Genomic DNA, 67,406 nt, shown 5'->3' with positions numbered 1-67,406 from the left:
AGTCAGAAGGTGACGACTTTGACAGCCCAGGTATTGACAATCTCATCAGAGCAGTTCGTCAGTCGCTGGAGTTTACGGAAACTGAGGAGCCACTGACGAATGATGAGGTAGTCTTTACTAAACGACAGAGATCTCCGATGTGTTTCCCTATCTCGGAATCTCTTAATAAAATGTTACTGGAGTCACGGAAAAATCCGGACAAACGGTTTTCTATTCCTCGTAGATTTAAATCGAGTTACCCGTTTCCAGAGGCCATGACAGCTACATGGGAGAACCCACCTTTGGTGGATTCATCCGTATCTAAACTTACGAGGAAGTTAACCATACCAGTCCCAACTGCTACTACGCTTAAAGACCCTGCAGATCGTAAAATAGAGGCTATGCTAAGGTCCATGTACACAGCAACTGGAGTGCTGTTAAGACCTGGGTTGGTTGGCATTTGGGTTACTAAAGCTTTAATGGTATGGATAAAAGAGCTCAAGTCGGCTCTGCAAGATGATCATCTTATACTTCTCGCGGATCAAATCTGGGAAGCTGCTGAATATCTATGTACAGCTTCTACTGACGTCTGTCAGCTTACTTCTCGCCTGTCCTCATCACTAGTCACAGTACGACGAGCACTTTGGCTGCGTTCGTGGCAGGCGGAGACGGAGGTTAAAAAAGGTATAGAGGCATTGCCTTATGATGGCGAGAAACTTTTTGGTCCTGAATTGGACAAATGGATTTCTGAGGCTACTGGAGGGAAGTCTGTTTTTCTTCCATCGCCTACAACTATACCTAAACGGAAATATTCTGGTCCGGCGTTCAAATCCTTTAGAACTCAGCCCTTTCGTGGGCAGGGAGGAGCAGTCACGCCGGGCAGAAGAGGTCGGGGACGTAGTGCCCGACAATCCAATGCACGTCGTCAAGACACCAAGACCACTAACAAACCAGTGGCATGACGGGCTCCCAGCCCATCTCGGATCTCCAATTGTGGGAGCACGCCTTCAGAGCTTTCAGGGGGCGTGGCTGCAGACGTCCACAGATGGGTGGATCCGCAATTTAGTATTAGAGGGTTACAAAATAGAGTTCGATTATCTTCCGACAGGAAGATTTTTCACGACAGGACTGCCTGTGTCGGACGACAAGAAAGCAGTTCTGCAGGTTGCCATTCAGTCTCTGCTGAATGCTGCAGTGATAATTCCGGTCCCTGTGCAGGAACAGGGGCAGGGTTATTATTCCAGTCTGTTTCTGGTACCAAAACCAGATGGCTCAGTCAGGCCAATATTGAACCTAAAAGGTCTCAATCATTACGTCACTTACCACAGATTCAAGATGGAATCTCTCAGGTCAGTAATTGCAGGGTTAGAGCCACAGGAATTCATGATTGCACTAGATCTCAAGGATGCGTATTTGCACATTCCGATTTGGCCACCTCACCAGAGTTTCTTAAGGTTTGCGATAAGACGAGACCATTACCAATTTCGGGCTCTACCGTTTGGCCTCTCATCAGCGCCTCGGGTATTCACCAAGGTAATGTCCGTGATGACAGCTCATCTCAGGTCCCTAGGGGTAATAATTGTTCCGTATTTAGACGATCTACTCATAAAGGCTCCGTCTCAACAATTGCTTCTCCAACATGCCTTACTAACGTACAATGTACTAGTTCAGCACGGTTGGATAGTCAGTTTAAAGAAATCACATCTAATTCCGTGTCAACGACTTCAATTCCTAGGGATGATTCTCGATACAGTAAAACAAAGGGTTTACCTGCCACAACAGAAAGTACAGGGCATTCGTCATCTGGTGCAATTAGTGCTCAAGCCACGCACAGTCTCAGTACATTTGTGCATTCGCCTTCTAGGCACAATGGTGGCGGCTTTCGAAGCACTTCAGTTCGGAAGATTTCACTCACGTCCGTTTCAACTGGAGGTGTTAGCACAGTGGTCGGGATCACATCTGCAGCTGCACCACAGGGTGAGGTTGTCACCACAAGTCAGGGTGTCTCTTCTCTGGTGGTTAAAAATACACAATCTATCTGCAGGGAGACGATTCGGCGTCGCGAATTGGATAATTCTGACAACAGACGCAAGTCTCAGAGGTTGGGGAGCTGTAGTTCAGAGTTATCGGCTCCAGGGCCTCTGGGCGGATCACGAAAGATCGCTATCCATAAATGTTCTGGAACTCAGGGCGATTTACAATGCTCTAAGACAAGCGGTGTACATGTTTCGTTTTCAGACTGTTCAGGTGCAGTCAGACAACGCGACGGCAGTCGCATATATAAACAAACAAGGAGGAACGAGAAGCCGCATGGCTATGCGGGAAGTAGCTCGGATCCTCAGATGGGCCGAATATCACCAGGTGATATTATCGGCAGTGTTCATTCCTGGAGTGGACAACTGGGAGGCAGATTTTCTCAGTCGTCGGGATTTTCATCCAGGAGAGTGGGCATTGAATCCAGAAGTATTTCAGATGTTGATCCAGAAGTGGGGTTACCCTCAGGTGGATCTAATGGCATCCCGCCACAATCATCAGGTGTCAAGATATGTGTCCAGAACAAGAGATCCAGGGGCAGTGGCGGTGGATGCTCTCACAGCCACGTGGCCATACAGCCTTGTGTATCTGTTTCCACCGTTTCCGCTGCTCCCGTTGGTGCTAAAACGGATCAAGAGAGGGTTCGTCACAGTCATTCTAATAGCGCCTCATTGGCCTCGGAGGGCTTGGTTCTCGGATCTCCTCGGGTTACTCGCAGACGATCCGTGGCCACTCCCACTACGTCCGGACCTGTTACAACAGGGTCCGTTCCTTTACCCCGATTTAGCGCGGCTGCGTTTGACGGGGTGGCTGTTGAAAAGGCCATCTTAAGGAAAGAGGGCATTCCTGAGTCTGTTATACCAACCATGGTACGAGCTAGGAAGCCGGTTACGGCAGCTCATTATTATAGAATTTGGCGTACTTATATAGGTTGGTGTGAAGCTCGGAAATTTCCGACATCGTCTTTTAAATTATCCCGTCTTTTGTTATTTTTACAAATGGGGTTAGATGGAGGACTACGTCTTTCCACATTAAAGGTGCAGGTATCTGCGTTGTCAATTTATTTTCAAAGGAAATTGGCCTCGTTGCAGTCAATACATACGTTTCTACAGGGTGTAAAGAGGATACAGCCTCCTTTCATTCCACCTACAGCACCATGGGACTTGAATCTGGTTTTAGATTTCTTACAGTCCGATTACTTTGAACCCTTACAACAAGTGGATATTAAATTTCTCACTTGGAAAACGATTTTTCTTTTAGCCTTAGCTTCGGCTAAGCGTGTTTCAGATTTGGGTGCCTTGTCATGCAAGTCACCGTATTTAATTTTTCATGATGACAGAGCGGAACTTCGGACGAATCCCGCTTTTCTACCAAAGGTAGTGTCGTCTTTTCACATCAATCAACCAATAGTAGTTCCTGTGTTAACAGGAGACTCTGGAACGTTGGATGTGGTTCGCGCATTGCGTATCTATGTTTCCCGAACGTCTACTGTGCGTAAGACAGATACGTTGTTTGTTCTCTATGACGCAGCTAAGAGGGGTTGGCCAGCCTCTAAGCAGACCTTATCCAGATGGATCAAACTGACTATACGTCAGGCTTACCTTTATGCTAAGTTACAGCCACCTACTTCAGTAACAGCTCATTCCACACGTTCTGTGGGGACGTCATGGGCAGCGAGTCGTGGGGCTTCTACGACACAGCTTTGCCGTGCGGCTACTTGGTCGTCAGTGCACACGTTTGTGCGCTTTTACAAGTTTGATACGTTCGCGGCAGCAGCATCTAGCTTTGGCCGTTTAGTGTTACAGGTGCCAAACAGCTCTCCCGCCACGGAGGAGACTTTGGTACATCCCAAGAGTACTCCAGTGACCCCTAGTGGATGAAAAAGAAAGTAGGATTTTGGTACCTACCAGGTAAATCCTTTTCTTTGAATCCATAGGGGGCACTGGACGCCCACCCAGAGCAGTTTACCTGTTTTAGGAGTCCAGTGGTTCTTATGGTAACACACTTTCACGACTGGTTTAAATTTAACAAGGGTTAATCAGTTATGGTGTCAACTGTTTAGTTGTCTGTTACGTTGTGTCAACTTTATTGTTGTCTGTGAGACTATATGTAATTCTCCTTTTGTCAATCTCTCTATCGATCCTGTTCGGCTCAGTAAAAAACACTGAAGTGCTGCAGGATATGGAGGGGAGGAGTAGTCTCAAAAATTAATTTATTCAGTGCCTTCTTCCGGTGGAAGCCGTCCATATCCCAAGAGTACTCCAGTGCCCCCTATGGATTCAAAGAAAAGGATTTACCTGGTAGGTACCAAAATCCTACTTTCACAAACTTGGTCTGTGCTAGCTCTCTCAATGTTGCCCTTGAAAGGTGACAACTAACTAGCTGTAGACCAGTGGTTCTCAACCCTTAAAAGGTTTCGTTTTAGGGATTTCTGACTGCGGGAGCATGTGGGTGATAGTCAATTATCTACCTTTTAATATAAGCTATGTACTAATACCATGTGGCCGTAATGGCCGCTAAACCACGTGCTGCGTACTTTATGCGCAGTTTGCGTATAAAGAACCGTACGTGGTACGCACGTTGCGTACACGCTGCGCTGAGTGTATGGAATACACGCAGCGAGCGTACACACAGTTGTTAACTTTTAAACCTTTTTCAATGAACACTGTTTGAGCGGTTAAGACGCTCTGAAACCCTTTATACTAACTAGTGAAACACACACTCCTTGCTAAGGTTCCAACACCTTTATAGACGATATTTCTTATGTGAAAAGGGGAAAACAGATACAGTTCATACACTACAAACCTAACATTAAAACCTAAACAGAATAGCTAAACAGAAATATAAACAATAGCGAACGATTGCAAATAGAATAAATACAAAGAGAATAAAATGGCAAACACTTAAAGGATAACGATGAGAATGAATTGCATACACACAGAGTAACAAAATGGCCACAGAGAAAACTTACACACGTGGCAATGACTCGCAGGCGCTATCTGGAAACCAGCTCTCGGTCATCACGGGGAAAACCTTTGTGGAGAGAAGTGAGTGCTGGTCTGGCTATGGGGGTCTTTATATACACAGCTTACTGTACAATACAATGGTCCTATAATCTCATTGTTCATTGGACACAGGAATGTCCCTTTGTATTATAACAAAAGGTCATAGGTGGATTCGAACAGGTGGGCTGTGACTATTTCAAACTGCTCAGGTGGGAGGAATCCTCAGGATTCCCGCCCCATGGATAATGAACTGCAAATATAGTAAATGTCCATAAACTTCTTCTAAACATAACTATACGCAGGAGCGATTAATCTCTTCCTAACCAACACCGGAATGTTTCTAATAAAATACTCTTCATTTAGGTACTAGACACCACCGTTCAACCTTTGTCAGACCCTTCGTATCATGCAAAGCGGGATTCCCATGTCCATGAACTATTTACGCTAAACATACTTTCTCTAACGTCCTAAGTGGATGCTGGGGACTCCGTAAGGACCATGGGGAATAGACGGGCTCCGCAGGAGATAGGGCACTCTAGAAAAGAATTAGGTCTACTGGTGTGCACTGGCTCCTCCCTCTATGCCCCTCCTCCAGACCTCAATTAAAAATCTGTGCCCGAACGAGAAGGGTGCACCTTAGTGAGCTCTACAGAGCTTGCTGAGAGAAAAGTATTTTGATTAGGTTTTTTATTTTCAAAGAGCTTCTGCTGGCAACAGACTCTCTGCTACGTGGGACTGAGGGAAGAGGAGCAAACCTTACCAACTGCGGGATAGGTTGTGCTCCTTAGGCTACTGGACACCATTAGCTCCAGAGGGATCGAACACAGGTACTAACCATTGGCGGTCCGATCCCAGAGCCGCGCCTCCGTCCCCCTCGCAGAGCCAGAAGCAAGAAGCACGGCGTGGAGTGAAATCGGCAGCAGAAGACTTCTGTCTTCATATAATGTAGCGCACAGCATTGCAGCTGTGCGCCATTGCTCCCACAGCACACCACACACTCCGGTCACTGTATGGTGCAGGGCGCAGGGGGGGGCGCCCTGGGCAGCAATAAGGTACCTTTTGGCAAAAGTAAGCAGACATACAGGTAGGCACTGTATGTCTGCTTGAGCCCCCGTCATTATTCACACAAAGTCGCGGGACAGAAAGCTGCCATAAAGGGGGCGGGGCTTCTTCCTCAGCACTCACCAGCGCCATTTTCTCTTCACAGCTCCGCTGGAAGGAAGCTCCCCAGACTCTCCCCTGCAGAATCACGATTGAGGGGTGAAAAAAAGAGGGGGGGGGGGGGGGCACATAAATTTAGGCGCAAATCATATAATACAGCAGCTACTGGGTAAACACTGAGTTACTGTGTTTTTTCCTGGGTCATATAGCGCTGGGGTGTGTGCTGGCAAACTCTCTCTCTGTCTCTCCAAAGGGCCTTGTGGGGGAGCTGTCTTCAAAAAGAGCTTCCCCTGTGTGTATGGTGTCTGTACGCGTGTGTCGACATGTCTGATGTAGAAGGCTCCCATAAGGAGGAGATGGAGATAATGTGTGTAAGAAGGTGTCGCCGTCGACAACGCTGACACTTGTGTGGATATGTGTAAATTAGTGCTGAGATAAAGTTATTGCACAAAGAAGGTTAGGAAACGGACAGGATATCTACCCAGGTCTGTCCCTATGTCGCAGAGTCCGTCAGAGTCTCTCAATGTTCACTATCCAAGATAATAGACACTGATATCGACAGAGTTTGACTTCGGTGTCGACTATGATAATGCAAAATTACAGCCAGATTGGCAGTACAGTATTCAATATATGTTTATTGCAATAAAATGTGCATATCACTGATGACTCATCTGTCCCTGACATGAGGGTACACAGGTGTAAAGGAAAGGAAGCTGAGGTAATTTTCCCTCCTCTCATGAGGAAAAAGAGCGGGAATCTCCAGACAAGACTGCAGCTTCCCACAAAGATTTCTCAGACAGTATCCTTTACCCACTAGGGCCAGGATAAGATGGAAATCTTCCCCTAGGGTGTCACAAAAGGCAGCCCTGATGCTACAGCTATTCTCAGGGATCCTGCAGATAGCGTGCACATTAAGGTACACTACTCAGACCGGCGATTGGGTCGGCATGGGTTTATAGCGCTGTGGCAGCGTGGACAGGTACCTTATCAGCAGAGATAGAGACCCTAGTATGTATAGATATATATATATATAGATATAGATATATAGATATATATAATATATATTGCATGCCTATAGAGACATGAGTATACTGGGTCCTAGTGACAAAGCTATGTCGATTTCTGCTTGACGTGTCCTGTACAATGGACAGACGATGCAGCCTTACGAGGCATATGGAAGGCTGAGGATTGGGTGGAGATGGTTTATCGGATCGGGTCTCCACGGCTATATCTGGTAATTCTGATATTTGGCCTTATATCCCTACACGGCCTAGGAAAGCACGACATTATCAAATGTAGCTTTTCGAATAAAGAAACAAAGTCCGAGATGCGTCCTTTCTTGCCAGAGGCGGGGGCAGAGAAAAGTCCTCCCCGGCCTCTACATAATCCACCGTATGTCGCTGGGGCTCCACAGGCGGAGCTAGGCCCGGTGGGGGCACGCTTTCGGAAGTGCAGTCGCAAGTGGGTTCACTACCTGTTAGATATTGTGTCTCAGGGATACAAGAAAAAATGCCCCCTCACCGACGGCCCTGACGGCTTCCCCTCACAAGAGGGAAACAGTGTGAACTGCATTTCACAAATTGTATATTCAACAGGTGGTGGTCAAGGTTCCCCTCATTCAACAAGGAGGGGATTATTTTTATTTGACCATGTAGTGGTCTCAAAACCAAAAGGTTTGGTCAGACCCATATTGAATTAAAATCCCTGAACATATACCTGAAAAGGGGCAAGTTCTAGATGGCATCGCTTAGAGCTGTCATTGTAAGCCTGAAAGGGGGTTCGGGACATAAGGATGAATACCTTTAGGTCCCCATTTACCCACCTCATCAGGCGTACCTCAGTATTGCGGTACGGGATTGTCATTACCAGTTTAGACCAGGATAATGGCGGAAGTGAGGGTGATCCTGTGGAAGCAAGGTGTCACTATTGTCACGTATTTAGAAGATCTCTACATAGAAGTGAGATCAAAAGAGCAGTTGCTGAACAGCGTGTCACTTTCTCGGAAAGTGTAACGGTAACACGACTGAATTCTATATATTCCAAAGTCGCAGTTGGTTCCTACAGCTCATCTGCCCATCCTAGGCATGATCCTAGACACAGACCAGAAAGGGATGTATCTCCCAATAGAGAGAGCTCAGGAGCTCGTGACACTGGTCAGAAATCTATATACACAAAGAAGGTGTTAGTGCATCACTGCACTCGAGTCCTGGGAAAGATGGTGGCATCATAAGAGGCCATTCCCGTCGGCAGGTTCCATGCGAGGACCTTTCAGTGGGACTTACTGAACAAGTGGTCCGGATCACAGCTTCAGAAGCATCGGTTAATCACCCTATCCCCCAGGGCGTCTCTCATGTGGTGGCTGCAGAGTTCTCACCTTCGCGAGGGCCGCTGATTCGGCATTCGGGACTGGGTCCTGGTGGCCACGGATGCAAGCCTCCGAGGGTGGGGAGGGCAGTAACACAGAGAAGAAAATTTCCAAGGTCTGTGGTCAAGTCAGGAGACTTGCCTTCACATTAACATCCTGGACCTAAGGGCCATATACAACGCCCTAAGTCAAGCGGAGACCCTGCTTCGCGACCAACCGGTTCTGATTCACTCAGACAACATCACAGCAGTGGCTCATGTAAACCGCCAAGGCGGTACAAGGAGCAGGGTGGCGAGGATGGAAGCCACCAGATTTCTTCGCTGGGCGGAGAATCACGTAAGCGCACTGTCAGCAGTGTTCATTCCGGGCAACTGGGAAGCAGACTTCCTCAGCAGGCACGGCCTACACCCGGGAGAGTGGGGACTTCATCATGAAGTTTTCACGCTGATGGCGAGTCGGTGGGAACTGCCACAAGTAGACATGATGGCATCTCGCCTCAACAATAAGCTACGGCGGTATGGCGCCAGGTCAAGAGACCCTCAGGCGATAACTGTGGATACGCAAATGACACCGTGGGTGTTAGTCGGTGTATGTATTTTCCCCTCGTCATCTCATACCCAAGGTACTGAGAATCATAAGGTAGAGAGGGGTGTGAACAATACTCATTGTTCCGGATTAGCCAAAAAGAACTTGGTATCCAGAACTGCAAGAATTGCTCACAGAGGACCCATGGCCTCGGCCTCTAAGACAGGCTTGGTTGCAACAGGGGCCCTGTATGTTCCAAGAAGATGGAGCAAATATGTGTGTGAGTGGGTGTCTCCGTCGACGACGCCGACACCTGTTTGGATATGTGCTAAGGTGAATTTATTGCACCTGAGTTGGAGAACGGACAGGAAATCTACTCATGTCTGTCCTTATGTCGCAGAGATCGTTAGAGTCTCTCAAGGTTCACTATCCAAAATAAGGGACCCTGAGATAGACACGGCGTTTGACTCCAGTGTAGACTACTATAATGTACAGTGTTCAATGTGACGGTTGAACATTATCACCGTATATGGCAAAAAAATGTTGCTCGGTGTGAGGCCAGGAATGTTCCTACTGAGGAATTCCAGCTGGGCCGTTTTCTTTCACTTTCTACAATCAGGAGTGATTTGGGCCTAAGAATAGGATCCATTAAGGCCCAGATATCAGGCTTAGCCATTTCTTTAAAAAAATAACCGATTTATTTTCCTGCAGTTCAGACCTTTGTAGGGGAGTGCTGCATATACAGCCCCCATATGTGCCTCCTGTGGCACCTTGGGATCTCAACGTGGTGTTGAGTTTCTTAAAATCACATTGGTTTGAACCACTAAAAACCGTGGATCTGAAATATCTCACGTGGAAGGTGGTCATGTTATTGGCCTTGGCTTCTGCCAGGCGAGTATCAGAATTGGCGGCTTTGTCTTATAAAAGCCCTTATCTGATTTTCCATATGGATAGGGCAGAATTGAGGACTCGTCCCCAGTTTCTCCCTAAGGTGGTGTCAGCGTTTCATTTGAACCAGCTTATTGTGGTGCCTGCGGCCACTAGGGACTTGGAGGACTCCAAGTTGTTAGACGTGGTCAGGGCCCTGAAAATATGTTTCCAGGACGGCTGGAGTCAGAAAATCTGACTCGCTGTTTATCCTATATGCACCCAACAAGCTGGGTGCTCCTGCTTCTAAGCAGACTATTGCTCGTTGGATTTGTAGTACAATTCAACTTGCACATTCTGTGGCAGGCCTGCCACAGCCAAAATCTGTCAATGCCCATTCCACAAGGAAGATGGGCTCATCTTGGGCGGCTGCCCGAGGGGTCTCGGCTTTACAACTTTGCCGAGCTGCTACTTGGTCAGGGGCAAACACGTTTGCAAAATTCTGACCTTTGTAGGGGAGTGCTGCATATACAGCCCCAGTTTGTGCCTCCAGTGGCACCTTGGGATCTGAACGTGGTGTTGATTTTCTTGAAATCACATTGGTTTGACCCACTAACATCAGTAGAGTTAAAATATCTCGCGTAAAAGGTGGTCATGTTTTTAGCCTTAGCTTTAGCTAGGCGTGTGTCGGAATGGGCGGCTTTGTCACATATAAAGCCCCTATCTGGTTTTTCATATGGACAGGGCAGAATTGCGGATTCGTCAGCAATTTCTGCCGAAGGTAGTGTCCTCTTTTCATATGAAACAACCTATTGTGGTGCCTGTAGCTACCAGTGGCTGGGAGAATTCCGAGTTACTGGATGTAGTGCGGGCTTTGAAGAGTTATGTGGCTAGAACGGCTAAGGTCAGGAAAACGGAGTCGCTGTTTATCCTGTATGCTTCCAACAAGCTGGGTGCTCCTGCTTCAAAGCAAACTATTGCTCGCTGTATCTGTAACACGATTCAGCAGGCTCATTCTGCGGCTGGATTGCTGCATCCAAAATCAGTGAAAGCCCATTCCACAAGGAAGGTGGGCTCTTCTTGGGCGGCTGCCCGAGGGGTCTCGGCATTGCAACTTTGCCGAGCAGTTACTTGGTCGGGTTCAAACAAATTTGCAAAGTTCTACAGGTTTGATACCCTAGCTGAGGAGGACCTTGAGTTAGCTCATTCGGTGCTGCAGAGTCATCCGCACTCTCCCGCCCGTTGGGGTGCTTTGGTATAATCCCCATGGTCCTTACGGAGTCCCCAGCATCCACTTAAAACGTTAGAGAAAATAAGATTTTACTCACCGGTAAATCTATTTCTTGTAGTCCGTAGTGGATGCTGGGCGCCCGTCCCAAGTGCGACTTCTCTGCAATACTTGTATATAGTTATTGCTTAACAAAGGGTTATGTTATGATTACATCAGGTTGTCTGATGTTTTGTAATTGTTCATACTGTTAACTGGGTTTGGTTATCGCAAGTTATACGGTGTGATTGGTGTGGCTGGTATGAGTCTTACCCTGGATTCCAAAATCCTTTCCTTGTAATGTTAGCTCGTCCGGGCACAGTTTCCTTAACTGAGGTCTGGAGGAGGGGCATAGAGGGAGGAGCCAGTGCACACCAGATAGTACTAAATCTTTCTTTAGAGTGCCCAGTCTCCTGCGGAGCCCGTCTATTCCCCATGGTCCTTACGGAGTCCCCAGCATCCACTACGGACTACGAGAAATAGATTTACCGGTGAGTAAAATCTTATTTTCACATGTTATTAAGGGGAATAATATCTACAAAACACGCTATATGGATTAACTATACTATAAACGAGTCGCCTGCTACAAGCTCATAAACTCTACCGTAAATACGCATATACCGCGCGTAATCGCCTGGGCAATTTGCGGACATGTGCACGTACAGCAGACTGAATGCACGAGCAGCGGACATGTGCATTGGGGTTAGTGCAAGGCATTGTGAACTACAATATTTGTCAACTTTGACATGGGATAATTAGCTACCCAGCAATATAGAGTAACTCACCTGTACATGCCTGAAGACCTCCACAAAACATGACTTGTTGGTGGCACTTGGGGACAGGAGTTGAGAACCTCTACTGTAGACCCTTTCTCAGCCCTAATGATCACCCTCAGAATCTGGCGTATATGAAATGGGAAGTTCCTCATCTAAAATTGGGCAAGCAGCTGCATGTCTAACCAATGGGTTTCCAGTCTATACAGACATCTTCAGGGAAAATACGAGAGCAATGCAACATGGTTTTACTTTCTGAATTATTTCTGCTTTAAAAATATTGGCTAACTTGCTGGAATTGCGCTTGTGCCTCCATCTCGCAGGCTATGACGTAAGGCCCTGGAGCATTTTACATTATCTATACGCCGGTTACGACAATTCATAATAGCTGAGCTACTCTGCTGTTTTGGTGTCACTGCGCAGCCACACTTTGTGGGTAGATGGTGGAGAGTTTGGGGGGGGGATCTACTGGAGAGCTGGGCAATCCACCAGAATGGGTTGTGACACATGATCATGCCCCCAAAACATCACATCAGGGGTGTGTCTTCATGGATACAAGTCCACAACCATTTTAGTGTGCGTTATGAAGTACACAGTGCCGGGCTGGATGTTGTCACCCATAATAATGCCACTGATGGTGAGGCTTCTTGTTTAACCACATGTTTTTGCATTACAATATACTGTACAGGTAAATAGACTTGGGTTTCATAAGAACAGATAAGTCACTCCGGCCACCAATGCTGTTTGAGCGCCACTGCATCTACAACCCTACCCGACGAGGCTATATCGCACTCCTCTTGTCCTTTTTCCCTGTGCGTGCAGCCGCTTGAATTGTCTTGGGAGCAGTACCTTGGCCTTACACTGGATGAGGACGGACGGTTGCTTATTTGCTGCCGAATTACAAGACCTTCAATCAGTACGGCAGTACAGGACAATTCGTACAGTAGATACTTCCGCTGGTACATGGTTCCCACAAGACTGGGTTCTATCTACCCTCACATCTGACCTTTGCTGGCATACCGATGGACTGAGAGGTACTTTTTCATTCATATGGTGGGACTGTCCCTCTATATCTGGGATGACATGTTGGTATTAATTGCTCAGGTCACTGCTATACACATACCTAAATCCCGCTGCTTATCTTTGCGAGCCAACCTACTATGACTGTAACCAAAGTTTCTGATGAACTTACCCGCCACGTGCTTAATCAGCTAAACTTCAAATAGCCAGCAATTGGAAGAAGGCCCTGCAGCCTGTTAGGAATGCTGTCATTAACAGAATCTGGCACACAGCCACTATGCAATTTCTAACAAGCAGCCTCCTCCTGCTTTTCATACAGTGTGGGAACCTTGGTGTGCATATTATAGTAGTCCACCTGGTTTCAGCTAATGCCTTTTAAATCTTGCTGAAGTGCTACTTTGTGTAGCTTCTCCAGGATACACGCTGGAGAACAACCACTTACCTCCGTTTAGTCCCATCTCCACCCCAGCACTCTCCGAATAAAAAATAAATGAAAACCTTCAGCTTATTGAATGGAAAAAACATTAACACAAATACCTGGTCCTCCGTTTTACTGTTCTGCCTCATCGTCTGTTACCTAATAGGGGTAAAAGCCTGTATTGGCCGTTCTGATCATGTTTCACAGCAGAGTATTGCAGACCTGGTAATATGACCTTTCCACAAGTGTTGTCTTCACATACATTTGGCGCTTTCCCAATTGCCATTTTCTCACATATGTTTGCAGACATTAAAGAACAAGTATAACCTGTTTTTTGTTTTGTTTTTAAAAGAGAGACTCCACCTTCAGTTACAGATAGAGCCACGTTTATCTTGGCCTTTTAATAAGATTAACTGAGACTGGGCAGTCGGACTTAATCCCTTTATATATTGTTCTCTCTGTATTGTATTGCAGCTGAGAACAATAGATGAAGGGCTTATGTTAATAAACCATGGTGTGCCAAGGCGCAGCAAAGAAGTCAAGATAAATGTGGCTCCATCTGTATATGATCCTTCAGATAGATTTGTCTTTCCAGTGCCGTTGATATGAGAGCAGGTTCATTAACGCATTGGAATCTATGGGGCAAAAAGTAAATGACAAAAAATCTAATAAAAGGATTATACGCTACATATTTTCCAGCTCAGATGCTTTCCTTTCTTGGTGAGTGCAATGTAACGGCAAAGTCAAGTAGGGATCAGTGCTCCCCGTGGAACAGAACATTGGTCTGTAGTCTGTGTCTTTGATCTAACTGGATATTTTGGGTTACAACAGAAAAGAAAAACAAAACCATGAAGAACTTCTGTTCATCCTCATTATTTTTGGGTAACAATTTATGATCGATTGATTGAAGGGGTCCCCACTCCCCCAGGGTACCCCGGCCAGGGGTGACTAGTTGGATATTTAATGCCACGGCCGCAGGGCACTGTATAAAAGTGACCCCCGGCTGTTGCATTATCTGTCCAGCTAGTGGAGCCCGATGCTGGTGTAAAAAATACGGGGGACCCCTACTCGTTTTGTCCCCCGTATTTTTTGCACCAGCACCAGGCGCAGAGCCCGGTGCTGGTTTTAAAAATACGGGGGATCCCCTGTCAAATTTTTCCCCGCATTTTTAGAACCAGGACCAGCTCGAAGAGCCCGAGGCTGGTTATGCTTTGGAGGGGGGACCCCACGCCATTTTTTTCCTTGATTTTACCGTTCCAGCAATAAAAAAAAAATTTTTTTTTTTTAAATATATAAATAATACTTGTGCCTCCAAAAAAGACAAACCCAGTACCTAATCCCTTCTAATATAAATAGATATGCTATTACCAAAAAAAAAAAACACCCAAAAAAACATGTTTTACATTTTTTTTTATTGGTTTCACCCTCCAAAGTGTGGCGGATTGAAAATGACGAATTTACTGTCTAAAAGCACTGTTGTCGAATTTCCAAACTTCAATTGAATACACTTTGGTCGAATTGCAGCACTTGTATCATTGCAGAAAAGTCGAATTTGGCAAAAGTCGAATTTCAAAAAGTCGAATTTTGAAAGTCCGTTTTTTTGACGGAAAGCACTGAATTGCATTGACGAATTTTTTTTTGGGGCGAAAAATTCCAGAAATTCGACAATTTCGGGAATTCGACCGCAATTGCATATACCCCTAAGTGTTTTGCAAGCTAGCAGCCACTAGATGGCGCCCGATGGAGCAATGCAGGGAAAGTGGAGACCACTGGAGCAGCTTCCCTGGACCCTCTGCAGCCCAGTGCACGCTGGGGGTGGAGAGGCTGCTACCGCAGCAGTCTCCTGTCTTCCGTGTGTTGGGGGTGTATGGGACCGCCATATGCTCTTCTCCAACAAGCCTGGACCTGGGTACGTAGTAGTAAATGCCCTCATCCATCTAGGCACCACTGGTTTCAGTTGCTGGATGAAAAAATAAGATTTTACTTACCGGTAAATCTATTTCTCGTAGTCCGTAGTGGATGCTGGGAACTCCGTAAGGACCATGGGGAATAGACGGGCTCCGCAGGAGACTGGGCACTCTAAAAGAAAGATTAGGTACTATCTGGTGTGCACTGGCTCCTCCCTCTATGCCCCTCCTCCAGACCTCAGTTAGGATACTGTGCCCGGAAGAGCTGACACAATAAGGAAGGATTTAGAATCCCGGGTAAGACTCATACCAGCCACACCAATCACACCGTATAACTCGTGATACTATACCCAGTTTAACAGTATGAAATAAAACTGAGCCTCTCAACAGATGGCTCAACAATAACCCTTTAGTTAGGCAATAACTATATACAAGTATTGCAGACAATCCGCACTTGGGATGGGTGCCCAGCATCCACTACGGACTACGAGAAATAGATTTACCGGTGAGTAAAATCTTATTTTCTCTGACGTCCTAGTGGATGCTGGGAACTCCGTAAGGACCATGGGGATTATACCAAAGCTCCCAAACGGGCGGGAGAGTGCGGATGACTCTGCAGCACCGAATGAGAGAACTTAAGGTCCTCCTCAGCCAGGGTATCAAATTTGTAGAATTTAGCAAACGTGTCTGCCCCTGACCAAGTTGCAGCTCGGCAAAGTTGTAAAGCCGAGACCCCTCGGGCAGCTGCCCAAGATGAGCCCACTTTCCTCGTGGATTGGGCTGTTACTGATTTAGGATGCTGCAATCCAGCCGCAGAATGCTCCAGCTGAATTGTGCTACAAATTCAGCGAGCAATAGTCTGCTTAGAAGCAGGAGCACCTATTTTGTTGGGTGCCTACAGGATAAAAAACGAGTCAGTTTTCCTGACTCCAGCCGTCCTGGAAATATAAATTTTTAAGGCCCTGACTACGTCCAGTAACTTGGAATCTTCCAAGTCCCTAGTAGCCGCAGGCACTACAATAGGTTGGTTCAAGTGAAAAGCTGATACCACCTTAGGGAGAAACTGGGGACTAGTCCTCAATTCTGCCCTATCCATATGGAAAATCAGATAAAGGCTTTTACATGACAAAGCCGCCAATTCTGACACACGCCTGGCCGAAGCCAAGGCCAATAACATGACCACTTTCCACGTGAGATATTTCAAATCCACAGTTTTAAGTGGCTCAAACCAATGTGATTTTAAGAAAACTCAACACCACGTTGAGATCCCAAGGTGCCACAGAAGGCACAAAAAAGGGGCTGAATATGTAGCACTCCCTTTACAAATGTCTGAACTCCAGGCAGTGAAGCCAGTTCTTTCTGGAAGAAAATCGACAGAGCCGAAATCTGGACCTTAATGGAACCCAATTTTAGGCCCATAGTCACTCCCGACTGTAGGAAGTGCAGAAAACGACCCAGCTGAAATTCCTCTGTTGGGGCCTTCCTGGCCTCACACCACGCAACATATTTTCGCCAAATACGGTGATAATGGTTTGCGGTTACTTCTTTCCTGGCTTTTATCAGCGTAGGAATGACTTCCTCCGGAATGCCCTTTTGCTTTAGGATCCGGAATTCAACCGCCATGCCGTCCAACGCAGCCGCAGTAAGTCTTGGAACAGACAGGGCCCCTGCTGTAGCAGATCCTGTCTGAGCGGTAGAGGCCATGGGTCCTCTGATATTATTTCTGTAAGTTCTGGGTACCAAGCTCTTCTTGGCCCATCCGGAACCACGAGTATCGTTCTTACTCCTCGTTTTCTTATTATTCTCAGTACCTTTGGTATGAGAGGCAGAGGAGGGAATACATAAACCGACTGGTACACCCACGGTGTCACTAGAGCGTCCACAGCTATTGCCTGAGGGTCCCTTGACCTGGCGCAATATCTAGTTTTTTGTTTAGGCGGGACGCCATCATGTCCACCTGTGGCCTTTCCCAACGGTTTACCAACAGTTGGAAGACTTCTGGATGAAGTCCCCACTCTCCCGGGTGGAGGTCGTGCCTGCTGAGGAAGTCTGCTTCCCAGTTGTCCACTCCCGGAATGAACACTGCTGACAGTGCTAAGACGTGATTTTCCGCCCATCGGAGAATCCTTGTGGCTTCTGCCATCGCCATCCTGCTTCTTGTGCCGCCCTGTCGGTTTACATGGGCGACTGCCGTGATGTTGTCTGATTGGATCAGTACCGGCTGGTTTTGAAGCAGAGGCCTTGCCAGACTTAGGGCATTGTAAATGGCCCTCAGTTCCAGAATATTTATGTGTTGGGACGACTCCTGACTTGACCAAAGTCCATGGAAATTTCTTCCCTGTGTGACTGCCCCCCAACCTCGAAGGCTGGCATCCGTGGTTACCAGGACCCAGTCCTGTATGCCGAATCTGCGGCCCTCTTGAAGATGAGCACTCTGCAGCCACCACAGTAGAGATACCCTGGTCCTTGGAGACAGGGTTATCAGCCGATGCATCTGAAGATGCGATCCCGACCACTTGTCCAAGAGGTCCCACTAAAAGGTTCTTGTATGGAACCTGCCGAATGGAATTTTGCTTCGTAAGAAGTTACCATTTTTCCCAGGACTCGTGTGCAGTGATGCACCGATACCTGTTTTTGTTTTCAGGAGGTCTCTGACTAGAGATGACAGCTCCTTAGCTTTCTCCTGCAGGAGAAACACTCTTTTCTTTTCTGTTCTGTGTCCAGAACCATCCCCAGGAACAGTAGGTGTGTGGTAGGAACCAGCTGTGACTTTGGAATGTATAGAATCCATCCGTGCTGTTGTAGCACTTCCCGAGATAGTGCTACTCCGACCAACAACTGCTCCTTGGACCTCGCCTTTATAAGGAGATCGTCCAAGTACGGGATAATTAATACTCCCTTTTTTCGAAGGAGTATCATCATTTCTGCCATTACCTTGGTAAAGACCCTCGGTGCTGTGGACAGTCCAAACGGCAGTGTTTGGAATTGGTAATGGCAATCCTGTACCACAAATCTGAGGTACTCCTGGTGAGGATGGTAAATGGGGACATGTCCTTGATGTCCAGGGATACCATGTAATCCCCCTCCTCCAGGCTTGCAATAACCGCCCTGAGCGATTCCATCTTGAACTTGAATTTTTTTATGTATGTGTTCAAGGATTTCAAATTTAAAATGGGTCTCACCGAACCGTCCGGTTTCGGTACCACAAACAGTGTGGAATAGTAACCCCGTCCTTGTTGAAGTAGGGGCACCTTGACTATCACCTGCTGGGAATACAGCTTGTGAATTGCCTCTAGCACAGCCTCCCTGCCTGAGGGAGTTGTCGGCAAGGCAGATTTGAGGAAACGGCGGGGGAGAGACGCCTCGAATTCCAGCTTGTACCCCTGAGATACTACTTGAAGGATCCAGGGATCCACCTGTGAGCGAGCCCACTGATCGCTGAAATTTTTGAGGCGGCCCCCCACCGTACCTGGCTACGCCTGTGGAGCCCCCGCGTCATGCGGTGGACTCAGAGGAAGCGGGGGAAGAATTTTGATTCTGGGAACTGGCTGACTGGTGCAGCTTTTTCCCTCTTCCCTCGTCTCTGTGTAGAAAGGAAGCGCCTTTGACCCGCTTGCTTTTCTGAAGCCGAAAGGACTGTAACTGATAATACAGTGCTTTTCTTAGGCTGTGAGGAAACCTGAGGTAAAAAATTTTCTTCCCAGCTGTTGCTGTGGATATGCGGTCCCAGAGACCATCCCCAAACAATTCCTCACCCTTATAAGGCTCTATGTGACTTTTAAAGTCAGCATCACCTGTCCAGTGTCGGGTCTCTCATACCCTCCTGACAGAATGGACATTGCATTAATTCTGGATGCCAGCCGGCAAAATATCCCTCTGTGCATCCCTCATATATAAGACAATGTCTTATGTTCGCAAAATAGTATCCCTGTTTGATAGTGCTGCTGCAGCGTGGTCTGTAACCCTATCTGCAGGTCTCAGTCTAGTACCTGAGTGTGTAAATACAGACTTCAGGATAGCCTCCTGCTTTTTATCAGCAGGTACCTTCAAAGTGTCCGTATCCTAAGACGGCAGTGCCATCTTTTTTGACAAACGTGTGAGCGCCTTATCCACCCTAGGGGATATCTCCCAGCGTAACTTATCCTCAGGCGGGAAAGGGTACGCCATCAGTAACTTTTTAGAAATTACCAGTTTCTTATCGAGGGAACCCATGCTTTTTCACACTTCATTCACTCATTTGATGGGGGAACAAAACACTGCCTGCTTTTTCTCCCCACACATAAAACCCTTTTTTTTTAGTGGTACTTGGGTTAATCAGAAATGTGTAACACATTTTTTATTGCCGGGATCATGTAACGGATGTTCCTAGTGGATTGTGTATATGTCTCAACCTCGTCGACACTGGAGTCAGACTCCGTGTCGACATCTGTGTCTGCCAACTGAGGGAGCGGGCGTTTTTGAGCCCCTGATGGCCTTTGAGACGCCTGGGCAGGCGCGGGCTGAGAAGCCGGCTGTCCCATAGCTGTTACGTCATCCAGCCTTTTATGTAAGGAGTTGACACTGTCGGTTAATACCTTCCACCTATCCATCCACTCTGGTGTCGGCCCACAGGGGGCGACATCCCATTTATCGGCATCTGCTCCGCCTCCACATAAGCCTCCTCATCAAACATGTCGACACAGCCGTACCGACACACCGCACACACACAGGGAATGCTCTGACTGAGGACAGGACCCTACACAGCCCTTTGGGGAGACAGAGAGAGAGTATGCCAGCACACACCAGAGCGCTATATAATGTAGGGATAAACACTATCACTGAGTGAATTTTCCCCAATAGCTGCTTGTATAAACAATATTGCGCCTAAATTTAGTGCCTCCCCACTCTTTTTAACCCTTTGAGCCTGAAAACTACAGGGGAGAGCCTGGGGAGCTGTCTTCCAGCTACACTGTGAAGAGAAAATGGCGCCAGTGTGCCGAGGGAGATAGCTCCGCCCCTTTTTCGCGGACTATTCTCCCGCTTTTTTATGGATTCTGGCAGGGGTAATTATCACATATATAGCCTCTGGGGCTATATATTGTGATTATTTTGCCAGCCAAGGTGTTTTTATTGCTGCTCAGGGCGCCCCCCCCCCAGCGCCCTGCACCCTCAGTGACCGGAGTGTGAAGTGTGTATGAGGAGCAATGGCGCACAGCTGCAGTGCTGTGCGCTACCTTGGTGAAGACTGAAGTCTTCTGCCGCCGATTTTCCGGACCATCTTCATGCTTCTGGCTCTGTAAGGGGGACGGCGGCGCGGCTCCGGGAACGAACACCAAGGACGGGTCCTGCGGTCGATCCCTCTGGAGCTAATGGTGTCCAGTAGCCTAAGAAGCCCAAGCTAGCTGCAAGCAGGTAGGTTCGCTTCTTCTCCCCTTAGTCCCTCGATGCAGTGAGCCTGTTGCCAGCAGGTCTCACTGTAAAATAAAAAACCTAATTTAAACTTTCTTTCTAGAAGCTCAGGAGAGCTCCTAGTGTGCAACCAGCTCGGGCCGGGCACAGAAATCTAACTAAGGTCTGCAGGAGGGGCATAGAGGGAGGAGCCAGTGCACACCAGATAGTACCTAATCTTTCTTTTAGAGTGCCCAGTCTCCTGCGGAGCCCGTCTATTCCCCATGGTCCTTACGAAGTTCCCAGCATCCACTAGGACGTCAGAGAAAAGGGGTTTGGACCTTCTGCTTTGTCCTTTTCTGGGAAGAGGTACTCGCCATGTGGCCCTCCAGCTGTTGTGAAACTACACATGCCAGCATGCCCTGCCACAGGTTTTCATGATTCTACAGCGAGCTATAGGCACTAAGCTACACAACTAATTATTTTATAACGGTGTTTTCTCATTTCCTTTTATTTATAAGGCACTACAAGAGGACAAAACTGACAAGACTATATAAATACTTCTACAGACAGTATATAAATTCTCCTAGATACATAATTAAGATGTGAGGGCCCTGCTCGTATGAGCTTACAATCTATAGAGGATATGGGTGAATACAATGGGGTGCAGGGGGCAGAGACGGTATGCTTAGGAGGAGGGTTGGTAAGCTGGAATGCTTGAAGGCTGGGAGGCTAGGTGAAAGTCTAAAGGGATGATGGAGGGTTTTTCGTGAAGTTAGGCGCAGCTCGGGAGAAGTGGGGAAACATAACCTGTGTACGGTAGATGCAACTGTCCTCCAGAGCCCAAATAATGACTTTCTTATTTCTTTAATGCTTCCCCTGCACCTAGAGCAGCACCCCTCCCCTGCACCAAGAGCAGCACCCCTCCCCTGCACCTAGAGCAGCATACCCCGCTGGTCGCAGTGGTGCGGCAAAAGGGTTCCTCCCTATTTCATTGTGTGTTGGTGCCATCTGCTCAATTATAAAGATGGCACTGAACGCTAAGACTCTGGCACTAGCGCCTTCGCTATCTGGTATGCATGCGCCATCTTCCCTAATAACAATGGCGCAAGTCGTTAATTCGCCCCTGTTCAGAGCACTGACGTAAAGGACTTTTATATTCATTTATATTGAGTCCTGCTATAGGAAATATTACAATAAATTTGACATTCGAGGCAGCTCTCAGTAGTTGTAGATCATAGCAGTGATCCAATCATTATCCCATGAGTGGGACAAAACAGTGATTATATTTCCGCCTGATCATATTGTATACTGCCGGCCCCTGGAATCTGTTCTGTCTGACTCCATTACTCCCTGTCTGTGTACTGCGTCCAGTTCCAGACTTCCTGCCTGTGCGGCTCTGCAGCTGAGTAATCACATCCGGCGTCCTCTTTCCTGCTCCTCTCTCGTCATTCACCGCTCAGTACTGAGGTCTTTTCCCAGCAACATGCTCATCAATACAGGATTATAATGCATGTTTCCATCTACCGCCAACAGAGTTCCTGACATAATTATCATATTATGCTATCAAGGCAGCTCCAGGGATAACTCTCTATCCTTTATTTGAATTGGATTGGCGCTTAGGGGCCCATTTATCAAACACTGGGGCAGATGTATTAACCCTGAAGAAAGGATAAGGGAGTGATAAACCAGTGATAAGTGGAAGGTGATAAATGCACCAGCCAGTTCGCTCCTGTCAATATACATATTGGAGCTGATTGCCTGGTGCGTTTACCACCTTGCACTTATCACTGCTTTATCGTTTCTCTTACGTCCTAGAGGATACTGGGGTCCACATTAGTATCATGGGGTATAGATGGGTTCTCTAGGAGCCTTTGGCACTTTTAAGAAAGCAATAGTGTGCACTGGTTCCTCTCTCTATGCCCCTCCTACCAGACTCCGTTTAGAGAATATGCCACGGAGGAGCCGGTCACAGCTAGGGGAGCTCCGGAAGCGTTTTCTGCATTTATTTTCTATTTTAGTGTTTTCAGGCAGGTCTGGCTGGCACCAGCCTGCCTGCTTTGTGGGACTTGGGCCCAACCTCCCTAGGGTTTATACCTCTTGAAGAAACTGTCGTTTGCTGTGGCAGAGAAATGCACTGATGACTACAGAGCTTGAGTGTCCGCCTTTGGGAATAAGCAGCAATTATCATTTGAAGTGGATACGTCCTCCCCCAGCCGTCCGCTGCGCTAGGAACATTTAACAACTGACTGTCGCTCTGTAACAAGCCCCGTCTGCAGACTAGGTATAGTGGACTCACCACTCCCCCCCCCCCCCCCACCCCCCCCCACCCCTACCCCTGCATACCTACAGAGGGGGAACCGATAAGCTGCCTGGAGCTCATACGTCTGCACTACCATAAACGGGAAAGTACAACAATACCTGCAGTGGGTGAGAGCTAATCTTTGGTCAGGGGAGAGCATAACGTCTCCACTCCACTCTATTTACAGCTGTGGACTTCATGCTTTTAGGAAAAAATCCTTCCCACTGATTCTGGATTTACCAGCTTTATACTATCAATACAGTATATGGACCTCAACTCTGCTAATTTCATTTAATCTTCAGTTTATATTACATCTAAATTGCTACGCTTCATTCACTGCCATCTTAGATTGTTTTTGTTGTTTTTTTTATTTTTGGTTACAAATGTTTATGCAGTAATTATTGCTATTTTATATGTATACTTAATAACTTGCATTACATGTTATTTTATAAGCGCTCCTTGTTTGTTGAGTCTATACAAACATTACGCTATTTCTATGTTTAGGCATCCAGTTTGCCATATAGGAGCAGCTATAAAATAAAATAAAGTATACAAAGGTGCTTTTTTAATTGCTAATTTATTTTTAATTGTTTATAGCGCCCGATTTCTCAGTGGAATCTATTTCCCTGTGATAGTACTGGCACCAGACTGCCTGCTTCGTGGGACTTAGGGGGGGGGAACGGCCCAACCTGCCTAGGGTTAATGGTCCCGTTCCCCGCTGACAGGACACTGAGCTCCTGAGGGTCCTATTCACAAGCCCCACCATGGCGAGCGTAGAGACCCGCAGCACGCCGCCACCCCTAACAGAGCCAGAAAACTGACGAGTGTGAGTAGGTGGCCGGCGTCCCGGTTAGCGGGTCGCCGGCTGTAATGGCGGCACAAGGGTAGGAGCGCAGCGCTGACATGCAGGCTGCGCTCCAGGCTTCAGAGACACTGTGTGACTGCTGTGAGGGGCGAGCTGAAGCCACTACTGATACCCACACTGGCAGTACACTACAGGGGTTTTAGCCCACCGTAACCCTTATTATGCACCTCAGCCAGTATATAAAGTGGGAAGGCGGCGTGCCATTAGGGGGGGGCGGGCCTTCACTATGAGCGGATCCAGCGGCTCACCAGCGCTATTTCCCTTCTGCAGCTATACACAGGCAGCCTGACAAGGAAGCGCAGCTCCTCCACACGGACTCCAGAACACCTCAGCGGTACCAGGGAGTCATAGCAAAGGGTGGGGGGGGGGGGGCAATAATTTGGTGTACTAAGCCCTATTAAGGGGTATATTCAATAAGAGACATGCAGTTGTCAGAATGCACCCGGCAACCCCTATTCAAAAGGGCTGCTGGGTGCCCCGACATCAGCGGCGGGGAGAGCTGTCAGCGGCGCCGGGGGAGGGGAGCTTTCAGCAGCTGCCGTGGGAGGGATATCCGCGGCGGTGGGGGCAGCAGCGGGAGAGCAGTGGAGAAGGATGAGACGGAGAGGAGACGGGGGGAGCAGCGGCTGCAGCAGCGGAGGCTCACGGCGGCGACCACCCAGCTCCAGCAAGTAGGACCTCACTTGCTGGAGCCGGGTGGCCGCTGCCGCTGGGTTCCTGCTCTCCCCGCTGCCCCCACCCCTCCTTCCGTCTCCTGCTCTCAGTTTACCTCATCTCAATCCAACTTTTTTTAGTCGAATTGAGATTATCGGAAACGGGGCTAAAACCTGTCGGGTTTGGCCCTGCTTCCGACAATGCACGCTGATCTTCTAACTTTATGGTGGAGGCCATAAAGGAGAATGGACTGCTAACGCACGCACCACTGCCATGGAAGTGTCAGCACGCAGGGGCTTGTGGCTACGCCAGTGGACTGCGGACGTGAATTCCAGGAAAGGCATGGAAAGCCTAACTTTCACAGGTGAAGCCCTGTTTGGAGATGAACTGGATACGAGGATATCCAAGGCTACGGCGTGTAAGTCTACATACCTTCCTTCCGCAGCACCCCCGGCTATAAAATCCTATTCTGCACCAACTTTGCAGTCCTTTTCGGACAGCGAAGTTTAAGGGTAAGGTCAAATGTTCTTCTACTACCTTCAAAGGCAATAGAGGTAAACGTAGAAAACCTGCAAATACAGGCTCACAGGATCAGACCTCCGGTTCTGCTTCCGCAAAACCTTCAGCATGACGGTGGACCGCACTGCCTGGTCAACAGGCAGGTGGGAGCCCGGTTACGGAATTTCAGTCACAGATTCTTCAAATCAGGCTTACCAGCTTCACCGGAAGCAAGTATAACCTTACAAGCAGCAGTTCAAAAACTGGTACAGACTCAGGCCATTGTTCCAGTTCCACTTCAACTACAAAACCAAGGTGTCTATTCCAACCTGTTTGTGGTACCGAAACCGGACAGTTCGGTAAGGCCCATTTTAAACCTCAAGTCACAGTACACATATTTACGGGTGTTCAAATTCAAGATGGAGTTGCTGAGAGCGGTGATCTCAGGTCTGGAGGAGGGAGAATTCCTAGTGTCTCTGGATATCAAGGATGCGTACATACATATTCCGATTTGGCCGCCTCATCAGGCTTATCTAAAGTTTGCGTTGCAGGATTGTCACTACCAGTTTCAGGCCCTACCCTTTGGGCTCTCCACGGCAACAAGGGTGTTTACCAAAGTCATGGCGGAGATGATGTTTCTCCTTCACAATAAAGGAGTGGACATAATACCGTACCTGGACGATCTACTGATAAAAGCACCATCCAGGGAGAGGTTGTTACACAGCATTGCCCTCTCCACACGTCTACTCCAGGATCACGTGTGGATTCTGAACCTGTCAAAATCTCACCTGGAACCAACACGGAGGCTTCCGTTCCTGGGGATGATCCTGGATATGGAGGTACAGAAGGTATTCCCTTCCTCTGGAAAAGGCATTGGTGATTCAGTCAATGGTAAGGGACATCCTAAGGCTGACCTGGATTTCGGTGCATCTGTGCATTCGCCTACTGGGAAAGATGGTAGCCTCTTACGAGGCACTGCAGTACTGAAGGTTTCATGCAAGGCCCTTCCAGCTGGATCTGCTTGACAAATGGTCCGGATCGCATTTTCACACGCACCAGAGACAGACGTTTTGGCGACAGACATATCGTCTGTCGCCAAAAGCCAGGATTTCTCTTCTGTGGTGGCTACAGACTTCTCACCTGATGGAGGGCAGATGGTTCGGGATTCAAAATTTGATTCTGCTAACCACGGATGCAAGCCTCAGAGGGTGGGAAGCAGTCACCCAAGGGGAACACTTCCAAGGAAAGTGGTTAAGTCAGGAAACCATTTTCCGATCAACGTTCTGGAACTAAGGGCCATATACAACGCCCTTCTGCAGGCATCTCATCTCCTGCACAATCGAGCCATCCAGGTACAGTCGAACAATGTGACTGCGGTGACGTACATAAACCGACAGGGCGGATCGAAGAGCAGAGCAGCAATGTCAAAGGCGACAAGGATTCTCTTCTGGGCAGAGAGAAACGCGGTAGCACTGTCCGCGATCTTCGTTCCGGGCGTGGACAACTGGGAAGCACACTTCCTCAGCAGACACGATCTCCACCCGGGGGAGTGGGACCTTCGCCCGGAGGTGTTCGGGTGCTTGACTCGTCGGTGGAGGATTCCACAGATCGACATGATGGCCTCTCGTCTCAACAAGAAGCTCAAGCGGTATTGCTCCAGGTCAAGAGACCCACAGGCAGTGGCGGTGGACGCTCCCGTGACTCCGTGGGTCTATCAGATGGTATATGTCTTTCCTCCACTTCCATTGATCCCAAGAATTCTCAAAAGAATAAAAAGTGATAGGGTTCAAGCAATTCTCATTGCTCTAGATTGACCGAGAAGGGCTTGGTAAGCAGATCTACTGGAACTGCTTCTGGAGGATCCATGGCCTCTACCTCTTCGGGAGGATCTTCTGCAACAGGGGCCATTCGTCTATCAAGACTTACTACGGCTACGTTTGATGGCATGGAGGTTGAGCGTCAAATTCTAGCCCGGGATTCTGGACAGGGTATTTCCTACCTTGATCCAAGCCAGAAAAGGGGTAACGTCTAAACATTACCACCGGATTTGGAAGAAATACGTCTCTTGGTGTGAAAACAGGAAATTTCCTGTGTTGGAATTTCAGCTGGGTTGCTTTCTGCTTTTTCTGCAGTTTGGGGTGGATGTGGGCCTACTCCTTGGATCAGTAAAAGTCCAGATTTCGGCCTTATCCATTTTCTTCCAGAAACAGTTGGCCTCCCTCCCCGAGGTTCAGACGTTCTTGAAAGGGGTTCAGGACATACAGCCGTCCTTTGTGCCTCCCACGGCACCTTGGGATCTTAACGTGGTGTTGCAGTTTCTGCAATCAGATTGGTTTGAGCCTTTACAGGAGGTAGATGTAAAGTTTCTTACATGGAAGACCATCACACTATTGACCTTGGCTTCGGCGAGGCGTGTTTCGGAATTGGGGGCCTTGTCTCACAAAAGCCCCTATTTTATTTTTCATGAAGTTAGAGCTGAACTCAGAACTCGTCAGCAGTTTCTTCCAAAGGTGGTGTCTGCGTTTCACATCAACCAGCCTATTGTGGTTCCGGTGCTTACTGACACCTCTTCCACTTCAAAGTCCCTGGATGTTGTGTGGGCTTTGAAAATCTATGTCAAACGGACAGCTCGTCACATAAAATCCGACTCACTGTTTGTGCTTTATGATCCCAAGAAAATTGGGTGTCCTGCTTCAAAGCAGTCTATAGCTCGATGGATAACGCTTACTATCCGGCATGCTTACTCTAAGGAAGGTTTGCCAATTCCTAAATCTGTTCATGCCCACTCTACTCAGTCGGTGGGTTCTTCTTGGGCGGCTGCCCGGGGTGTCTTGGCCTTACAGCTCTGCCGAGCACCTACTTGGTCAGGTTTGAACACGTTTGCTAAGTTCTACAAGTTCGATACTTTGACCAAACTGAAGGTCCTCAGAGGCCAATCAGTTCTGCAGGAACCTCAGCATTCTCCCACCCAGTTTGGGAACTTTGGTACATCCCCATGGTACTAATGTGGACCCCACGTAAGAGAAAATAGGATTTTAATTACCTACCGGTAAATCCTTTTTTTCGTAGTCCGAAGAGGATTCTGGGTGCTGGCCCAGCGCTTCTTTTTCCTGCATGGTTACTTGGTTAAGTATTGCTGTTGGTTCAGCTGTTGCTGTTCCTGTTCATGTTGGGTTAACATGGTTTTCTTCTTGTTTGTGTTTGCTGGTTCGAATCTGTGCGAATAGGAGCCAGTGCACACTATTGATTTCTTAAAGTGCCCAAGGCTCCTAGTGGACCCGTCTATACCCCATGGTACTAATGTGGACCCCAGGATCCTCTACGGACTATGAGAAAAGGATTTACCGGTAGGTAATTAAAATCCTATTTTTCTTATCCCTTCTCCAGGCTTAATACATCTGCGCCATTATTTGCAGCTATCAAAAACACCCGTTTGCGGGGGTTAGCCGCAGATATGAAGTATCCCCCGAATGTATGTAGGAGGGACCGCAGTAGGTATCTCCAATACCTGCTGTGATCCCTCCATTGCACCAGGCCGTTTTGTAGCCTATGGGCTACAGATCTTGGCTGTAGTTCCAGCTGGTTTCCCCAGGAACCCTCTGCTGGAATTGGCCCCTGTCCATGGCTGTCTGCCTGACAGCACCACACTCTGCACATCCAGGGACGGGCTCCTTTTCGTAGCCCGTTTCTGCTAGTGCCGGATGATAAATACACCTTATCGCATTCTGCAGTGGTATCTTGGGCACTAATATCGCACCTAGATCGCATTGCAAATGCAATCAATGATAAATGGGCCCCTTAGCTTGTTAGACACATGTAAATAGATTTACTAGGAATCTTTGGTATGTTTGACCTCTCACCGCTCCACTGATCTATCTTCCCTAGAACAAGTGCCCATAGGAAGCTGCTGTTCACATATATTCTGATTTTAAGGATCGTATCTCCCAGTTTGGACGCTTTGATAGTTTGGGTGCAGTGCACCCTGTTTAGAGCCATTATACTTATGTTTCCAATGTCCTCGACACCTACACTAGGGGCTATTTTTTATTAAAGGTCGATGTTCATAGATTTAAAAGAGCCGACACACACACTTACTGACATTTTATAAGCAGTATAAAAAATAGCCTGTTAGTAAATGTGTGTGTTTAGCCCCCGAAACACAACATTGGTTTGGATTGTTTTTCATCGTTTCGAAACCGATTGATGGAAATTGACCTCTAGTGATGTATGAAGCAGTGAAAAGCATAGTGAAGTGAGCCAGTGGAGAAGTTGCCCATGGCAACCAATCAACATTGAGGTTACATCAACTGCATTCTATAAAATTATAGGTAGCAGCTGATTGGTTGCTATGGGCATCTCCCCCTTGGAGAGAGATAAAGTGCCAACCAATCAGCTCATGTCATGTTACAGACTGTGGGCCTAATTCTAACCTGATCACAGCAGCAAATGTGTTAGCTAATGGGCAAAGCCATGTGCACTGCAGGTGGGGCAGATATAACATGTGAGCAGTAGCGGATCTTGCCACGGGCAAGCAGGACTTTTGCCCGGGGCGCCGCCTTCCGGAGGGGGCCGGCGCCATCCGGAGGGCGCCGCACCAGGGCAAGATCCGCTACTGCCCGCTACGACCTGCCGCTGCCCGCTCCCCGCTCCGAAGGGAACTAGACGCGTAGCGTCTAGTTTCCCTTCATGGAGAGGACCTTTACTGTGCTGTGCGCGATGACGTCATCGTGCACCGCCCAGCAAAGGTCCTCTCCACGAAGGGAACTAGACGCTACACGTCTAGTTTCTCGTCGTGGAGAGGACCTTTGGTTTGCGGTGCGCGATGACGTCATCGCGCACCGCACAGCGTTTCAGCAGCGCTACTCTGAACAGGGGGCGTAACTGACCACGCCCCCTGCATGGAACCACGCCCCCTACTTCCCGCCCGGGGCGCCAACGGCGCTGGAACCGGCCCTGCATGTGAGTGTTAGATTTGGGTGGGTTATTTTGTTTCTGTGCAGGGTAAATACTGGCTGCTTTATTTTTACACTGCAATTTAGATTTCAGATTGAACACACCCCACCCAAATCTACTCTCTCTGCACATGTTACATCTGCCCCCTCCCCTCTTCCCACAGTGCACATGGTTTTACCCGTTAGCTAACAAATTTGCTGCTGCGATCAGGTCTGAATTAGGTCCAGTGTTTGATACTTTATCTCTCTTTATTTACTCTCTCTGTGGCTTGATACATCTCCCCCTTGAAATGATATATTTCTGGTAGACAAATGGTTGTTCCATGAGACCTCTAAAAGACATTTGACCTGTTTTCATGCGATTCCGACGGATTGGGCCGATATCGGATGTCTTTGACATCGGATCCGATGCGCGTTCCTTTGCGCATTGGATCGGAGATAAGATAAATTTATTGTCACTACATCATGAAACGTGTAGTGAAATTACACATGGAGCCTGGAGATCATATGTGCAGCACATATGATCTATTGGAATTGGATGCATCAGTGACACACCGCGGGTGCTTTTTAGGCCCCGTGATGTATCGCATCTGATCAGGGCGTAGGTGTATGCAAGCAGGCCTGCACCGGGCAGGAGAGGCGCTCTCCTCGCTCTGCACCTCAGTGACCCCCCCAATCCTCCCCATGCAGGAAAGAGGCTGCGGTAGCGTCGTCAGGAGGCAATGATCTCAGCCAATCAGTGGCCACCCATTCATTTGAATAGGAGTTTTCAAATCTCCTGCCTCCTGCAGCTACCGCAGCCCGTTCCCCACCGGTAGCTCCCCGGGAATCCTTTACATGCGATATATCGCATGTAAAAAATGGCACATCAAGTGCCAAATCGTATGAAGCCCTGCCGGGGAGCTTCAAAGGAAATCAAGTCCGACTTGTCCACAGTCGGACCTGTGTATGGGGGCCTTAAGACGAATGGTGAGATTACCCTTAGCCTGTCATGGGGGGAACCCTTCATTTATAAACCTCTCCAAACAGCAGAGACTACAGGATTATCCCTGTAATATATACTGTGCAGACTCCATGTTGCTGCTCCTCCAGGGAAGCTTCATTCCCTGTACGAAGATGGCCAGCGAGGGCATGTGGGGGAAGGGTATCTTTAGACACTGTGAGTGTCACAGTGTAAGACAGTAACTCTAGTGAGACCTGCTATTACCTGCTGTTTTAGGCACTAATCCAGCATTCTGCAACGCTATGTGGTACCTACATGAACTTAACGGCTGGTGAGCTGTATGACACCCTGCTCTACACAAGCTCATCACCCAGCGTATGTAACAGTGAGTACAGCTGTACCTTTTATATCTTCAATAAAACCACTCCACTGGTTAAGTTACTGGGCTATTCATAGTTTTGAGGCATCTGCTGGTGTGTGCAGATACTCTACTACATCCTCCAGCCTGTACATACACATTCCCATGCTTAGTGTTTAAAGCGTTGGTACAAGGAGGAGGCTTTCAAAGTTCCGCTGCCCTCAAATAAGAGTGCTCTCGTTAAAAGCCGATCTCCCACACCATTAAACGTAACAAACAAAGCAAAGCCTTTTCCCGCTAGAGAACTCACAGAACTGGTATCACTTAAAGAACATCTACGTATTTTCAGTGTGATTCAGGGTGGCACAGTGGTTAGCAATGCTGTCTCGCAGCACAAGGTCCGTGGCTTCTGTTCAGTGGTGCACACAATCTGTGCGGAGTTTGTATGCACTCCCTGGGTTTCCTACGGGGTGCTCCAAATTCCTGGCAGGTTAATTTGCTTACGGCAGGGTCCCATAACGTCTTTGTCTATGAATAACCCACAGTGGTAATGGTGAAGCTCTGTGGATTAATGCAGGTTCTAATGTTAATAATTTATTAGGGCAGTATTCATTATTTCAGCATGTGATTTATTACAGTCAAGTAAGGCAAATAGGACTTGGGACCCTCGACGACCTCTCAGTCCCTCTTTGGAAGTTTTGGAGACTTTCTAGCCAGCCCCAGTTTCGGAATGCCGCGTTCCAGCGCCAAGATGGAGAGAACCATCCCTGCAAATGAAACCAGTGTAAGGGTTATTTGGTGGGAACGGATGTCCTACAACGCTGCAGCGTGCACCGATGTGTGGTAACTCCTAGCAGCCAACTGGATTGCAGCTTTTATTTTCTCAATTGCATTAAAAATAATCACAGCCAAATCCTGATTGGCTAGCCTAAGTGCCTGATATGGGCAAATCTGCTTTGGTGCATATGCATCCATTCTTGCTGTGATCATGTGATCATTTATGCTGGTTCTAATCTTCCAGTGCTACCTGCATAAGACATAAGCCTGGGAGAGTGATAAAGTAGAGAGAGAGAAACTACCAACCAATCAGCTCCTAACTGTCATTTTTTTTAAACACAGCCTCTAACATGGCATTTAGGAGATGATTGGCTGATACTTTATCTCTCTCAGTGAGCCCAAAGCGTGATTTCCTTGGCACATAACTATGACTCACCAATCAGTGGTCCGATGCAACATACAGACACATACTGGGAGAGGGTACTTCCTTGGCACATAAACATGACTCACCAATCAGTGGTCCGATGCAGCACACAGACACACTGGGAGAGGGTACTTCCTTGGCACATAACTATGACTCACCAATCAGTGGTCCGATGCAGCACACAGACACACACTGGGAGAGGGTATTTCCTTGGCACATAAACATGACTCACCAATCAGTGGTCCGATGCAGCACACAGACACACACTGGGAGAGGGTATTTCCTTGGCACATAAACATGACTCACCAATAAGTGGTCCGATGCAGCACACAGAGGCATACTGGGAGAGGGAACTTCCTTGGCACATAAACATGACTCACCAATCAGTGGTCCGATGCAGCACACAGACACATACTGGGAGAGGGTACTTCCTTGGCACATAACTATAACTCACCAGTCAGTGGTCCGATGCAGCACACAGACACACACTGGGAGAGGGTATTTCCTTGGCACATAAACATGACTCACCAATCAGTGGTCCGATGCAGCACACAGAGGCATACTGGGAGAGGGTACTTCCTTGGCACATAAACATGACTCACCAATCAGTGGTCCGATGCAGCACACAGAGGCATACTGGGAGAGGGTATTTCCTTGGCACATAACTATAACTCACCAATCAGTGGTCCGATGCAGCACACAGAGGCATACTGGGAGAGGGTACTTCCTTGGCACATAAACATGACTCACCAATCAGTGGTCCGAAGCAGCACACAGACACACTGGGAGAGGGTATTTCCTTGGCACATAACTATAACTCACCAATCAGTGGTCCGATGCAGCACACAGACACATACTGGGAGAGGGTATGTCCTTAGCACATAAACATGACTCACCAATCAGTGGTCCGATGCAGCACACAGACACACACTGGGAGAGGCTACTTCCTTGGCACATAAACATAACTCACCAATCAGTGGTCCGATGCAGCACACAGACACATACTGGGAGAGGGTACTTCCTTAGCACATAAACATGACTCACCAATCAGTGGTCCGATGCAGCACACAGACACACACTGGGAGAGGGTACTTCCTTGGCACATAAACATGACTCACCAATCAGTTGTCCGATGCAGCACACAGACACATACTGGGAGAGGGTACTTCCTTAGCACATAAACATGACTCACCAATCAGTGGTCCGATGCAGCACACAGACACATACTGGGAGAGGGTACTTCCTTTAGCACATAAACATGACTCACCAATCAGTGGTCCGATGCAGCACACAGACACACACTGGGAGAGGGTACTTCCTTGGCACATAAACATGACTCACCAATCAGTGGTCCGATGCAGCACACAGACACACACTGGGAGAGGGTACTTCCTTGGCACATAAACATAACTCACCAATCAGTGGTCCGATGCAGCACACAGACACACACTGGGAGAGAGTACTTCCTTGGCACATAAACATAACTCACCAATCAGTGGTCCGATGCAGCACACAGACACACACTGGGAGAGAGTACTTCCTTGGCACATAAACATAACTCACCAATCAGTGGTCCGATGCAGCACACAGACACATACTGGGAGAGAGTACTTCCTTGGCACATAAACATAACTCACCAATCAGTGGTCCGATGCAGTACACTGTCACGTACTGAGAGAGGGTACTTCCTTGGCACATAAACATGACAGCAAAGGCCAGCGCTGGGTTAAAGACAGCTCCTGTCAGGTGTGCACCTGCAATAACCAATTACAGAGGGGGGTTTACTGAAAGTGCAATGGGTCATTTACTAAGCATGTACCTAGGATGACTAGTGTCAGAGCTGTGGTTACAGTGGAGGCTGTCTAAGGCCTAGTGAGTGAAAACCGTTCTTGTGCGCCACAAATGTACAAATCCGTATAAACAGTTCTGCACTAATCATGTGTCTAGCTACCTTATATTGTAATTACCACTCTGCTAATTGCTATAATAATAATAATAGTAATAATAATAATGATAGTAATTATCCTTTTGATTACATGGCGCCACAAGAGGTCCCCGGTGCCTTACGTAGAACATAAGTAACCGCGTTATAAATAGGCAGACAGTCAATGCAGTCATTTTGTTGGCTTACCAGCCTTAAACACAGTGGGTACATTTATCAAAGGGGGGTAAAGACAAACTAATACAACATTTGCTAGGAAAACAGTGACATCACCAATGACATCACTGAGGTACAGACTAATATTCATGAGGCGTGAATGTGAGACTTGCTATGCCCATTAGTAAGAGATCTAGAGTGGCTTTACACAATTCTCAGTAGTTGTACAATTGAGTCTGATTCTCAGCTATTGGTAACGGACACGTAAACTATCAGAATAAAGAGGGCGGCTGGCAGTTCTAGGTTTCACTGTAATACTCAATGGGCCTTCTTAAGAAATGTGGCACTTCAAATGTGGCGTTTAGATGCCTTCAAAAGCAAAGATGGGAATAGTGATCATTAACTCCAAAAATAGCGCTTGGTTTATGCAAGTGCAAAATTAACCACTGATAGCTAACGCGTTTCATCATCCGTGTAACTCAGAATAAGTCACATGTCAGAGGGGCAATGCTTCCTTGTGTCCGGACTCCCTTACTGTACTGCACTTGCCATAGGGGCCCTGATCCATCTCACAAGTACTTGTGTGTCTTTCACAATAATTCCTTCACATAAACTCTGTGCTCTGCCAGAGCTGACATGGAAATTCCTGCCTTGGGTGAAAGTTCAACGTTCTGTAGACTTTGAGCTCAGTAACCTGTTGCCTCTGCACTCTGCTTGCCGGGGATTAAATCACTGAATAGTATCTACGACTACAAAGTCATTTCATGAGCTTCTCAGTATTAAATCCTTCCTCATGCGTCTATTTATTAAGGAATCGAAGCCGCAGTGGGAATGGAGTGTGTCCTGGGTTTGACCCGGATTGGAACCGTGTTCCGAGTCCTGGGTCGGACCTGGGATTTTGGTAGAAAGGGGGGATAATAAGTAAGCTACACAAGTTCAGTTTTTCTTTGCCAGAGGGTCTCATATTAGTAACATCAGCTAACAATGGGGGTCATTCCGAGTTGATCGCTCGCTAGCTGTTTGTAGCAGCCGTGCAAATGCTAGGCCGCCGCCCTTTGGGAGTGTATTTTAGCTTAGCAGAAGTGCGAACGAAAGGATCGCAGAGTGGCTACAAAATAATTTTGTGCGGTTTCTAAGTAGCTCCAGACCTACTCAGCGCTTGCGAACACTTCAGACTATTCCGTTCCTGTTTTGACGTCACGAACACGCCCTGCTTTCGCCCAGCCACCCCTGCGTTTTTTCTGGCATGCCTGCGTTTTTCCAAACACTCCCTGAAAACGGTCAGTTGACACCCAGAAACGCCCACTTCATGTCAATCACTCTGCGGCCAGCAGTGCGACTGAAAAGCTTTGCCAGACCTTGTGTGAAACTACATTGGCCCTCATTCCGAGTTGTACGCTCGCAAGCGGATTTTAGCAGATTTGCTCATGCTAAGCCGCCGCCTACTGGGAGTGAATCTTAGCATCTTAAAATTGCGAACAATGTATTCGCAATATTGCGATTACACACCTCGTAGCAGTTTCTGAGTAGCTTCAGACTTACTCGGCATCTGCGATCAGTTCAGTGCTTGTCGTTCCTGGTTTGACGTCACAAACACACCCAGCGTTCGCCCAGACACTCCTCCGTTCCTCCGGCCACTCCTGCGTTTTTTCCGGAAACGGTAGCGTTTTTTCCCACACGCCCATAAAACGGCCTGTTTCCGCCCAGAAACACCCATTTCCTGTCAATCACATTACGATCGCCAGAACGATGAAAAAGCCGAGAGTAAAATTCCTAACTACATAGCAAATTTACTTGGTGCAGTCGCAGTGCGGACATTGCGCATGCGCATTAAGCGGAAAATCGCTGCGATGCGAAGATTTTTACAGAGCGAACAACTCGGAATGAGGGCCATAGTTCGTTGTGAAAGTACGTTGCGCGTGCGCATTGCGCCGCACACGCATGCGCAGAAGTGCCGATTTTTTGCCTGATCGCTGCGCAGCGAACGAAAGAAGCTAGCGATCAACTCGGAATGACCCCCAATAACTTGTAGCTGTGACGCTATTATCAGTGTGTATGGGATGAGCGCCTGTGCGATCAGTATATAATGGATAATGTGTAACATCAGCACACTTGCAGCCAGGTGTGTATTAACCCATGGCCGGGGCCCTAGGCTTTCAGGTATTTTCGGAGGCCCTCCAGGGTCAATCTTCATTTCAAATTCACAGGCAGCCGGTTTGATCAGTAGTTACACGGACACCGATACCCAGATGAAATAAAGAGGCAGATGTAAGAACATCTGCTAACTCCCGCTGTTACCGAATCACCGCTATGTATGACGCGTCTCACAACGGGAGTTTAAGGCAATCGCAATGCGCATGGGGCCGCTTCGTCTGGGGCGCTGTGCATATACCTATTTGCTGGCCCCCTGACGTATTATCGGCGGGACTGTCACTCACCGCTCGTTATGTCCCCTCTCCCACTGCGCCAGGTCAGGGCTGGCGCTGCAGCACTGTTGCTGCTTTCATGTGTTTTTTTTTTGTTTGTATTAAACTTTATTGGCAGCCCTCTGCATCCAGAGAGCTTCTCTGCGCATGCGCCGGGTCACCTTGCACAGGTCGCTGTGAGGTGGGGAGACGGCGCATGCGCGCTGGCCTCAGATCCCCGGAGGACTTAGATGAATCGCGCATGTGCCAGAGGCCGCCAGTGGCGCAAGCATGAAGAACGAAGATGGGCTGCGTTGCTGGGCGGAAGGGGACGGGCCGGCGGCGAAGGGCCGCCGTTTGGAGGGCACGGCCCGGGCAATGCAGGCATGCCCAGACCGTGCGGGGGGTGGGCCGCGGTGGCTGCATGACATCACACGCAGCCGCTGCGACCCGGAGTGCGACGAGTAGGTCCCTGCCAGCGCTAGTCGGGAGCTACTCTTCAGGTACAAAAGCATCGCCGCTGTGCGATCTTTTGTATCTGTGCGGCGGGGGGAGGGCCAGACATGCGGGGCGGACTAGCCCTGTGCTGGGTGCCCCTCCCCCCATGTCAGGGTGGCTGATCGTAGTTGTGCAAAATTTTGAACGGCTACGATCGGGTCTGAATTAGGCCCCATGTTATTAACCGATGCTGTGTGGTGGGGTGTTAGGTTTAGGCTGCGTGGAGGGAGGGTTAGGCTGCGGGGGGGAAGGAGGGTTAGGTTTAGGCTGCGTGGAGGGAGGGTTAGGTTTAGGCTGCGAGGAGGGAGTGTTAGGTTTAGGCTGCGTGGAGGGAGGGTTAGGTTTAGGCTGCGTGGAGGGAGGGTTAGGTTTAGGCTGCGAGGAGGGAGGGTTAGGTTTAGGCTGCGTGGAGGGAGGGTTAGGTTTAGGCTGCGTGGAGGGTTAGGCTGCGGAGGGGAGGGAGGGTTAGGCTGCATGGAGGGAGGGTTAGGTTTAGGCTGCGTGGAGGGAGGGTTAGGTTTAGGCTGCGTGGAGGGAGGGTTAGGTTTAGGCTGCGAGGAGGGAGTGTTAGGTTTAGGCTGCGTGGAGGGAGGGTTAGGTTTAGGCTGCGTGGAGGGTTAGGCTGCGGAGGGGAGGGAGGGTTAGGCTGCATGGAGGGAGGGTTAGGTTTAGGCTGCGTGGAGGGTTAGGCTGCGGGGGGGATGGAGGGTTAGGTTTAGGCTGCGTGGAGGGAGGGTTAGGTTTAGGCTGCGTGGAGGGTTAGGCTGCGGAGGGGAGGGAGGGTTAGGCTGCATGGAGGGAGGGTTAGGGTTCGGTACCATTAGGGAGGGTTAGTATGGTTAGGGAGATTAGGGATAGTAGCTTTACCAACTAGGTGTTAGGATCCTCAGTGTCAGGATGCCGCTGTCGGTATTCTGACTGCCGACATCCCAAGCTCTGGGATCCCAATACCATCCCGATGCCACAATGCCCCTACACTCAGTGCTGTGCCAGCGCCGCCCCCTGAGTGTATGACAACATGCAGAGAGGTCACCGACATCGGGAAGTGCAGCACTGCCAGAAGCATCCTGAGGACACTCTGATCAACTGCACAGCTGTAACAGCACGGGCGGTGTAATGGTTAGCATTACTGCCTCACAGCACTGAGGTCATGGGTTCTATTCCCACCATGGCCCTAGCTGTGTGGAGTTTGTATATTCTCCCCGTACTTGTGTGGGTTTCCTCCCACAATCCAAAAATATACTGGTAGGTTAATTGGATCCCAACAAACGTAACGTGTGTGTGTGTGTGTGTGTGTGTGTGTGTGTGTGTGTGTGTTAGTACAAGTGATAGGGATATAGTGTAATGGTGCATACACACTGAGCTATTTTCCCACCTGCCCAGCGATGTCAGCGGGGGTGAACGGTTTTCCATAGCAGGGCATTATGGAAAGCCGTTCATCTACTGGTAATACCAGCAGATGAACAACTGCCGCCTGAGATGAAGCGGAAACGCGCATCAGCGCTCATCGCCGGGGCATACACACTGGGCGGCTTTGAGCTGAAAGCAGATCAACACACCAAAACCGAGCTGCTTTCAGCTCAAAATCACCAGTGTGTATGGGCCTTAAGCTCCACTGGGGCAGGAACTGATGTGAATGGGCAAATATTCTCTATAAAGCGCTGCGGAATATGTGTGCGCTATATAAACAACTGGTAATAAATAACAGCCTTGGACTTTTTACTTTATAATATATTCATTCTACACAGTCCCGACACAAGCGAGGCCTGGCTGTGAACTGGGACTGTGACCAGTCTTATGGCCTCTTGTGTGATATATTAAACAAGGGATCAAGTAGCTTTCTTTGCACTATCTGCTCATAAATTGGAAGTAATTCTCAGTAACTGTATTAGTATATACACATGGACACTGCATAGTACCACTTACAGTGGCAAACGCAGGATTTGCATGGGGGGGTTTCCAGAACTGGGCGGAGCCAATCACGGGGGTGGGGACTGAGGTGACCCAGTATATGCTGGGTCCGTAAAACTAGTGTGTCTGTGTGTGTGTGTGTATATATATATATATATATATACACATATATCTACACACATATATATATATATATATATACACATACATACACAAATACATATACACGGGTGGTCTTCAGTATGCCAGCGGTCTGGCTCCCGGCGACCAGCATACCGGCGCCGGGAGCCTGACCGCCGGCATACCGACACTTATTCTACCTCGTGGGGGTCCACGACCCCCCTGGAGGGAGAATAGAATAGTGTGGCGCGCGTAGCGTGGCGAGCGCAGCGCGCCCGCAAGGGGCTCATTTGCGCTCGCCACACTGTTGGTAAGCCGGCGGCCGGCCTCCTGGCGCCGGTATGCTGGTCACCGGGAGGCCGGCCGCCGGGAGATCGTAGTGAACCCATATACATAGCATATTAAACATGCATACATATATATATATATATATATATATATACACACACATACAGTACACATATATATACACATGTATATATATATATATATATATATATCATATGTGTGTGTGTGTGTGTGTTTATATGTATGTATGTATGTATGTATGTATATACATGTGTATATATGTAGGCACATGGATATATATGTACTATAATTAAAATAAAGTAAACTTTTATTGCACTTGCAAGTGCCACCAGGAAGACAGCAGGCTGCAGAGGACGCTAGACAGCCATTAATAATACTCATGCAGCAAAAAGAAAAGAAATTTTTTTTTTTTTTAGTGGAGGGGGGTTTCTGGGTACTCGGAAACCCCCCCTGGGTGCGCCACTGACTTACTAGTGTTATAAATTGGAAGTAATTCTCAGTAACTGTATTAGTATATACACATGGACACTGCATAGTACCACTTACTAGTGTTATAAATTGGAGGTAATTCTCAGTAACTGTATTAGTATATACACATGGACACTGCATAGTACCACTTACTAGTGTTATAAGTTGGGGGTAATTCTCAGTAACTGTATTAGTATACACATGGACACTGCATAGTACCACTTACTAGTGTTATAAATTGGAGGTAATTCTCAGTAACTGTATTAGTATATACACATGGACACTGCATAGTACCACTTACTAGTGTTATAAGTTGGGGGTAATTCTCAGTAACTGTATTAGTATACACATGGACACTGCATAGTACCACTTACTAGTGTTATAAATTGGAGGTAATTCTCAGTAACTGTATTAGTATATACACATGGACACTGCATAGTACCACTTACTAGTGTTATAAATTGGAGGTAATTCTCAGTAACTGTATTAGTATATACACATGGACACTGCATAGTACCACTTACTAGTGTTATAAATTGGAGGTAATTCTCAGTAACTGTATTAGTATATACACATGGACACTGCATAGTACCACTTACTAGTGTTATAAATTGGAGGTAATTCTCAGTAACTGTATTAGTATATACACATGGACACTGCATAGTACCACTTACTAGTGTTATAAATTGGAGGTAATTCTCAGTAACTGTATTAGTATATATACATGGACACTGCATAGTACCACTTACTAGTGTTATAAATTGGAGGTAATTCTCAGTAACTGTATTAGTATATACACATGGACACTGCATAGTACCACTTACTAGTGTTATAAATTGGAGGTAATTCTCAGTAACTGTATTAGTATATACACATGGACACTGCATAGTACCACTTACTAGTGTTATAAATTGGAGGTAATTCTCAGTAACTGTATTAGTATATATACATGGACACTGCATAGTACCACTTACTAGTGTTATAAATTGCAGGTAATTCTCAGTAACTGTATTAGTATATACATGGACACTGCATAGTACCACTTACTAGTGTTATAAGTTGGGGGTAATTCTCAGTAACTGTATTAGTATATACATGGACACTGCATAGTACCACTTACTAGTGTTATAAGTTGGGGGTAATTCTCAGTAACTGTATTAGTATATACACATGGACACTGCATAGTACTACTTACTAGTGTTATAAATTGGGGGTAATTCTCAGTAACTGTATTAGTATATATACATGGACACTGCATAGTACCACTTACTAGTGTTATAAATTGGAGGTAATTCTCAGTAACTGTACAGGTTGAGTATCCCTTATCCAAAATGCTTGGGACCAGAGGTATTTTGGATATGTGATTTTTCCGTATTTTGGAATAATTAGATACCATAATGAGATATCAGGGCGATGGGACCTAAATCTAAGCACAGAATGCATTTATGTTACATATACACCTTATACACACAGCCTGACGGTCATTTTAGCCAATATTTTTTATAACTTTGTGCATTAAACAAAGTGTGTCTACATTCACACAATTCATTTATGTTTCATATATACCTTATATACACAGCCTGAAGGTCATTTAATACAATATTTTTAATAACTTTGTGTATTAAACAAAGGTTGTGTACATTGAGCCATCAGAAAACAAAGGTTTCACTATCTCACTCTCACTCAAAAAAGTCCGTATTTCGGAATATTTGGATATGGGATACTCAACCTGTATTAGAAAAATACACATATGGACACTGCATAGTACCACTTACTAGTGTTATAAATTGGGGGTAATTCTCAGTAACTGTATTAGTATATATACTAGAGATGAGCGGGTTCGGTTTCTCTGAAACCGAACCCGCACGAACTTCATGTTTTTTTCACGGGTCCGAGCAGACTCGGATCCTCCCGCCTTGCTCGGTTAACCCGAGCGCGCCCGAACGTCATCATGACGCTGTCGGATTCTCGCGAGACTCGGATTCTATATAAGGAGCCGCGCGTCGCCGCGCGTCGCCGCCATTTTCACACGTGCATTGAGATTGATAGGGAGAGGACGTGGCTGGCGTCCTCTCCATTAGAAATTAGATTAGAAGAGAGAGAGAGATTGTGCAGAGTCAGACAGAGTTTACCACAGTGACCAGTGCAGTTGTTGTTAGTTAACTTTTATTTATTTTAATATAATATATCCGTTCTCTGCTATATCCGTTCTCTGCCTGAAAAAAAACGATACACAGCAGCAGCCAGTCACACAGTGTGACTCAGTCTGTGTGCACTCAGCTCAGCCCAGTGTGCTGCACATCAATGTATAAAAGGCAAAGCTTATAATAATTGTGGGGGAGACTGGGGAGCACTGCAGGTTGTTATAGCAGGAGCCCCCAGGAGTACATAATATTATATTAATTTAAAATTAAACAGTGCACACTTTTGCTGCAGGAGTGCCACTGCCAGTGTGACTAGTGGTGACCAGTGCCTGACCACCAGTATAGTAGTATATTGTTGTATGTATTGTATACTATCTCTTTATCAACCAGTCTATATTAGCAGCAGACACAGTACAGTGCGGTAGTTCACGGCTGTGGCTACCTCTGTGTCGGCAGTCGGAACTCGGCAGGCAGTCCGTCCATCCATAATTTAGTGTTCACTCTAGCCTTCTTTCGCGGGGCGCTGCGCCCTGCCCCTTTTCCGAGTGTCAGAATGCGCCCTGCCCGTTTGTGCCCGCCCTGCCGCCCTGCTGATTACTAAAGGACTGCCGCGCCGGGCCGCACTGAAACTCCTCTCTCCGCACTGCCACTCCTCTCGCATCGCTGTCAGCGCCGTCACTCCTCCCGCTACGCTGCCACTGCTCCCGCTGTGCTGCCACGCCTCCCTGCCGCTGCCTCAGGCTTGTCGCGCTAATGCGCTCACAGCACTCGGGTCTCGGCAATACTGTAGGCTGCTGGTGAGATGAGGAGGGCTGGGTTTGCCTCTCCTGCCGAGGCAAACCCAGCCCTCCTCTGTGCACATGACCCAATAAAAGAGGATGCCGGGTAGGATCAGTGTGGCGGGCATTTTCTTCCAGCTCCGCGGTGTGTGACGGGGGACCAGCGCGATCACTCCTGCAGCATCAGCCCCCAGTAAGTTGAATTGACACACAAACATCATCTAAGACTAGTGCTGCCACACTAAGCTATTTATCCTACTGTATATGGGTCGCCTGGTGCCCCTTTAGTTTTAATCTGGCAGCATTCAACTAATATTATAGTTTAATGAACTATATAAACCCTATTGTGACACTTCAGAAATAAACTGGCAGCACATGAATGTTATATAAACCAACCTGGGGCACCTTCGCTTCAATCTGACAGCACATTTAAAATACGATGTGCGCTAGTTTATTTCTGAAGTGTCTCAATCAGGTTTATATAGCAACACGTGCTGGCAGTTTTTTTTCTGAAGTGTCTCAATAGGGTTTATATAGAAGCATGTGCTGCCAGTTTAACTCTGAAGTGTCTCAATAGGATTTATATAGTTTAATATACTATATAAACCCTATTGAGACACTTCAGAAATAAACTGGCAGCACATTAATGATATATAAACCATTCTGGGACACCTTCACTTCAATCTGACGGCACATTTAAACTTAAAATGTGCTGTCAGATTGAAGCGAAGGTGTCCCAGGATGGTTTATAAGCTACAATGTGCTGCAAGTTTAAGACACCTGCATACATATTACAGTATGTACACCATTTTGCCCTTCTAAATTAAAATGTGCCCTCCCGAATCAAAAATGTGCCCTCCCCGAATCAAAAATGTGCCCTCCCCGAATCAAAAATGTGCCCTCCCCAAGGTCAGCACCCTGCCCTAAAAAAATCCTAGAGTGAACACTAATAATTGTATTACAATATATACCACCTAACCGTGGTATTTTTTTTTCTTTCTTTATACCGTCGTCATAGTGTCATACTAGTTGTTACGAGTATACTACTATCTCTTTATCAACCAGTGTACAGTGCGGTAGTTCACGGCTGTGGCTACCTCTGTGTCGGCAGTCGGCAGGCAGTCCGTCCATCCATAATTGTATTATTATTATAATATATACCACCTAACCGTGGTTTTTTTTTCATTCTTTATACCGTCATAGTGTCATACTAGTTGTTACGAGTATACTACTATCTCTTTATCAACCAGTGTACAGTGCGGTAGTTCACGGCTGTGGCTACCTCTGTGTCGGCAGTCGGCAGGCAGTCCGTCCATCCATAATTGTATTATTATTATAATATATACCACCTAACCGTGGTTTTTTTTTCATTCTTTATACCGTCGTCATAGTGTCATACTAGTTGTTACGAGTATACTACTATCTCTTTATCAACCAGTGTACAGTGCGGTAGTTCACGGCTGTGGCTACCTCTGTGTCGGCAGTCGGCAGGCAGTCCGTCCATCCATAATTGTATTATTATTATAATATATACCACCTAACCGTGGTTTTTTTTTCATTCTTTATACCGTCGTCATAGTGTCATACTAGTTGTTACGAGTATACTACTATCTCTTTATCAACCAGTGTACAGTGCGGTAGTTCACGGCTGTGGCTACCTCTGTGTCGGCAGTCGGCAGGCAGTCCGTCCATCCATAATTGTATTATTATTATAATATATACCACCTAACTGTGGTATTTTTTTTTCTTTCTTTATACCGTCGTCATAGTGTCATACTAGTTGTTACGAGTATACTACTATCTCTTTATCAACCAGTGTACAGTGCGGTAGTTCACGGCTGTGGCTACCTCTGTGTCGGCAGTCGGCAGGCAGTCCGTCCATCCATAATTGTATTATTATTATAATATATACCACCTAACCGTGGTTTTTTTTTCATTCTTTATACCGTCGTCATAGTGTCATACTAGTTGTTACGAGTATACTACTATCTCTTTATCAACCAGTGTACAGTGCGGTAGTTCACGGCTGTGGCTACCTCTGTGTCGGCAGTCGGCAGGCAGTCCGTCCATCCATAATTGTATTATTATTATAATATATACCACCTAACCGTGGTATTTTTTTTTCTTTCTTTATACCGTCGTCATAGTGTCATACTAGTTGTTACGAGTATACTACTATCTCTTTATCAACCAGTGTACAGTGCGGTAGTTCACGGCTGTGGCTACCTCTGTGTCGGCAGTCGGCAGGCAGTCCGTCCATCCATAATTGTATTATTATTATAATATATACCACCTAACCGTGGTTTTTTTATACCACCTAACCGTGGCAGTCCGTCCATAATTGTATACTAGTATCCAATCCATCCATCTCCATTGTTTACCTGAGGTGCCTTTTAGTTCTGCCTATAAAATATGGAGAACAAAAAAGTTGAGGTTCCAAAATTAGGGAAAGATCAAGATCCACTTCCACCTCGTGCTGAAGCTGCTGCCACTAGTCATGGCCGAGACGATGAAATGCCAGCAACGTCGTCTGCCAAGGCCGATGCCCAATGTCATAGTACAGAGCATGTCAAATCCAAAACACCAAATATCAGAAAAAAAAGGACTCCAAAACCTAAACTAAAATTGTCGGAGGAGAAGCGTAAACTTGCCAATATGCCATTTACCACACGGAGTGGCAAGGAACGGCTGAGGCCCTGGCCTATGTTCATGGCTAGTGGTTCAGCTTCACATGAGGATGGAAGCACTCAGCCTCTCGCTAGAAAAATGAAACGACTCAAGCTGGCAAAAGCACAGCAAAGAACTGTGCGTTCTTCGAAATCCCAAATCCACAAGGAGAGTCCAATTGTGTCGGTTGCGATGCCTGACCTTCCCAACACTGGATGTGAAGAGCATGCGCCTTCCACCATTTGCACGCCCCCTGCAAGTGCTGGAAGGAGCACCCGCAGTCCAGTTCCTGATAGTGAGATTGAAGATGTCAGTGTTGAAGTCCACCAGGATGAGGAGGATATGGGTGTTGCTGGCGCTGGGGAGGAAATTGACAAGGAGGATTCTGATGGTGAGGTGGTTTGTTTAAGTCAGGCACCCGGGGAGACACCTGTTGTCCGTGGGACGAATATGGCCGTTGACATGCCAGGTGAAAATACCAAAAAAATCAGCTCTTCGGTGTGGAGGTATTTCACCAGAAATGCGGACAACAGGTGTCAAGCCGTGTGTTCCCTTTGTCAAGCTGTAATAAGTAGGGGTAAGGACGTTAACCACCTCGGAACATCCTCCCTTATACGTCACCTGCAGCGCATTCATAATAAGTCAGTGACAAGTTCAAAAACTTTGGGTGACAGCGGAAGCACTCCACTGACCAGTAAATCCCTTCCTCTTGTAACCAAGCTCACGCAAACCACCCCACCAACTCCCTCAGTGTCAATTTCCTCCTTCCCCAGGAATGCCAATAGTCCTGCAGGCCATGTCACTGGCAATTCTGACGATTCCTCTCCTGCCTGGGATTCCTCCGATGCATCCTTGCGTGTAACGCCTACTGCTGCTGGCGCTGCTGTTGTTGCTGCTGGGAGTCGATGGTCATCCCAGAGAGGAAGTCGTAAGACCACTTTTACTACTTCCACCAAGCAATTGACTGTCCAACAGTCATTTGCGAGGAAGATTAAATATCACAGCAGTCATCCTACTGCAAAGCGGATAACTGAGGCCTTGACATCCTGGGTGGTGAGAAACGTGGTTCCGGTATCCATCATTACTGCAGAGCCAACTAAAGACTTGTTGGAGGTACTGTGTCCCCGGTACCAAATACCATCTAGGTTCCATTTCTCTAGGGTTGCGATACCGAAAATGTACACAGACCTCAGAAAAAGAGTCACCAGTGTCCTAAAAAATGCAGCTGTACCCAATGTCCACTTAACCACGGACATGTGGACAAGTGGAGCAGGGCAGGGTCAGGACTATATGACTGTGACAGCCCACTGGGTAGATGTATGGACTCCCGCCGCAAGAACAGCAGCGGCGGCACCAGTAGCAGCATCTCGCAAACGCCAACTCGTTCCTAGGCAGGCTACGCTTTGTATCACCGGTTTCCAGAATACGCACACAGCTGAAAACCTCTTACGGCAACTGAGGAAGATCATCGCGGAATGGCTTACCCCAATTGGACTCTCCTGTGGATTTGTGGCATCGGACAACGCCAGCAATATTGTGCGTGCATTACATCTGGGCAAATTCCAGCACGTCCCATGTTTTGCACATACCTTGAATTTGGTGGTGCAGAATTTTTTAAAAAACGACAGGGGCGTGCAAGAGATGCTGTCGGTGGCCAGAAAAATTGCGGGACACTTTCGGCGTACAGGCAGCACGTACAGAAGACTGGAGCACCACCAAAAACGCCTGAACCTGCCCTGCCATCATCTGAAGCAGGAGGTGGTAACGAGGTGGAATTCAACCCTCTATATGCTTCAGAGGTTGGAGGAGCAGCAAAAGGCCATTCAAGCCTATACAACTGACCACGATATAGGAGGTGGAATGCACCTGTCTCAAGCGCAGTGGAGAATGATTTCAACGTTGTGCAAGGTTCTGCAACCTTTTGAACTTGCCACACGTGAAGTCAGTTCAGACACTGCCAGCCTGAGTCAGGTCATTCCCCTCATCAGGCTTTTGCAGAAGAAGCTGGAGACATTGAAGGAGGAGCTAAGACAGAGCGATTCCGCTAGGCATGTGGGACTTGTGGATGGAGCCCTTAATTCGCTTAACAAGGATTCACGGGTGGTCAATCTGTTGAAATCAGAGCACTACATTTTGGCCACCATGCTCGATCCTAGATTTAAAACCTACCTTGGATCTCTCTTTCCGGCGCACACAAGTCTGCTGGGTTTCAAAGACCTGCTGGTGAGAAAATTGTCAAGTCAAGCGGAACGCGACCTGTCAACATCTCCTCCTTCACATTCTCCCGCAACTGGGGCTGCGAGGAAAAGGCTCAGAATTCCGAGCCCACCCGCTGGCGGTGATGCAGGGCAGTCTGGAGCGACTGCTGATGCTGACATCTGGTCCGGACTGAAGGACCTGACAACCATTACGGACATGTCGTCTACTGTCACTGCATATGATTCTATCACCATTGATAGAATGGTGGAGGATTATATGAGTGACCGCATCCAAGTAGGCACGTCACACAGTCCGTACTTATACTGGCAGGAAAAAGAGGCAATTTGGAGGCCCTTGCACAAACTGGCTTTATTCTACCTAAGTTGCCCTCCCACAAGTGTGTACTCCGAAAGAGTGTTTAGTGCCGCCGCTCACCTTGTCAGCAATCGGCGTACGAGGTTACATCCAGAAAATGTGGAGAAGATGATGTTCATTAAAATGAATTATAATCAATTCCTCCGCGGAGACATTGACCAGCAGCAATTGCCTCCACAAAGTACACAGGGAGCTGACATGGTGGATTCCAGTGGGGACGAATTGATAATCTGTGAGGAGGGGGATGTACACGGTGATATATCGGAGGATGATGATGAGGTGGACATCTTGCCTCTGTAGAGCCAGTTTGTGCAAGGAGAGATTAATTGCTTCTTTTTTGGTGGGGGTCCAAACCAACCCGTCATTTCAGTCACAGTCGTGTGGCAGACCCTGTCACTGAAATGATGGGTTGGTTAAAGTGTGCATGTCCTGTTTTGTTTATACAACATAAGGGTGGGTGGGAAGGGCCCAAGGACAATTCCATCTTGCACCTCTTTTTTCTTTTATTTTTCTTTGCGTCATGTGCTGTTTGGGGAGGGTTTTTTGGAAGGGACATCCTGCGTGACACTGCAGTGCCACTCCTAGATGGGCCCGGTGTTTGTGTCGGCCACTAGGGTCGCTTATATTTCTCACACAGCTACCTCATTGCGCCTCTTTTTTTCTTTGCGTCATGTGCTGTTTGGGGAGGGTTTTTTGGAAGGGACATCCTGCGTGACACTGCAGTGCCACTCCTAGATGGGCCCGGTGTTTGTGTCGGCCACTAGGGTCGCTTATCTTTCTCACACAGTCAGCTACCTCATTGCGCCTCTTTTTTTTTTTGCGTCATGTGCTGTTTGGGGAGGGTTTTTTGGAAGGGACATCCTGCGTGACACTGCAGTGCCACTCCTAGATGGGCCCGGTGTTTGTGTCGGCCACTAGGGTCGCTAATCTTACTCACACAGCTACCTCATTGCGCCTCTTTTTTTCTTTGCGTCATGTGCTGTTTGGGGAGGGTTTTTTGGAAGGGACATCCTGCGTGACACTGCAGTGCCACTCCTAGATGGGCCCGGTGTTTGTGTCGGCCACTAGGGTCGCTTATCTTTCTCACACAGTCAGCTACCTCATTGCGCCTCTTTTTTTCTTTGCGTCATGTGCTGTTTGGGGAGGGTTTTTTGGAAGGGACATCCTGCGTGACACTGCAGTGCCACTCCTAGATGGGCCCGGTGTTTGTGTCGGCCACTAGGGTCGCTTATCTTTCTCACACAGTCAGCTACCTCATTGCGCCTCTTTTTTTCTTTGCGTCATGTGCTGTTTGGGGAGGGTTTTTTGGAAGGGACATCCTGCGTGACACTGCAGTGCCACTCCTAGATGGGCCCGGTGTTTGTGTCGGCCACTAGGGTCGCTAATCTTACTCACACAGCTACCTCATTGCGCCTCTTTTTTTCTTTGCGTCATGTGCTGTTTGGGGAGGGTTTTTTGGAAGGGACATCCTGCGTGACACTGCAGTGCCACTCCTAGATGGGCCCGGTGTTTGTGTCGGCCACTAGGGTCGCTTATCTTACTCACACAGCGACCTCGGTGCAAATTTTAGGACTAAAAATAATATTGTGAGGTGTGATGTGTTCAGAATAGGCTGAAAATGAGTGTAAATTATGTTTTTTGAGGTTAATAATACTTTGGGATCAAAATTACCCCCAAATTCTATGATTTAAGCTGTTTTTTAGGGTTTTTTGAAAAAAACACCCGAATCCAAAACACACCCGAATCCGACAAAAAAAATTCGGTGAGGTTTTGCCAAAACGCGGTCGAACCCAAAACACGGCCGCGGAACCGAACCCAAAACCAAAACACAAAACCCGAAAAATTTCCGGCGCTCATCTCTAATATATACATGGACACTGCATAGTACTACATACTAGTGTTATAAATTGGGGGTAATTCTCAGTAACTGTATTAGTATATATACATGGACACTGCATAGTACCACTTACTAGTGTTATAAATTGGAGGTAATTCTCAGTAACTGTATTAGTATATACACATGGACACTGCATAGTACCACTTACTAGTGTTATAAATTGGAGGTAATTCTCAGTAACTGTATTAGTATATACACATGGACACTGCATAGTACCACTTACTAGTGTTATAAATTGGAGGTAATTCTCAGTAACTGTATTAGTATATACACATGGACACTGCATAGTACCACTTACTAGTGTTATAAATTGGAGGTAATTCTCAGTAACTGTATTAGTATATACACATGGACACTGCATAGTACCACTTACTAGTGTTATAAATTGCAGGTAATTGTAAATGGGTAAGTGTAATTAGCAGCAATTCTCTGCAGCACTACCACAGAGTTACATACACGTTACTGAAACTTGCTTTTCTGGTTCTTACAGTGACCGGATACACACCTGCAACATTATTTATCTATCTATCTATCTATCTATCTATCTATCTATCTATCTATCTATCTATCTATCGTGGCACCAGGCCTAAGACAGTATGGAGTTATATTAGCAGATGAGGAGCCTCCTTGTACAGTAGTTACTGGTAGATCACCCTGCATGACTGGAGAATTATTATTATTATTATTATTATTATTATTATTATTATTATTATTACATAGCAGCAGGCCACCACCCCTGAGTCTCCTCACCTGCATAGACGATGCCAGTAATGGTCAGTGCCACCACCTGGGGCTGTTGTTGGGCTTTCACCTGAGGTAGGAAATGCAGTATAAGGTAGAGGCACAGGGTGCAGGTCATCTCCACCAGGGCCCCTGGCACAAGGGCCACACGCATGGGGTTACTGCATTGCCCAGCCACCCCATGCAGAGGGGACAGTCCTAGGAGCCAGAGCCGGGGCATCAGCACCCAGGACAGCGCAGCGCCCGCAAACTGCGCCCCCACCCGCAAGGCAGTCTGTGCCCCGGGGGCCCGGCCACACAGCCACTGCTGGGCACTGCCACACGGGTTACAGGTGGCGCCCCGGGAAGTCAGGCAGTGCAGCACCACCTGCAGGTAGGTGAGGGTCAGGGCCAGCCAGGTGTCCAGGCCCCCCAGAGATCCCAGCAGGATCATCTCCCTGGTGCAGCAGCCCATCTGCAGCATGCCCACCGCCTCCAGGGCCAGCTCCTGCCCCTGACCAGAGGGCAAATACCGCCGGGACAGCCACCGCAGCAGCTCACATATCAGAAGGGCACAGCCAACAAGGGCCACCGAGCCAAGCACCAGATGCATGCTGCCCCTCTCCTGCTGGGTAAAGTCACCACTCCTGTGCTGGGTACAGGGGGCACAGTCTTCACTCCTGTGCTGGGTACAGGGGGCACAGTCCTCACTCCTGAGCTGGGTACAGAGGCACAGTCCTCACTCCTGTGCTGCTGGGTACAGGGGGCACAGTCCTCACTCCTGTGCTGGGTACAGGGGGCACAGTCCTCACTCCTGAGCTGGGTACAGGGGCACAGTCCTCACTCATGTGCTGCTGGTTACAGTCACCACTCCTCTCTTGCTGGGACACCTGGGTACAGGGGCACAGTCCTCACTTCTGGCTGCAGGGGCTCAGTCTCCACTACTGTTGCTGGCTGCAGGGACACAGTCACCACTCCTGAGCCGGGTGTACAGTCCTCACTCCTGTGCCGGGTACTGGGCCACAGTCACTGACACTTTTGCCCTGTTGTGTCACTATGGCTACACTTCCTGCATCGGCTCCTGCTGTCTCCCCCGCCGGCTGGGACAGAAGCTGTTGCCCCCCTGCACTCCTGCAGCCTCTCTCTCTCATTCACTACGTACAGCACACTGCTGACAAGGCAAAGGGGCGTGGTGATGACATCACAGTGAAGTGTCAGATGGGCGGGGCTTCCCCTCTTGCTTCATAGTTTAACTTTATCTCCTCATGCTGCATGCAATACTGTTACTTTATCTCCTCATGCTGCATGCTATACTGTTACTGCGTCTCGTGCTGCATGCTACACTGTTACTGTATCCCCTCATGCTGCATGCAATACTGTTACTGTACCTCCTCATGCTGCATGTCATACTGTTACTGTACCTCCTCATGCTACATGCAATGCTGTTACTGCATCTCCTCATGCTGCATGCGATACTGTTACTGCGTCTCATCATGCTGCATGCGATACTGTTACTGCATCTCCTCATGCTGCATGCGCTACTTTTACTGTACCTCCTCATGCTGCATGTCATACTGTTACTGTACCTCCTCATGCTACATGCGATGCTGTTACTGCATCTCATGCTGCATGCGATACTGTTACTGTGTCTCATCATGCTGCATGCGATACTGTTATTGTTCCTCCTCATGCTGCATGCGATACTGTTACTGTACCTCCTCATGCTGCATGCGATACTGTTACTGCGTCTCATCATGCTGCATGCAATACTGTTACTGCATCTCCTCATGATGCATGTGATACTGTTACTGTACCTCCTCATGCTGCATGCAATACTGTTACTGCATCTCCTCATGCTGCATGCAATACTGTTTCTGTACCTCCTAATGCTGCATGCGATACTGTTACTGCATCTCCTCAGGCTGCATGCAATACTGTTACTGTATCTCCTCATGCTGCATGCAATACTGTTTCTGTACCTCCTCATGCTGCATGCAATACTGTTACTGCATCTCCTCGTGCTGCATGCAATACTGTTACTGCATCTCCTCATGCTGCATGCGCTACTGTTACTGCATCTCCTCATGCTGCATGCACTACTGTTACTGTACCTCCTCATGCTGCATGTCATACTGTTACTGTACCTCCTCATGCTACATGCGTTGCTGTTACTGCATCTCCTCATGCTGCATGCGATACTGTTACTGCATCTCCTCATGCTGCATGCGATACTGTTACTGTACCTCCTCATGCTGCATGCGATACTGTTACTGAGTCTCATCATGCTGCATGCAATACTGTTACTGCATCTCCTCATGATGCATGTGATACTGTTACTGTACCTCCTCATGCTGCATGCAATACTGTTACTGCATCTCCTCATGCTGCATGCGATACTGTTTCTGTACCTCCTCATGCTGCATGCGATACTGTTACTGCATCTCCTCATGCTGCATGCGATACTGTTACTGTATTTCCTCATGCTGCATGCAATACTGTTTCTGTGCCTCCTCATGCTGCATGCGATACTGTTACTGCATCTCCTCATGCTGCATGCAATACTGTTACTGTATTTCCTCATGCTGCATGCAATACTGTTTCTGTGCCTCCTCATGCTGCATGCGATACTGTTACTGCATCTCCTCATGCTGCATGCAATACTGTTACTGTATTTCCTCATGCTGCATGCGATACTGTTACTGCATCTCCTCATGCTGCATGCAATACTGTTACTGTATCTCCTCATGCTGCATGTCATACTGTTACTGTGTCTCCTCATGCTGCATGCAATACTGTTACTGCATCTCCTCATGCTGCATGCGCTACTGTATCTCCTCATGCTGCATGCGATACTGTTACTGTATCTCCTCATGCTGCATGCGATACTGTTACTGTATCTCCTCATGCTGCATGCGATACTGTTACTGTATTTCCTCATGCTGCATGCGATACTGTTTCTGTACCTCCTCATGCTGCATGCGATACTGTTACTGCATCTCCTCATGCTGCATGCAATACTGTTACTGTATTTCCTCATGCTGCATGCAATACTGTTTCTGTGCCTCCTCATGCTGCATGCGATACTGTTACTGCATCTCCTCATGCTGCATGCAATACTGTTACTGTATTTCCTCATGCTGCATGCGATACTGTTACTGCATCTCCTCATGCTGCATGCAATACTGTTACTGTATCTCCTCATGCTGCATGTCATACTGTTACTGTGTCTCCTCATGCTGCATGCAATACTGTTACTGCATCTCCTCATGCTGCATGCGCTACTGTATCTCCTCATGCTGCATGCGATACTGTTACTGTATCTCCTCATGCTGCATGCGATACTGTTACTGTATCTCCTCATGCTGCATGCGATACTGTTACTGTATCTCCTCATGCTGCATGCAATACTGTTACTGTTCCTCCTCATGCTGCATGCTATACTGTTACTGTACCTCCTCATGCTGCATGCGATACTGTTACTGTACCCCCTCATGCGGCATGCAACACTGTTACTGTACCTCCTCATGCTGCATGCGATACTGTTACTGTACCCCCTCATGCGGCATGCAACACTGTTACTGCGTCTCATGCTGCATGTGATACTGTTACTGCATCTACTCATGCTGCATGCGATACTCATACTGTGTCTCATCATGCTGCATGAGATACTGTTACTGTACCTCCTCATGCTGCATGCGATACTGTTACTGTGTCTCCTCATGCTGCATGCGATACTGTTACTGCGTCTCATCTACATGCGATACTGTTACTGTATCTCCTCATGCTGCATGCAATATTGTTACTGTATCTCCTCATGCTGCATGCAATACTGTTACTGCGTCTCATCTACATGCAATACTGTTACTGCCTCTCCTCATGCTGCATGCAATATTGTTACTGTATCTCCTCATGCTGCATGCAATACTGTTACTGCCTCTCCTCATGCTGCATGCAATATTGTTACTGTATCGCCTCATGCTGCATATGATACTGTTACTGCGTCTCCTTATGGTGCATGTGATACTGTTACTGCGTCGCTTCATGCAATACTGTTGCTGCGTCTCCTCATGCTGCATGCGATACTGTTACTGCGTCTCCTCATGATGCATGTGATACTGTTACTGTGTCTCCTCGTGCTGCGTGTGATACTGTTACTCAGTGCCGTAACTAGACATTTTTGCGCTGTGTACAAGAAACAGCATCGGCTCCCCCCCATATATAAAACAGGGCCAGTGGCGCCGCAGGCACATGACAAAAATGTAGAGGAGTGGCTTTGTGGGGAATGGGCGTGGTCACAAAATAATACAAATTCAAGGGAAGACAGTGAGAGACAAGACGTGGGGGAGAGAACGAGAGACGAGACATGTAGGAGAAATCGATGCATGGGGAAGACAACAAGAGACGAGACGTGGGACGAGAGCGAGAGACGAGACACGAGGAGAGCGAGAGAGACAAAACGCGGGGAAGAGCGAGAGAAGAGACGTGGGGGAGAGAGCAAGAGAGACGACACACAGGGGAGAGCGAGAGAGACGACACGTGGAGGATAGCGAGATGTGGGGGAAAGTGAGCTACAAGATGTGGGGGGAGAGCGAGAATGAGATGTGGGGGAGAGAAAGAGACGTGGGAAAGTGAGACATGGGGAAGTGAGTGAGATGTTTGGAATAGAGAGTGAGGTGAGGAGAGAGATGGGGGTGGAGGAGAGAAAGGGACTGAGAGGGGGAGCACCACAGAATAAAACACTGCAATCTAAAATAACCCACATTTCAGTGTGTGACCGACCTGCAGCTTGGTGCTCTCATAGTCACAGGCTCACAGCTGTGGCCTGTGTGGTGGAGGCAGAGCAGGTGCCGCAGCCGGCTTCCGCGGCATTTGAGGAGCGAGGACGAGCCACCGGTGAAGCTGCCATGCGGCCACGGGACATGTACAGGATGACAGTGGGGGCGGTGGAATCCAGGACTGTGGGCCGGCTAGAGTGGCGCCAGAGTGCGGAGTGTAGCTGTCGGGGAGCACAGGGTCGCATCGGCAGCGTGCACTATACCAGCGGTTTCGGAATGAGATGAATAGCGCAGCGTGCCGCACACACTGGAGCTTCTAGCACGCATATCTCTGTAGCAGCAGGCCGAGAGCAGGAGAGGGAACCAGCGGGTGAGAGACACTGGGGATCAGATAGAGATTGTGAAGGTGCTATTATACTTTACATTGCAGCAGAAACATACACAGATCACAAACGTGGCCAGTTCCGCCCTCAGGACGCCTGCGCTGTGTGCGTTGCCCACTCCGCACACACCTAGTTACGGCACTGCTGTGACTGCATCTCCTTATGGTGCATGTGATACTGTTACTGTACCTCCTCATGCTGCATGCGATACTGTTACTGCGTCTTCTCATGCTGCATGCGATACTGTTACTGCGTCTCATCATGCTGCATGCGATACTGTTACTGCGTCTCCTCATGCTGCATGCGATACTGTTACTGCGTCTCCTCATGCTGCATGCGATACTGTTACTGCATCTCCTCATGCTGCATGCAATACTGTTACTGTATCTCCTCATGCTGCATGCGATACTGTTACTGCGTCTCCTCATGCTGCATGCGCTACTGTTACTGCATCTCCTCATGCTGCATGCAATACTGTTACTGTATCTCATGCTGCATGCGATACTGTTACTGTATCTCCTCATGCTGCATGCGCTACTGTTACTGTACCTCCTCATGCTGCATGCGATACTGTTACTGTATCTCCTCATGCTGCATGCAATACAGTTACTGTATCTCCTCATGCTGCATGCGATACTGTTACTGCATCTCCTCATGCTGCATGCTATACTGTTACTGTATCTCCTCATGCTGCATGCGATACTGTTACTGCGTCTCCTCATGCTGCATGCGATACTGTTACTGCATCTCCTCATGCTGCATGCAATACTGTTACTGCATCTCCTCATGCTGCATGCAATACTGTTACTGTATCTCCTCATGCTGCATGCGATACTGTTACTGTACCTCCTCATGCTGCATGCGATACTGTTACTGCATCTAATCATGCTGCATGTGATACTGTTACTGTACCTCCTCATGCTGCATGCAATACTGTTACTGTACCTCCTCATGCTGCATGCAATACTGTTACTGCGTCTCCTCATGCTGCATGCGATACTGTTACAGCATCTCCTCATGCTGCATGCAATACTGTTACTGCATCTCCTCATGCTGCATGCAATACTGTTACTGTATCTCCTCATGCTGCATGCGATACTGTTACTGTACCTCCTCATGCTGCATGCGATACTGTTACTGCATCTAATCATGCTGCATGTGATACTGTTACTGTACCTCCTCATGCTGCATGCAATACTGTTACTGTACCTCCTCATGCTGCATGCAATACTGTTACTGTACCTCCTCATGCTGCATGCAATACTGTTACTGTATCTCCTCATGCTGCATGCAATACTGTTACTGCATCTCCTCATGATGCATGCGATACTGTTACTGCATCTCCTCATGCTGCATGCAATACTGTTACTGCATCTCCTCATGCTGCATGCAATACTGTTACTGTATCTCCTCATGCTGCATGCGATACTGTTACTGTACCTCCTCATGCTGCATGCGATACTGTTACTGTACCTCCTCATGCTGCATGCGATACTGTTACTGTACCTCCTCATGCTGCATGCGATACTGTTACTGTACCTCCTCATGCTGCATGCGATACTGTTACTGCATATCCTCATGCTGCATGCAATACTGTTACTGTACCTCCTCATGCTGCATGCGATACTGTTACTGTACCTCCTCATGCTGCATGCGATACTGTTACTGTATCTCCTCATGCTGCATGCGATACTGTTACTGTACCTCCTCATGCTGCATGCAATACTGTTACTGCATCTCCTCATGCTGCATGCAATACTGTTACTGCATCTCCTCATGCTGCATGCAATACTGTTACTGCATCTCCTCATGCTGCATGCAATACTGTTACTGCATCTCCTCATGCTGCATGCGATACTGTTACTGTACCTCCTCATGCTGCATGCGATACTGTACCTCCTCATGCTGCATGCGATACTGTTACTGTACCTCCTCATGCTGCATGCGATACTGTTACTGTACCTCCTCATGCTGCATGCAATACTGTTACTGTACCTCCTCATGCTGCATGCAATACTGTTACTGCATCTCCTCATGCTGCATGCAATACTGTTACTGCATCTCCTCATGCTGCATGCAATACTGTTACTGCATCTCCTCATGCTGCATGCAATACTGTTACTGCATCTCCTCATGCTGCATGCGATACTGTTACTGTACCTCCTCATGCTGCATGCGATACTGTTACTGTACCTCCTCATGCTGCATGCGATACTGTTACTGTACCTCCTCATGCTGCATGCGATACTGTTACTGTACCTCCTCATGCTGCATGCAATACTGTTACTGTACCTCCTCATGCTGCATGCAATACTGTTACTGCATCTCCTCATGCTGCATGCGATACTGTTACTGTACCTCCTCATGCTGCATGCAATACTGTTACTGTACCTCCTCATGCTGCATGCAATACTGTTACTGCATCTCCTCATGCTGCATGCGATACTGTTACTGTACCTCCTCATGCTGCATGCGATACTGTTACTGTACCTCCTCATGCTGCATGCGATACTGTTACTGTACCTCCTCATGCTGCATGCGATACTGTTACTGTACCTCCTCATGCTGCATGCGATACTGTTAGTGTACCTCCTCGTGCTGCATGCGATACTGTTACTGTACCTCCTCATGCTGCATGCGATACTGTTACTGTACATCCTCATGCTGCATGCGATACTGTTAGTGTACCTCCTCGTGCTGCATGCGATACTGTTAGTGTACCTCCTCGTGCTGCATGCGATACTGTTAGTGTACCTCCTCATGCTGCATGCTATACTGTTACTGTACCTCCTCATGCTGCATGCGATACTGTTACTGTACCTCCTCATGCTGCATGCGATACTGTTACTGTACCTCCTCATGGTGCATGCGATACTGTTACTGTATCTCCTCATGCTGCATGCGATACTGTTACTGTACCTCCTCATGCTGCATGCGATACTGTTACTGCATCTCCTCATGCTGCATGCGATACTGTTACTGCATATCCTCATGCTGCATGCAATACTGTTACTGTACCTCCTCATGCTGCATGCGATACTGTTACTGTACCTCCTCATGCTGCATGCGATACTGTTACTGTATCTCCTCATGCTGCATGCGATACTGTTACTGTACCTCCTCATGCTGCATGCGATACTGTTACTGCATCTCCTCATGCTGCATGCAATACTGTTACTGCATCTCCTCATGCTGCATGCAATACTGTTACTGCATCTCCTCATGCTGCATGCAATACTGTTACTGCATCTCCTCATGCTGCATGCAATACTGTTACTGCATCTCCTCATGCTGCATGCGATACTGTTACTGTACCTCCTCATGCTGCATGCGATACTGTTACTGTACCTCCTCATGCTGCATGCGATACTGTTACTGTACCTCCTCATGCTGCATGCAATACTGTTACTGTACCTCCTCATGCTGCATGCGATACTGTTACTGTACCTCCTCATGCTGCATGCAATACTGTTACTGCATCTCCTCATGCTGCATGCGATACTGTTACTGTATCTCCTCATGCTGCATGCGATACTGTTACTGTACCTCCTCATGCTGCATGCTATACTGTTACTGTATCTCCTCATGCTGCATGCGATACTGTTACTGCGTCTCCTCATGCTGCATGCGATACTGTTACTGTACCTCCTCATGCTGCATGCAATACTGTTACTGTACCTCCTCATGCTGCATGCGATACTGTTACTGCATATCCTCATGCTGCATGCAATACTGTTACTGTACCTCCTCATGCTGCATGCGATACTGTTACTGTACCTCCTCGGGCTGCATGCGATACTGTTACTGCATCTCCTCATGCTGCATGCGATACTGTTACTGTACCTCCTCATGCTGCATGCTATACTGTTACTGTATCTCCTCATGCTGCATGCGATACTGTTACTGTATCTCCTCATGCTGCATGCGATACTGTTACTGTACCTCCTCATGCTGCATGCGATACTGTTACTGCATCTCCTCATGCTGCATGCGATACTGTTACTGCATATCCTCATGCTGCATGCAATACTGTTACTGTACCTCCTCATGCTGCATGCGATACTGTTACTGTACCTCCTCGTGCTGCATGCGATACTGTTACTGTACCTCCTCATGCTGCATGCGATACTGTTACTGTATCTCCTCATGCTGCATGCGATACTGTTACTGTACCTCCTCATGCTGCATGCGATACTGTTACTGCATCTCCTCATGCTGCATGCAATACTGTTACTGCATCTCCTCATGCTGCATGCAATACTGTTACTGCATCTCCTCATGCTGCATGCAATACTGTTACTGCATCTCCTCATGCTGCATGCGATACTGTTACTGTACCTCCTCATGCTGCATGCGATACTGTTACTGTACCTCCTCATGCTGCATGCAATACTGTTACTGTACCTCCTCATGCTGCATGCAATACTGTTACTGCATCTCCTCATGCTGCATGCGATACTGTTACTGTACCTCCTCATGCTGCATGCAATACTGTTACTGTACCTCCTCATGCTGCATGCAATACTGTTACTGTACCTCCTCATGCTGCATGCGATACTGTTACTGTGTCTCCTCATGCTGCATGCGATACTGTTACTGTACCTCCTCATGCTGCATGCAATACTGTTACTGCATCTCCTCATGCTGCATGCGATACTGTTACTGTATCTCCTCATGCTGCATGCGATACTGTTACTGTACCTCCTCATGCTGCATGCGATACTGTTACTGTACCTCCTCATGCTGCATGCGATACTGTTACTGTACCTCCTCATGCTGCATGCGATACTGTTAGTGTACCTCCTCGTGCTGCATGCGATACTGTTACTGTACCTCCTCATGCTGCATGCGATACTGTTACTGTACCTCCTCATGCTGCATGCGATACTGTTACTGCATCTCCTCATGCTGCATGCGATACTGTTACTGTACATCCTCATGCTGCATGCGATACTGTTAGTGTACCTCCTCATGCTGCATGCGATACTGTTACTGCATCTCCTCATGCTGCATGCGATACTGTTACTGCATCTCCTCATGCTGCCTTGTTGGTAACTCTGGAACTTTTAATTGTCTTGTGGTTTTACCCACATAGAATAGCCCACTGTCAGGAACTGGTGCAGAATCCGGAATTCGGAATCAGGTACCAAGTGGTTGACGTTACCCAGAACAGAGGCGCGGAGTCTAACACGCCGGGAGGTTTTCACCAGGGAACCCCACAAGGGGATATGGGCTTCGCGGCTTCCGACGTGCAGGTCGCGGCCCCCTGTCTGGGTCACTTGATACCTGAACTGGACTAGAGTTATGGTAGAGGTGTTGTATATGATCAGCCGCAGGGATACACAGGAACAAACAGGAACTGGAGAAGGTGGCAGGGTGCACACGGCCAGATGGTACGCTGGGGCCGTGGAGATGGAACAGCAGCAGGCACTCCAGGGGTGACACAGGAGGTAGCGGCACACGGACGGACTGGGGTGGAGACACTTGGAGACAGGGTAACGGCAGTCGGCAGACTAAAGTCGTCAGTAAGATGTTGAAGCTGGAATTCAATACTGGAACAAGGCAATATCAGTTGCTGAGTGCAGGAGCTAAGGCACTGGGAGACAACTATGCAGGAACTAGCTGTGACCTGTAGTTCCACAAACTGAAGCAAAGGTAATTTATAACAATAACAAAACATGAGTGCTCAGGATTGTAACACCCACAAGCTGTGGTAAAACTACAAGACAATTAGAAGTAAGAGCAGCTGAACATATTTACAATATTCGGAAGTCATTAGAATAGAAACACACAATGTCTCTGCTCACTTTAAATCCCACCATGAATCAAGGGAGTGTTACATAAAAACTTTTGGGGGTGTTCAACAGATACTCCCAAAATGTAGAAACCGTGATATTGAGAAGCGGTTATCTCAAAGTGAGATGCGGTGGATCCATCAATTGGGGACCCTTGTACCCAAAGGACTCAATGTTGACTTTGAGTTGGAAAGTTTTCTTACGTAAATCTAGTTTACATTAACTGATAGATATATAATATTGGTTATTGTCTGTATATTGTTCATTCCCTTGATTCTTGAGGTTTGCCCACTTACCCACCTTTTTTGCAGCACTTTACAAAATTATTCGCATTGTTTTTATATATTTTTTTATATTGTATTTATTTTATTTTCGTTTGTAATTTTTAATCTATTGTTGTTTTTTTTATTGGATGTGCTGTGCTTTATAATCCCAAATGGATCTCACTATTCAGTGCTGGACTTTATGAACCTCCATGTGACAAAATGGATACTAAATAATGGAGTGCGCCGTGGTGGATCTGTGTTGAATCCAAGTAGAAGATACGGGTCTTGGAACGCACGGTGACAACTTCCGGCTAAACGGAACGCAGGGTGACCATTTCCGACGAGATGGAAAGCAAACCGGCACGTGACTTCCGGTTCCGGCTTCGTCACGCATGCGTAGTCCATGAATGGCGCTGATCAGCGGTAAACGGAAACATCTGTTACCGCTTGCATTGGAGGGATATAGGGACAGTTCTTTTAGTGCATGACACGCTACTGAGGAAGGACATTGAGTCTGAAACGTGTCTAGCGTGTCTTTGAACAATTTCCCTGTCTGGCTGAACTTGTGGTTGTGCTGCCGTACCTTACACACAATCCGGAAATGCGTTATGGTGGATTCCTTGCAACATCCTGGATATCAGGAGCTGCCTACGCTGTTTGCCACTGAGGGACCTATCATGCTGAGTTTTTAACACTTGTTTGTAAGTGCATATCTGTATTAAACCATTGTTTATTTTTACATATTTGCACTATTTGCTTTTCTTTTTTATGGTTTCCATCACATTGTTGTAGAACCAAAATGAAAGTCTGTTCGTTATCCTCTGGAATGATACATCTGCTGTATGCCGTATTGCCACTGCGGGATATCCATCACACTCAGTAGCGGATCTTGCCATGGGCAAGCAGGACTTTTGCCCGGGGCGCCGCCTTCCGGAGGGCGCCGGCGCCATCCGGAGGGCGCCGCACCATGGCAAGATCCGCTACTGCTGTGCCCCCTGCTGCCCGCTGTGTCCCCCTGGTTCCCCGCTCTGAAGGGAACTAGACGCTACGCGTTTAGTTTACCTTCATGGAGAGGACCTTTGCTGTGCGGTGCGCGATGACGTCATCGCGCACCGCACAGCATTGTGGGACTGACAGACGCTAGGGGTCATAATTGACCTCTAGTGTCTGTCTATGGCAGATCCGAGGAGACGAGAGGAGCGGCGCCGGCGGAGGTCTGCAGCGGTCGGGAGCGGGGATAGTAAGTATTCTTTTTTTTTTTTTTTTCATTTTCAGCGGCGCTATTCTACTGTACAGGGGGCGTAACTGACCACGCCACGGTATGAAGCCACGCCCCCTATTTTCCGCCCGGGACGCCAAAAGGGCAAGAACCGGCCCTGTTCACACTGATATTAATCCTCTGTTTGTAAGTGCATCTCATGAATAAAACACTAATTTTGATATGACAGTCTGCACTATTATGTGTTTTTCTGTTTTTTACATGTAACATTGCGGAATTCTATGAATTGGAAGTAGCCTTCTGCTCACATCTAAATCCCCTTCAAATCTATGCTAAGTTTTATATATATATATATATATATATATTTTTTTTTTTTTTTTTATTATTATTGTTTTTTTATTTGCTGTATGAATTGCTACAGCACAGAGTTGAATGTGGTATTCTTCCTAGCGCTGTAGTGGCTGCATCTGGAGTTGATGCTGGAGAACTCAGACTAGAACTTTGGATGAGGCGGTAGGAGAAGACGGAAAGCCTTGAACTGCAGACTGTGGTGGCGACGTAGCCAGAGTCGCCTGGAACCAGTCTTGTCACGCAGAAAGATCCTGCAGGCCTTTTACCATCTATCTCTCATGACTGTGAGTTTTGTAAACCAGGCGTATATGTGAAGTCCATGCGGGTAATTGGAGGACTATGTGTATATTTGGCTTGTCTGTGGTAATCAGTTAGAAGAATAGATAAGGAACAATCCTTGACCGGGAGTCGAACCCGGGCCTCGCTAGAGGGACCTGACTCTTGACCATTGGAACACCAGGGATTTGGTGTTGATAACAGGATGGTGATGCTCTGCTGGACTGGACTGGCTACCGGCTGAGGATGAACTGATATACTGTCATAGGACTAAGTGTTTGTGTACTCGGGGATTCTTCAGATGGTCGGGAAGAGGAATTGGTTTTGTGACGGAACTGAGGTGGTTGAAAGTAAGTCTTCCTCATGCAGGCACACAGAGTTAACTATAAAATGGGTTCTTCGGAATTACGCAGATCTGGGAGGAGAGCTGAAGACATTGACCCGGACTGATTACCGGTGAGACTGGTACCGGACTGGTTACCGTCGTGCCTGAACTGGGCTGTTTACCGGAGCACTATGGACTGGGCTGGTTAACGGTGAGTCTGGGAACCGGGCTGGTTACTGGTGAGACTGAGAACCAGGCTGGTTAACAGAGCACTAGGACTGGGCTGGTTACCAGTGAGACTGAGAACCGTGCTTGGTACTGGTTTACGAGCAGTGCACAGTGTACCGGGCTGGATACTGGATATAGCGGGTTGTACAACTGTGTACCGGGCTAGGTACCGGTTATAACCGGTAACGCAACTGTAATCCAGGCTGGTACCAGATATAACTGGTAATGCAACTGTAATCCGGGCTGGTACCGGATATAACTGGTGACGCAACTGTAATCCGGGCTGGTAGCGCACTGTGAACCAGACTGGGTAGCAAAAGAGCAGAGGTTTACAGGAACTAAGGAAATTAATGTTACCTCTTAGGGAGTTCAGCTACTAAGCTCACACTGAGCTGTGTGACTGAAGGAACTGGCAGCTTCTGAAACACAGGTCTCTCTACTTATACCTCTTGGTCCTTGGTGAATAGAGTCAGGTGACACAGGGAGTCTCAGGCTGGCATAGGATTGGATAGCTCACTGAAGCCTAAACTTATAAAAATGAACAGAGGATGCTGGCTTTTAGGCCTAAACACCAGAGAGATGAACACAGTGGAGAATCAAATGCTGCACACAACTGATTACTCAGAGGACTTCCTACTCAGGAGGCTAATCAAGGGTAACCAACACAGATTTGCAGTGTTCATGCTGGGCTGATGCAGGTTACAGGACATGCTGAGGTAAGCCACAGAACATGAGAATACAGTGAGGTTCATGACAGTACCCCCCTCTGGTGGACTCTGGACACCCTTCTTTCATACAGAAGAACTTAAGACCTTGGTCGATGCCTCTTCTTCTTACGGGAACATCTGGATTTGACCAAGGAAAGCAGAATTTCCTGGAAAGATAAAACTTCCTCAGAAAACACAGGACCTCCTAGGAAAGGAGTAGAATCATAAATTGGATCAAATTCAGAGTCTGAGTCCAAGTCTAATGGAAGTACGAATCTCCCTTATTGGGATCTTGATTAACTGGAGAATCCTAGACGTAACATGAAGCGGAAGATCCATCACGTATTATAAGATCTGAAGAACTGGAGGTTTGAGAAACATTAGAAAACTTCGAATTCTGAATGACCAATGAAGCTGGAAGACCAGAATACTTAGTAGATACACAGTTTGGAGATAACAGAGAGGTGCACCGAAGCTTTAAATTCTTTGGCGGAGAACTTGGTATCAGACTAGGAGTGACTCCTAGGTGACCGGTTTTAATAATCAAATTCTTACGGGAGGAGATACTTGGATTATCCTTGGAAGGACAGCACAAACTTTCTTTTTTATCAGACTGTTGTAGTTTGAATGAAGAAGACCTGGAATTCTTTTTGGAGCATGATTTATTTAGCAGAGTCAGGTTTTGAGGGTTTGGGACTAAATTCTTTCATCACTGCATTACTAAATGTCTGTAAATCATGGAACATAGGATCATTACTCTCGAAAAGCCAAGAACAGATATCGACTATGATTGGAAGGAGTTACTGCACACGAAGGATCTGCCTCCATCGAGAGAGATATCGATCAACTAAAGCGGCATATTGCATAAGTCCCCATCAAAGTAAATAGGTAATAAAGCATCAGACAGAAGCTTAGAGGCTGAAGCTGATGACACACTCTCAGAATTTTAAATTGATTAGCTTGAGGATTGTCAGACTGATGAGAGAATATCCTTTCTGAAGTTGTCTGGCTGAAATCCTCAACAGAGACTGAGAAATCACTTGAAATTTCCTTCTGGATAGAGACACTAGTCATTTCCCCTGAAGCTGCTACACTTGCATCTGCGACTGAGGCAAACAACTCTGGTGATTGGACTGAGGAAGCAACAACAGAATCCCTCTCAGTAATATTAGCTTGACGTCCTTTATCCAAATCAGCAATAGGTTGCTTAGAAAAATGTAGGGACAAAGCTAAGAGAGCTATACTCGGATTGGTGTCCAACTCTGTAGCACTAGAATCCTCAATAGTTACACAGTGAAAACTTTTATTTGGAGTGGCTGAAACTAGTGGATTCTTTGAAAAAATTGACAGGACCAGACTGGGTCCGGACAAACTTGAACCTACTGGGACTGGCAGCGTTTTTGGACCTATGGATGGAACCAGATTAGGTCCAGAGATACTTGAATGGGGTGGAACCGAAAGAGACTGAACCAGACATATGGACGGGACCAGATTGAGTCTGGACAAGAAATTAGAATCGGTTGGGACTAAAGGAGGCAGCACCAGAGTGAGTAGAATCCAAGTGTTCAGATGGCCCAACCTGGACCTGAACCATGCTGGATGCCAACATGCTGGTGCTCTCTGAAGATGGCAAACAGGAGTTCATAACTGCATCTGTAGCACAAAGATTTCTACTTAGGAACTTGGCTCTGGATACTTTCCCTGGGGCTGAAACTCTAGTGCCTCTTCATGGGGTTGACAAGTCAAATGCCTCCTTAGAGGCTGCAGAGTCTAATGCCCTTTCTGGTGCTGAGAGTTCGGATGCCCCTCCTTGGGCTGCAAAAACAAATGCCCCTCCTTGGGCTGCAGAAACAGATGCCCCCTTCTTGGGCTGCAGAAACAGATGCCCCTCCTTGGGCTGCAGAAACAGACTTCCCTCCTTGGGCTGCAGAAACAGACCCCTCTGTGACTTTAAGTGGCTGGAACATTCTTTTATGGACACTCAACTTGAGATAGGGTCTTTTAATCACAGGACCCCAGATTCTTTTTGA

At 47.6% G+C, this 67,406-nt stretch overlaps 1 protein-coding gene across 1 annotated transcript; it reads right to left on the bottom strand.

Annotated features, from left to right (window-relative positions):
- Positions 1–31,868: 31,868 nt before the first annotated feature.
- AQP11 (aquaporin 11) lies at positions 31,869–52,238 on the bottom strand. The gene is made up of 3 exons (XM_063951284.1): positions 51,082–52,238; positions 34,099–34,215; positions 31,869–32,027 (listed from the first exon to the last, which is right to left on the bottom strand). The coding sequence occupies exons 1-3, from the start codon at positions 51,662–51,664 to the stop codon at positions 31,939–31,941; spliced, it is 789 nt and encodes a 262-aa protein (XP_063807354.1). The 5' UTR covers positions 51,665–52,238; the 3' UTR covers positions 31,869–31,938.
- Between the last annotated feature and the right edge of the window lie 15,168 nt (positions 52,239–67,406).

Source organism: Pseudophryne corroboree, chromosome 2 (genome assembly GCF_028390025.1).
Source record: "Pseudophryne corroboree isolate aPseCor3 chromosome 2, aPseCor3.hap2, whole genome shotgun sequence".
NCBI lineage: Eukaryota > Metazoa > Chordata > Amphibia > Anura > Myobatrachidae > Pseudophryne > Pseudophryne corroboree.
Note: the sequence above shows the minus strand (reverse complement) of the source record. Positions and strands in the feature narration are given on the sequence as shown.

What these genes read in the sequence shown, in the direction of transcription:
- AQP11 (XM_063951284.1), bottom strand. Translation starts at nt 51,664, where the DNA reads ATGCATCTGGTGCTTGGCTCGGTGGCCCTTGTTGGCTGTGCCCTTCTG. An exon ending in TACTGGCATCGTCTATGCAG is followed by an intron (nt 34,216 to 51,081) that starts GTGAGGAGACTC and finishes TGGTTATTGCAG; the next exon opens with GTGCACACCTGACAGGAGCT. An exon ending in CTGCATCGGACCACTGATTG is followed by an intron (nt 32,028 to 34,098) that starts GTGAGTTATGTT and finishes TTTCATTTGCAG; the next exon opens with GGATGGTTCTCTCCATCTTG.